Source organism: Rhopalosiphum padi, chromosome 4 (assembly GCF_020882245.1).
Source record: "Rhopalosiphum padi isolate XX-2018 chromosome 4, ASM2088224v1, whole genome shotgun sequence".
NCBI classification, from domain to species: Eukaryota; Metazoa; Arthropoda; class Insecta; order Hemiptera; family Aphididae; genus Rhopalosiphum; species Rhopalosiphum padi.
Genome location: NC_083600.1, coordinates 31,763,778 through 31,835,866, shown reverse-complemented (window position 1 = coordinate 31,835,866; position 72,089 = coordinate 31,763,778). Strand labels below are relative to the sequence as shown.

Sequence of the window (72,089 nt, the reverse complement as noted above, 5' to 3'; positions counted from 1 at the left end):
AACTATAATAGTTATATACTGAAAGTTCTAAATAAAAAAAAAAAAAAAAAAAAAAAAAAACCGGTAAAACAAAGCTTTATAATAATACGCTTCACAAAATACTCAGCAGATAGCAATATAATTTAAATGTATAATATAATATTCGTTATTACTTATTACGCACCAGACGTTAGTACGTGTGTACGTGCATGTTTTAAGTAGATTTTTATACCCAATTATTTTAGAGCATTAATTTAAAGTCTTTTATATAAACAACCAAATGACAACCGTTTATGATAGATTCATTTAACACACAACAGGCGTAATAAAAATATGAAAAATGTGATTATTTAAATATAATTTTGTTTTGTATTTATATCATCACTTGTTAGTTTTTGAGTTTCTGGAAAAGTTCCAAAAATTAAGAACGTGGACTAAACCCAAATATACTAGTTGTGTAATATATTATACTGCTTTTTTATCCAAATATTTTAAATTATGATTTCAAAACAAAAAATCCCACTTAGAAATCAATGCGTACAGTGGAATATTAATATTTAATTAATTATTAAAGTTGCAGTAAACGGTCATATTGTCATTATTGATATACAAGAATATTATGTTGCAACTTTCTATGAATCTTTATGAATAAATGTATTAAATATTTATTACTGCTTAGTATGTACGTATTGAACGTAATCGAATTTTATACGTAGGTACTATATACATCACTGTATTACTATATAATTATTAGTTTAACTGACAACTATGCGAATGGTAAATAGTAATTTTTCATTTAAAATAACAATTAAAATCCACCGTGGGCTTTACGAATAATTTATTTACTTTGGGCTCTGTTTCAATTATTCAGGATACAGCAATAATCTGTTATATTATATAATTATACATTTAAGTCATTGTCCAATATACAAATGGCATGTAGTATACAGATATTAATGCAGTATAACCTAACTAATATGTTATACTATCAACGTATACCTATTATACGAATCAAAAAATGGCACAACAATATTATATTATAGTCACGTGGGCGTAATTATTGTGTTCAATGACATACTCATAAACATATTCATTGCCAGCAAATGTTACTTCGTTTTTAATACGTTATATATTACATAAACCATTGATTTATTATAATTTTTTTAATCTTCAAATCCCTGAATCATTATAAAACGACTAAAATGGGCATATATTTCTATAACGGCGTAACATAATCTGTGATTAAAATTTACAAATAATAACCATTAACCATATATTTTGTCCATTTATGTAAACTATAATGTAGTAAATATACCATTCGTAATCATTTATCGATGCAATTTTAGTATTTACGCTTAAATTCATTGTTGTATACATAAAGTATAACAAGACTATTTAACAAATTTCCATTACAAATGTTACTATATTTATTAAATAGTCCTGTTACTCCCTGTGTATATTATATTATATATAATATATAAATATTATTTATTGATAGGTATAAATCGTCAGTTCAGTATAATTTTCAAATTATAACTTTTACTACTGTATAGTATATACCAATGCCAATAAGTATTTACTATTTTGTCTTTATAGGTACCTGTAAAATCATATTTTATAATTACATGTTTAGTATCTCAATAAACACGTTATATAAACATAATTATTATAATAGCGTTCCAATAATATTATGGCCATTTACAAAATATACAGTTATCTAATAATAATCTGATATCATTTCTACATTTCTACTATAGTAGTCTCAATAATTACGTGTTTCTAATGCAGCTACTGATTTTTGTCATTTAAATCATAAATAATATTATTCATAATAAAAAAGAAATAAAAGATAGGTATTTTCAGGCGATACAGAAACATTAATTATTTAATAAGTTACTTTGTGTTTAATAATATTTAACAGTTCATCATTATTGACTAATTTGTGATTTTTAATAATTTTATAATTTATAGTAAACTATAAAAATATCGATTGATGTATAATATTTAGATCACCGTACAGTACAATAATTACAGTTTTGACAACTGTAGAAGTGTAGATATTCATTTTTATCTATATTTATCTTTTATTCTATATCTTAAACATATTAAAGTCCCCAAAAGGAAATGAAATAATAATTTTAACTTATATGTTTACAATAAATCGAATGTCATTAACATATTATGCCCAAAGTGACATGCGTACATAATATTATGTACTGCGAGGGAGTGGGAGAAAGAAAGAGAACTATTATATTATTTTCTTTCCGTACATAATCGCCCCCGTGCTTAACCCGTGTGTGAGGTAATTTACAGCAGTTAGTGTGCACGTCGCATATTGGATGAGGCTGGCCAGTTACCAAACAATGAATGTTTAACAATGGTCGTTTTAGATAAAGCCATGTACTACCCATGCATTATCTCGTAAAACCCGGTTTTGACACTGTCTGCAAGTTATCTTGTTTGTACAAAAGAAATACGCTTATAATAATAATAACTAAACGAGAGATCAACTGGTTCTCTTTTACTATTTTTTATACATTTATTTTTATTATTATTAGTAATAGTGTTGTGCATGTGTTAATATAGACAGTAACCGAGTCACTATAGATGATGCGTGGGAGGCACACACATAATATTATGTATATTGGATAGTAAAATGAATAACACGATTAGTATTATAATAATATAATACAGTAAACGGTTTTTGAAGTTTATTTAAATACATAAAGAATCATCGTGTTGTATATTATTATTATTATTATTGATCGCCTATGATGATGTCGACATTGTCGACACAAGATTCGTTTGGTCCATACAAAACATCTACCCACCCCCTCCCCAGAAAACCAAATATCCCAAGGGACACTCACCCAGCAAACAAGGGATGTTAAATCAACCCCGAACTTCCTGATTGGAAGTGCCAGAGATGAATGATCATAACATTATATCTATACGGATATGAAATAAATAATTTCAATTTAAAACAGATTATAGTTTGTATATTATATGCTAGGTATAGGTACATTTTTTAAGAAAAATATTAATATCTATCATACAAGTATGTATATAGTTTAACTGTATGGGTATACATATATCTAAAGTATTTATAATAATTACATATTATGTGTAATAAATACACACAAACACGTATGACAACATTCCCCCATTGGATTTAAGTCGGAGTTAGTGTGTGTGCATCATTATAGAAATAATACACAATAATTGGGAATATTATAACGTTAGGTATAATATATTATACACTATAGACTTAAAATGATATGTAAACATAAAGACGGTTATAATGACAGGAGAAACGAAACAGACAAGGAATATGGTGTGAACGACGACGAGTGACAACAACGAAATCCGCAGCGGACATCAAATTATAATAATATAATATTAATACAATGTTATATACTAGTATGCATATATATATATATATATATTCACCGGCGCGGATTCATCGACTCGGAAGCGATCCGACAACGATGTGTTTGTATATTGAAAATATACGCGTCCAGGTGACGTTTTGTGAACGTGAGGTGTGTTTTCATCATATTTATTTATTAGATGTATCGTCGTTATGATATACATAGTCGATACTCGCGTAACCGGTATAATATACTATTCTACTTTACTACTTTAGGCATTATCATGTGTGTTTTTATAATATGTTCTGAAAGTGCGTGTGACTGTGCGAGTATGTGGTGCGTACCTAAACGAACGGGAAAACGCATCCCGAAATTTGTTTTTATATAATATTAAGTATATCAAGAAATATATCGATTTATACGTTATTATTCTTTTTGGGTGGTCCATTACAACAATATATGGTAGATCTGAAAATAATTCAAAGTAGCATCATCGCTGTCGTTTTAATCCTCGCGGTCCGCTCCGCTGACCCAGAATAATACAAATATAATATTATTTTATTATTTGCTCGAAGAAAAAATTTTTACTTCTGCCATGCCAAAGTGCGTCCACTTCAGAGTTTCCGGTGTATTTTGTCATTCTCCCTTTCCCTAACCATGATACCTTTGCGCTGCACATTTAGTAAATGCAGTTGACACCCTTGTACACACACAAATATATAAATATATATACAAGAGGTACAGCATGTATATTTATAGTGCTCAAAACCGCCGTATCATTGATCATTGATTTCAAGACCGCCTTATATTTTTATATTATTGTCCATGTAAGGTTATAGGACCATATAGGTGTGTATTATTACCATCCGCCAAAGAATTCTACACGATTGTCGGCAAAATTGACATTTCTATATATCCCTGTGACAATAACATTCATAATCTATACTGTTCCGCTTGGTGGTCGACCAAGATAAACACTCAAAATTGCCACCGGAAAAGAATACCACACTGACATTGAGTACGGATATTTTTATACAAAATATAATACTTTTCCCGTCAGATTAATACGACTTCTTGTTTGAATATAATATTTGTATAGATCAGTATATTGAATAAGATAACCTATATTTTTTTCGAAGTATTATACCTGAACCTGATTAGGTACCTATGTTAAATGTTGATTCAATATATTACATAATATTATTTATTAATAATACTATACAGCTAATCTACCTGAACCTAATAATAATAATTTTATGATTTAAGACTATTATATTGCTTAACATACCTACTTATTATAATCCTGAATAACATATAGAAACAAATTGTGTGATATACAATTTACTAATTCCCAATGATAATATTATAGGCAGCTATTATGTAAAATATATAAATATACTTTTTTTAAAGAATTTAGCCAAAAAATTATTAAAATATTAATTTTACAAAAATTAAATATATTATTGAATTCAAAATTATTCTTGGTTTAGTACTATAATCAGTGAGTATAATCTATCAATTATAATCATAGACAATTTTAATGTAATAACTAATAATGATATTTATAACAATAATTATCAATTGTTTTAAAAAAACTTTAAAAATTTAATCTTAATGTTTTATATAAAATGTTTATAACCTATTCATTAAGTGTAGTAATTTATAAATTTTTGTGTAGTTAATAAAATTTTCTTATAATATTTGAATCGATTACAAAAAAAAACAAGTTTAAACTCCCACGTTTAAAACTAATATAATAAATATTTAGCAATTCATTTACATATTTTACTCATTTCTCTTTAGTAAAAAACTTATAATTAAAATAATCCAATTCTACAACATTACAATGATTTATATCGAGTTTCAGAACCTCTAACCTTTTTGGTTAAAGCAATAGAAGAATGGAAAGTAACCAATAACCATTAACTTTCTAGATTATAATAACAACATATACGTAGTATATAATAGAACGTAGGGTTGGATTATTATAGGCAGATAAAATTTTATAAAAATTCTTAAAGTGGTCAAACGAATATAACTTTAATTAAAAATAAAAAATAATGTTCACAACCTTGTATATTTTTCCAACCTTTATAGTAATCCTAAAATAGTGAACTGATTCTGGATTAAACTATGCAAAATTGTAAACAAATATAACCAAAAAAAAAAAAGAATATACTGTACCTATAAAACAAGGGTATGCAATCAAAAAGTAAGTTTTTGATTTACAGATAATTTAACAGTCTAAATTCAAACTAATATAATCGCTGTTTTCATTCGAGGTAATTATTATAACATATTTTAAAATTTATTTTACTGGATTTTAATTGATTACAAAATAACAGTATTTTAAAAATTTATAATTTTTATTATTTTTATTTACAAAAGTTTAAAATTATAACAATAAAAATATTAAAAATATTGGTTAGTAATAACTTCAAATTATGTAAAAAACTATTTCATACATTTTATTTCTTGAGATAATGAGTTGGTATTTACGTTAACATGATCGCCTTATAATACACTGACACTAGAAAATAGATAGGTATACGTTAAATATTAATATAGTCTAGTCAAGTTTACAACGTTAAAGATTTATACATATATAGTAACATTAGTTACTATATGTTAGTTTTATATCGATATTTTTATTTAGAAAGTTAAATAATTCTTTAAAAATTCACAAATCACAAATTATGACTACTAAACTGCTATTTTTTAAATTTATAAGTGCATAATATACAAATTGCCATAATTTAACATCAAACATAATGTCTGTATCATTAATGTACAACATTTGTTTTTCACATATTTTCAAAACTTAAAACTGTTGTATTTAGTAGACAATATTTTGCAGATTTCTTATAGTTGGCACTGTTTATATAGATTTGGCTTGTTTATTGTTTATGTTTAAATAATATAATGTATTTAACTATTATAAATGTGGTTGCCGAATTGAGGAGAAAGATGCAAAAATGTTCGCAACAACAATTTAGCTAACCTGTTTATTTTTAAAAAGCCACGTTTTTTGTATCAAATAAGCGAATCTCCATAATCGTTTCAGAAAATTGGACATTAGCTCATTTATCTAGGTAATACTTTTAAAAAGGAAAAAACTGTTTAATGTACAATAACTATTATTATATTAAAATATTACGAATAAAAAATGTTAAATTGCTGTGATGAGATATAGACGGTATACAGTTAGAACAGAATTCGCAATACTCTTGAAAGTAATGTATCCAGTGGTAAGGAATGCGATTTTATAAATCATGAGTAGGAATACTATAGGAATTATCTATACCTTAAGTTTGTATTAAAAAAAATTTAAAAATAGGTAACATTTAATGAATGGTTTTACGTTCAGTTAAATACATTTATATATCATCCTTTCCACGCAATACTTTATGGAGAATATCAACAGTTGACCATTGTTTAAACATTATAATAACATATAAACTTTTTTTCTTGTTATAAATGTTCTAATTGATAGCATACCGAATTTGAACAAGGCCGAATATAATAATATAGTGTTACGACTTACAATTATTATTGAAACGATATATTTGAGTACTATGCTATTATGTATACTATACTATATTATGATAATTTTATAGGTAGGTATGTGTGTTTCAATGCTCCCGTATTAAATCGGTTAAACCTTAAATAATATGAGACGCGCAACATGTTATTTTAAGCTTGTCGATCACACGATTTCTTTTTTCCTTAAAAACATTTTAAACATTTACGATTATTTAAATAAATATTTTATATTTTTTTTTAATTTTTATAACAAAATTAGTTTTGTTTCCCATAAAGAATGACTGCAATTGAATATTAAAAATTAAGTGTAATATGTTTAAATTATAAATTCGAAATTGTACTATAATAGATACCATATAAGCCGTATAATAATTTAATAAATCATTCAAGTATAAAACGTACAACAAATGCGTACAATAAAATTAGAACACCGCGATCAACTTAGATTTACTTATTTTTGTGTTTACGTTCAAGTTCTTAATAAAGGTTTAGTAATTATTATCTAATTATATATAAATATAAATTATATAAATTGTACAATTAAAGCAATAAATAAAACTAAGTACTATAATGTACACTATAAACTATATAAATCAGTCATTGATCTTAATTTATATAATTTAGCAATTAAAAATTCTGATGATACACGCTTATACTTTTCACTAAAAAAATCATTAGAATAGGTTATTAATTCAAATTTAGGTCTATTGCCAGAATTCCCTAAACAAAAATGTGTTATTATGTTTCTCCTTTAATGCTTTATTATAATGTTATAAAGATACTAATTATGTCATATTTTCCGAGAGAAAAATAAATTCCAAAGAAACGTCGCAATACATTTTTTAGACAATACATTTTTGACTGTTATTATTTATTAGTATAAAGGGATTTTGTACTCCAATTAAATTCAATGTTAATTTAAAAATAATATCCGCAATGTCGAGTAATGTTGATAATTAAATAATTTAATTAAATAGAATTAATTTAAGTTTCCATTTTGTTTATTTTATTATATTCTATACTTAATAATGTATAAATATAATAGTTAGGTATGTATTTGTTTTCTTTTATTTTAATTTAAAAAAAACATTTTATCACACTATATCTAACTCAATTTTTATTCAAAAAGAGCTCTTCGTGAAACTATATTCTAATATTGTATTATGTAAATTATCTAGATTAAAAAAAATTGATTATTGGTTATCAGTAGGATTCGTGGAAGTTATAAGAGCTAAAATAAGCAAAGTACTTACGAAAAAGTTGTAAAATATGCATGAAAAATGTTAAATTGACAAAAAAATTATTCAAAATTTCAAAAAAAAATCTTATGCTGTTAATATAACCATAAAATTACTAAATTGTTGTAAATAAATTACTAGTTATAATATTTAATTAATATAACGAAAAACTGGTTAACATTTATAAACATCTTTTTAAATTTAATACATAAAAAATTCTGTAAAATTCCAATTATGTACAACAAATTTACACTAACGAATAAACAATAGATAGATTTACGATAAGTTAAGTAGATAACTTAACGAAAATAAGATAATATTCCTAAATATTATCGTAATACCACTAATACCTATAAAGTTTAATGCAGCGTTGACGTCAAATTATTATTTAACGGCAACGATAACAATAAATATCTATATACGGCGAAAAATAATATTGAGTTTTATATTCAGTATTATTTAAAATACTTAAATACATAACATAGGTTGAGAAAATAAAACCAATTTTTTTTATAAAATATTTTATACGCTTGTAAAAATTGATGAAATACGCACTTCCCCTAAAATTGACAAAAGATTTTCGATTTTTAAACTTATACTATAGTAATAGAAGCCGCCTTATCGTGGTGCTCTATGGATTATGCTAAATGGCTTTATTAAATTAATTTTGAGACAGTGTTTTCCAAAATGTTAAACGTGAAATCATGGGCGAAAAGATTGCAATTATTTTTAGGCGAAAAGAGGACATGGGCAATAAGAGGAAGGTCATTTTGGGCAAAAGGAGTTGTGCTCAAATAAACTTATTGGTTATCTTATTATTATTAATTTAAATTTTTTAGGTATACATTTATTAAAAATTATCGAATTATATTAAACGTATCTATAAATATTTTTACATTTTGGCTCATGGTATCATTGTATTTATCCATGTGCTCATCGAACCTATTCATGTGGGCCAGGGGTGATAGGGGTGATATAGAACAATATGCAACTCCTACAACTTCCGAGCCCTAGTTATCAAAAATGTATTTTATTTAAACAATAGCCAATACATAATTTTTGAAACTCGAGGTAATTTTGAATTTTTTAATACCATAAGTTCAGAAAGTTTATTTCATAAAACTCATGTCTGAAATATTATTATTTATATATTATATACAATATAACTGTGCATATAAGTATATAACATTGTATTAAACGATAAAATAATAGATTTTGATTTTCGTATAATAGATTATTATATTATAATTCGATTATTATTTTTATTATTGTTATGTCATGTATTAACGCCAGTACATGACATATTTAAGTTAAATTAAATTTCAACAACGGCGTAATTTGAGATTTTCTACTTTTCTTTTCTTTTTTTATAACATTTTCATTATACGTACATATTCATTACATATCGCGTGAATTTTAATATTATTATACTTATATGTTTATATCTCCGCACACATCAGTCCACCGCCACACCATCGACAATGACACAATCCCGTTCTCACAACAGATGTTAAGTCGCGATAATCGCCATGTCTGACGGCTTGTTAACTTCGAGATAATTGGTCTATCAAATATATAATATGGTCCTATTTAACCACCCCGAACTCGTTTTTACGTGGGTTTTATAATCTGTATATATATATATATATACATTAATACATTACTTGACCAAAAAAAAAAAAAAAAACATATACAAAAATCATATAATAATAATATATTATACGACAGACGACGGTAACATTATTGTTATTATTATAGCCAGTTAAAATACGATTTCATGTTGTTTTTCTTTTCATTTTTATATTCCCAATACATGCCGTCGTTTGTTCAGGCCCAGTTACACATATTTACGCTACACACATATATACACACACACATACGCATACGCGCGCACACACACTATAATATATATATATATATATAAATAGCTATATAAATGCGGTCCAACTCAATTACCTTGTTGGAATCATTCTCTCATATTAACACGATTGCCAGTCTCGCGCGCGCGCGTATGCACACATAAACACACGGGCAACTTTTCACTGTCACAAACTGGTATTTCTACATAATTATACGCTATCCGATACTTCTCGACACGTGAAAAAAAATATAATAATAATAATACCTCCTTATTTATAAATAATATACCCTCATCCACTCAACCCGCCGAAACAATCGTATAACACTGATATTAGTATATTACACAATATAGGTAAATAATCCGGCTTGTATGCATTAGGTATTAGTGTATTACAATATATGAGATCTATTTAGTAGTAAGTATATTTTCTGAGTATAAAACACAATTTAGTCTTTTAAATGGTGATTCTAATTCGCGTAAAAACTAAACACAGAATTTCCACATACATCATTATAATATACTGTTATAATAATATTATAAATTGATAGGCTGTTGTTTTATTATGATGTATAATACACATTACACAAATACCTATGCAGTATGCACTATAATCACATCGATTACGGTCATATAAAAGAAGAGTTACTAAGTACACCCAGAATACACCACTGAAATCAAAGATCAATATACGTGTACGGTCGCAATTTAGATGCACCTCGAACAAAAATTGAAATACCGTCGTCACGACAGATTTTTGTTTATCGAACCAGTGTGCGTATCTATATAGTCTGTTGAACCTATAACAGTTGTTTGAAACGACGAATCACTACACTGTGCAACGACTAGTGGAGGCAAAGAGTAATCTCACAATGAGAGAAGAGAGAAGTGAAGGAGACGACTGAGGCATTTTCCCCGTTTTCTCCACTTGGTCGTAATAACATTCCTTGTAATCATACAGTACGAGGGCATACAACTATAATACAATATAATGTATAGGATTGAACGCGAGTCATGGTCAACGATCAGCAGTGGCAAACATACAATCATTTGTTACACTGTATGATGTTATTACCATTATTATTATCATTATTATACGTTATTAAAGAGTTATTCGTCGTCGTTTATTAGACGACCGTTTATCGTATTTCTAACTTCTTAACCACCAGACAAAATTCTATATTATCCATAACTAGAATTACTGGTCAGTTAAATAGTATTTTTTGTATGTATTACACGAAAATTCTTAGTCTATATTTTAGATATAATATTGTGGTAAGCCTTTGTCTTTTTCTTTAAACAATAATATTCACAATAAATTGTAATTGTAATTGTATTTTATTCACACTTATTACCGAGTCATTAATTATAATTCATTACAAATAATTACAATATTGATTTTGTATAAAACATATTTTTCTTCTGATTAATGATTAATCTAAATAAATCTTAAAGATTTATATACACGTACTATATTGGAATGATATAAAATAAATTTAAGAAATTCATAAAATATTTATAGTAGATCGTGCTTGATAAAACGCTAATTACACCTTCTCGGAAATGTATTTGGATATACAAACTCGTGACCAAGTATACTATATACTGTATCCAATGATGAAGTAGAATGTATTTATTTTGTATATTTTATAGTTTCATTAGATTCCACACACAATTCGTTCAAAACTAACTACATAAGAAACTCGTTCTATCGTCACATACCTTGCACACAATGTACAGAAAATTGTACACCCAACGATTCGTTTTAAATTAATGAGAATTTCCTAGTTTAATTGGTACTGCCGTTAGGAGATCGCTGACGGTTGCATGTATCTGAGATAATATTTTAATTTGATTTTAGACGTTCATATTATTCATTTTTCTTGAATGTATAGATTAGCCATATAGAACACCAATAAGTCACAATAGTCAAAGGTATATCCGTTTATTGTATACCAAATCTACAAATAACTGTTCTGCTATCATTACAAGTTACAACCATCCTAAATGGTATACGTCATCTGTATTTTAAAATGAATTCTACTTTTACGATAATAACTTTAAATTTATAAATTATATTTTTAATTTTAACAGTTTTATTATTAAAACGGCCAGTAACAAATATTTATAAATTATCAAAGTATTATATTAATACTATTTAAGATTTTACTGAGTTAAAACAATAATTATGTAATTAGTTTAATGATTTTTATACAGATATGATATATTTATGAATCCAAAGTTTATTGTCATTGATAGCTGATAATTTATACTCTCCATCAACAATATATTGCATGTAATACGGCAGTAATTCACCACAGTATTACATCAATCCGAAATTGAGATACCTACTTTCTTATTCCTGTTTGGCGTGTCTCTGCTTTACTTGCAGTTAAGCGTTTAATTACTAGCTTTTATTGTGATCGTAACTTAAGATACATTCAAATTACAGTAGTAACACTACGCGAACCTTTAAATACGCGTTTTGTAAGTTGTGTACGTATTGCATGTGATGTGCTGTGTGTAATTAACACATATTATTTCATACCCTCGACACGGTCGATTACAATTGCGATTACGTCTGAATTATCGTGTTCTTTAGAAATTATTGTGCCACTTAAGGTTACTATTACTATAGGTACTAGCAAAAAACGAACGTTAGTTAAATAACGCAGGTAGACTTCGAAAGACTTTCACGCATACTTAAATTCAATGTTTGAAAAGAAATACAATGCTTAAAATTTACAAATTACAATTTATGGTTTTCACATAATGTAATTATTAAGTTACTTTATAGACTAATCATTTTATTAATACTGTTGATATGCTTAATCGAAAAATTAGATTAAAATATTCTTTTGGTGGAATGAATACTAAATAAACACACTTTTTCGATAAATATAATATATATTATTATATATAACAATTCATAATAATTAAATTAATTATCTTAGTAATGATTTTAAAAGAAAACATTTTTGAGAACAATGTAGTAAGATAAACATCGTCAAAATACTATAATGTTAAATAAATCGTGTATTTATAATAATCTTACCTGCGGATATAGTATGAAAATAATACTATAATAGTTTATACTCAATTAAGTCTCAAATATTCCTATACTATCCTATAGTAACAGCTGATGAACTTATTTAAATTGTTAAATTTTATACTATGGTTAGGTGTTAAAAGTGTTAGGTTTTTCAACAGTTGTCGGGTTCTAATAAAAACACATTCCCAATAACCATGTTATAACAATGAGATATACAATGTAACTTTTAATACTAATTTATACCTACGTCTTATAATATTTTTAAGCAATCTAATTATCAATTAAATAATTTTAATTTTAGTATTGTATAATAAAATTAAAATAATGTTTATACTCAAACAAAAGAAGTTACGAAGAAATAAGAAGATTGTTTAAAAACGTGTATGTTTTTTGTAACGAAACGCCTAATAATTATGTAAGCAAATAACAAAACGAAAATTAGTGTGTTACTAAACAATAGTCACACGGCACTCTCCTATTAATTTTACATTCAATATTCAAAAGGTGTAATTATCCACCATCACTAATACATCCTGTTTTCCGTATATAACTATTAAGTACATTTTATGTTATTTATTTTTTATATTATCGTCAATTTAAGTGTAAATCCCGCGTTCTGCATACAAATTCTACAATGCATACCTGCTACTATTTATAATGTTTTTAATTTTATTGTCTGATATTCTATCATGCAGTCGTTATCAGTCTTTTCAGGTTAATGATAAAAAAATACAATAATGAATAATAATATTTTAAATTATCCAAATGTATTAAAGCAAGTTATCAGAGTGAAAGTATACTATCTATTATAAACATTTTAATAATTTATTATAATTTATATAATGTATTTTGTCATACCTATTAAAGCATCAATGCTGCAGATTGTTATAGTTTTAACTGGATAAATGATTCTATTTTTTTTTTATACTAATACTCAATTACTAGATATATACTATTAGTCGCATTATAATATAATGTATTTAAATTGTTAAGTTGATATATGTACACTAGATCTCCAAGATATGATTTATAAATATTATTATAAACAAGTTTGGCAGCATATTATAACATTTTATTATTCAAGTTAAATCATAAGAAAATATTATCTGTATGGTAGAATATTTTCGTTTTAATGACAAAATAAAAGTTATTAAAATATCTCATATTAGATCTTATTTACTTAAAAAGTAATGCTTATAAGGCAAAGACAACACTTGCAGGTATAGTTTCCTTGCTATATTACAGCCGATATAGGGCGATAGGTATTTAATTTTACAATTAATACGCACCTATTTGATTTTATTTAAACAATATACATAATATTTTATACCCTTTTTTATTTACGGCATAAAATATTTATGGAACATTCATACTTATACATAACCTGTCAGTTATAAGTTATAACTTATAAAGTTACTGAAGTATAGATACAATAAAAAACTACAAAACTACATTCACAATGTTATAGTAATGACTATAACCTACGCGTTAATTATAAAAATAAAAAACGCATATTGTTATAAAGACATAAAGCATCAAATTATCAAATTAAATTATTTATCCTTAAATATTAATTATTACATACTAGTATAATACCTACCTTAAATTTATCCATTTATCATTATTTATATTTAATACTAGCTATATAATATTTCCAAATTTGCGTTTTATGCGTATTTTAAAAATTATTATTGCCGATGTATTTCTTGAAAAATAGATGGCGTAAACTATAAATATTAATAATTAATGTTCAATCACAACACTCATACAATATTAAGTTATAAATGATCATATTCGTGTAAGCATAATGGGAAATATTAAGAAGCATAATGTTATTGGTTAAATTTATATGCACAAAAGTCGTTTAATAGTCATTTAATAATACATGGATTCACACGTGATATAAATGTAGTATAGGTATGTTTTAATTTTATTGAACTGTGACACGCAAACACATTAAAATGTGATATGAAAGAATAAAAAAATATATATTTAAATTCGTCTTTGTCTATAATAGCATAATATTACTTTATAATCAAAATTATAAACTCCATATTTATAGTTTTTATTAGTATGCACCTATTTTAATGCTATATAGTATTTAGTACTATACTATCTAATAATTGCGCAATAATGAGGGTATATTATTATTAAATTGAATAAATAATGAGACTGGTATATAATTATAATGATTCGATACTTACTAAAATTCATAATAATTATAATATACTGTAAAATTGTATTGTGTACCTATGCCTACGATATATAAATAGCATATAAAATATTTTTGCTATAAACTCAAGTATATTATAATATAATTCCGATAAAGAAGGAAAAACGCGTCATTCTGGTATGTATAGTGGTGTCATGATGGTATTTTATACTATAGGAACGTCTTGGGCCACAGCCCGTACCAAATACATATAATATATTGACACTGTGCTTTCCCAGCATACTCAAGCTAAATATTCACTGCATCTGCTAGTCCCGTTTTAATATGTGCCGCGTGTCCGCTAAGAACATCATTAAAACGATGGCAAACTGCTAGCAATAGTAAATATTGCCAGCGATTAGCGCGACAGTGTTCTCAATGACGGACGTGAATGAATTGAATATGAATTGAAATATATTATACAATATATATATATAAATACATGGGCTCACAAGTGTACCTGTGTATGTGTATAAAAACACGCCTAATATGTACACAATGAATTATTCAAAGGATAAAATCGTTATCCCCGTACGGACACAAAACGCGTTTTATTCTGTAAAGTAAAATAAAAAAATTTAATTTACAACGTCCACGAGACCGTCTCACTTGAATATTAACGACTGCCGCCCAACAAATGGTGCAATTTCGTCGTGGGAGCTACCTTATGATAATATTACTGTCCTGCTACCGGATATCGGTATCTTATATTATATTATAATGTACGATGGCATCATAAAAACAAATGCACTTGCTTATCGCTCTGAAAATTGCTACTGCCAAATTGACCATAATTTCAATACAAGCCTTATCTATTGTATAGTATAGCGTTTACTAACTTATTGCAAACTTGCAGACACATACCTATCTACATTTACCTATATAGATATATTATTAAAAAGATTTTTTACAGAAAACCTACAATAAAATCTATTTAAACGTTATTTCTCATTATCGCGTAATGACATAATTATTTGATTTAAATATTATACAAGTTTAACAATTTCAAAAAGAATGTTAATGTTATTATAAATTATAGTATACAAGTTTAAGTAAGTCTAATACGGACTGCATATAGAAGTACGTAAATACCTTTAAGTATCAAATATAACTAAAATTAACAGCTATATACTCAACATTCAAAATAAACTTTAATAAATAATATAGGCTTATAAAAATCATACATTTGTTTGTTGTTATAGACTGATGGACAAATGTATTATTATCCATAACAACGCTGATGAAAAACTATACCAAATAGCCGTTCTTAGAATAAACTTATGAATGGGCACTTAACAAAATAGATTACATAACAATAACAAGCATAATATTACAATCATTCAAATACTCACAAAATGAAAATAAATAAAAAATAATAAAAATCTAACCAAGGATTATATAATATTGAAACTGTAAATGGTTAAACTAGGTAAGAATATAATTTTTTAAGTTTTCAAATACTTTTATCTCTCATAGTAATTTAAAATGAATCAATGCATTTTTATATTAGTATCAACCATGAATTAAGGATAGATAGTAATCCATAAATAAACATTATTATAATATATATATATATATTATATACCTATCCTATAAAATATATTAATATTCTCATTAATATAGGTATACATAGCTTATTAAATATCAATATTAAGAAATACGCTACTCAAATACCATAAAATATGAAAAATAATATACTACCTAATACGTATGAATGAATAGTATGAAAAATATTGAATAAAAAAATCTTTAAAAAAAAAAATCAATTAATTTGTAGTAATATATAATATGTATAATGACTAACATTTTATTATTATTAGAGGAAAACATATTGTATACCAATGCTATAACATCCGCTCGATGCTCTGTGTAATAATAACTTTTACATTTTAAGAAGAAAAAAAAACAATTTTGTTGCTATACGATTAGCATATAGGACATTCATCGGATACGGCAGGAAGAGTTGAGGTTGCCCGAAGCCTATGAGTTTTCCATGTGTGTTATATACTATTACACATACTAAATCATTATTGTTAATCGCTGCCACGTATACAAACACACAAAATATTGTAAATTACATTGTAATTTTAAACGTCCATTTTGTACACAAGCATATACCGCTGCTATCGAATATAAATGAGTATGTCCGAATTAGGACAGGGTTGTGTTATAATTATCGGTGCAAGGAGCACCCTAAAGCCACAGTTGACGTCCGCTGGGCGGGAACCTAGACAATTATTTCTATTGAAAGACACCATCATAACTAAGAGAGTATAATATATTAAAAACAGTTTCAGATAATTTTTTTTTTTAATTTTGCTCAATGAGAAATTCAACTTCATTAGTCTTGTGTGAAAAAGACGGTTTCGAGTTTAATGTGTGCGTTGTATATACAAAGAAGTAATATAAACATCAAGTGATGAGTATACACGTCAAGTCTTGTCTATAACACCGGCCATTAAGGACTGATGACAAACTACCTCTTGGCGCGCTTTGTACATCAGTTTTAGCTTATCGTTTTTTCTTATTCTCTATTAATGACTTTCTAGTTTTTCGTTCAATTTTTGTTGCTACTTAACGCCACATATCATGGATAATATTTGTTTCATAGAATTTAACGTGTGATATTCTTGTTATTATTATTATTTCAAAAAAATACATCGGGTATAGTTTTTTAAATTGGTAACTATTAGTTCAAGGATTATATTATACAATTTAATACATAATACATTAAAGTTGTTTTATTATAACCATATCCGTATACCTATATAGTAAGTATAAATATTTATAATTTTTATAATTTATTAGTTTATTTAACAATTATTATAGATGAAAAAATAACACCAATATAAATATTAAATACATAAAGGTACCATTACCATTAAAATTTAAAAAAAAATAGTTCTGAGCCTATATGACTGTTATGAATTTAATGATTTTTACTCATTTTATTATCTGTCAAATATCTTAAGCTTAAGGTGAAAATTGAAAAATGAAGTACGTACATATGTTATATTAATTATATTTAACTAATGTTATTGGTTTTATTTAAATAGCTGTGGCACGTAGGTATATTTAATATAATCGTCTTATAATATAATAGTATATAATATAACAAAAATAAATTATACTATATGTGATAGCTATATGATAATAACCATAAAGGCTTACAATTGAAAATAAGTAAATTGTTTACTATATATTAAACTATATATTTAGTACTTATATATTATATTTTGTGTATAAATGTATAATTGTATATTTGTATCTAGCATAACTTATCATCTATACAGTAACTTTTTCATAAATTAAATTCCAATATATAAACAATATTAAAAAAATATTTTCTTGATCCATATGTATATATTTATATTATAGTATTTAGCATTTATGCAATAAATTATGCTAATGATTGACTTAAATAATAAATTAGTAAAATTATATTTAATTTAAATTATATAATTATAATTAATTTTATAATCGTTCATATTTTAATTAATTAGTATTTTTTTTTAAATGAAAAATTCTGAATTTTTTGTTTAATCATGGAACATTTTTTATGGAAACCCAATACCGCAGATGTAAAAATCTTAATATATTTATAGAAATCATACAAATTAACAAATAACAACTAAAAATATTTTTTTTAATACTATGATTTATCATCAAAAACATAAAATGTTATATTTTATTGTTACAATAAATTACAAAATATCAAAAGCCGTAGTTGGGTAATTGTTATCAAATTATATCAAAATATATTTGCATACAATAAAATAACAACAGTCATTGAATCCACTATAGTATAGAATCATTTTATACAGTAGATTTTTAAAAGCGATAATATTATTGAAACTATTACAAGTTGAGAATGAATAACGATGAATAGTATAAGAATTAACGAGGATATAGATAGATAAATAGAACGGCTTTTGGGAGCAGAATCTGACAACGTGAAAAATTATATGAAAACAATTGCACAATTGATCAATACGAGATGGGCAATCATTGAAAGTCTATAATAATGTTGGAATTATGCTGAGGTATCGTGTCGTCTCCGGACAACACGACTGCACAATTTGTTTTCAAGACAGGTTTAGTTTCTGCAATCGCTGTTTGATGCCTATTATGAATTTCCAAGTATGCACATATTATTTACAAACGATATAAAACAGAAATAATACAGTCTCAATCCAATAATATATTACCTAAATTGTTATTATAGTATTCCTGATGTTTTATTTTTTAAAGACAAATTAAATTACAAATAATTTTAAATGTTTCTGGAATCTGGATGAATATAAAAACAATTATTATTTACACCTGTACCTACTCCAATAAATCAAAAAATATATTATGTTTTATTGTTTCAAGAGTATATTATGTATAGTATGTACCCAGAGTAAATGCCAAGAGTAATACCCAGAGTAAAACAGCCGTACTACAGGTATAGTATAATTATTTAAAAAACGATTTTAATAACCTTAGATAATAATATGTATTTGCAACTTCGATGAATTTATATTGACTATATTGTCATTATATTTAAAAAAAATGTATTGAGAAGTGGTTTTTCTTTTTTTTTTATTAAAAATCAATTAAGTACTATTAACTATTAACTATTTTTAATTTATTTATTCATTTTGAAGAACTTGTAAAGAACGTTTTATTAATTTTTCAAATCTTAGAAATAAAAATAACAATTTTTATTAAATTACTCGTAACTACAAAATAATTTATAAATTTTTGAAATTCTAACATATTTTGCCAACATTTTTTCTTATATCGCTTATAAAAAAATATTGAAACTTTAGATTTTTGATATTTTCTAATTTAGAAACTAACAATTTATGAGAGGCTTTATATTAAATTTGCAAACATTTCTATCCACCAAATAATTTTTAATCGACATTTATAGAAAAAAAAAACTAAAAATCTAGAACATTTTGCATGCCTATATATAACTCAAAGAGATAAAATATTTTGAAAATTTGATGTTAAATATGAAATGGTAATAATTTAAATATTTGGTAAAATTTTTAAGTACCTATAGTTGTTTACTCTCGAGTTACACCAAAAAAACAATAGATTATGTCAAAAATTGGATTTGCATAAAAATTTCTGTTTTTTCTTAGTTTTTTTTTTCCGATCATAAAAAAATGGAAACTTTTAATTTTGATCTCTCTAAAATAAAAAGTGCAAACTCGACCATTTATCGTTACACATGTACAAAAATAAACACATCATATTGTAAAATTAATATATTCATTGCTCCGTTCACAATTTTTTTTTAACTTTTATTTAAAAATATAAAATCTAAAATGCTATTTTATGGCATTTTTACAATAATATGCAATATATATATTTTTTTTACATGAATAATTTGATTAAAAGAAACAATCTCACAGTAATACTTTTACAGTGAATGAGCTTATATTGTTGATTATTATTATTTATTGTATAATCATTTTTTATATATAGAACTAAGAGATGTAATAATAATCTTAAAAAATATGAATAATAATAAAATAAGATAAAGTGAATTATTATTAAAATATATGTTCCACTTTAGACCTTATTAAAGTTTCAAACATATTTAAAAAATACATTTTTCACTACTATTTTATTGGTATTAATCTTGCAAGTAAAATTAAACAATCAAACATATAATATTATATACTAAAACCAACCATCACAAATGAGTCAATAGTCATTAGATAAATTTTCTTTAATTGAAACATATATGCACATGGTTCTACGTTTAAATTATAAGACATTTTAAATATTATAGACTAGTTTTGCTGGTATATACTGGCGGAGTCGCGGTAAAAACTTTTTAGTCATTAACAAAATATAACTTGAGTACTAAAGAATTTAGAATAACTATTTCCGTATACAATCAATTAATAGATTAGTACAATTTTTAGAAAAAAATTTAAAGTTCATCTAAAAACTAGTTTTGATTCAGACTTGATTTAAGTACAGAAACTACATTACGCATGTGTTGTATCATCATTGTAAATATGATGATCTTGATAATATGGTAAAAAGTTTATGACAGTTTTTCTAGATTTAGCTAAACCTTTCGAAACATAGATTTTGTTGAATTTGTTAACATCTTACCGGATTTATAAAAAATCTTGTTTAAATTATTTATATTTGAAATTTAAAACGTTGTAATACGAAATATATATAGAAATATAATATCCCAAAAGTACCGATATGATATTGTTGACATTATATTTTGTAACCATAAAAAGATAAACATCATCATTTGCATATACCTATTATGTAAAAATGTTATGAATTAGTTCTCACATATTGATAGTCAACTTTAATTAGTAATTTATAAATCATTATTATATTATATTATTACGGTGAAGTACTAGCTCAAACAGAATAAGTGACCAGGGTAATAGAATATCACCCACAAAGACTTGTTTTCATATTTCAATAATAAATCTTAAAAATAAAAATGTAATATTACTGTGTCAGTGATTATTTATGGTTCTTCATTTAAACTATAGGTATCTAGTTAACAGTTAGACATTTAAAAATACAAATAAAATGTTTTTAGTATATTTAAGTTTTTAAAACTTAAATAATGAGTCAGCAAAATTTTCTAAATAATATTTTATTAAAATTTAATCTATTTTGTTTGTTTGATAAAAAGAAGTTCTAAAGTAGGTACCTAATTTTAGTCCTATATCTGATAAAGAGCAATGCTTAGAAAGATTTCTTTTTGTCGTCGTCCTTTAAAAAATGATAAAATAAATATAGGTATACACTATATATGTATATATTTAAAAAAAATGTTGGACCCCCCCACAATTTATTTTTAGTTATAGGTACGGCCTTGCTATGTCTTACAATAAATATATCGCTTTATATATGTAGTTTTTGTAGGTATGTTTATTTTTTATTCCACATAATCTTATTTTTGATCGATGATTTATCCAATATTTATTATTTACTCATTGAATTTATTTAATTACATTTTTACATTTTATTCAGTACAGTTTTATTATGATTATCTATAAATATTACAATTATTAATTATTAACATTTTAAAATAAACCAATATTCTATATAGACTATAAAATTAAATATAAAGTTTAAAAGTTGAATCGACGAGAACTATATATTTTATTAATATATATAGGTACTATTATATTCATATACCATTTATTAATTATTTATATATATATCCATATAAGTATATATACATCTAAATACTACTGATAACTTAAATTCTGTTTATTGTGTAGTTTGATTTTAGGAAAAAAAAATTTAATAACGTAAAATATAATGTATAAAATATGTTGTACCTATGATAAATACTCATATGATAAATTTCATAAAAATGTTATTTTTTTACAGCATAAAAATACAGTTTTTTACAAATATTTAAATGGCACTATAATTGTATTATATATAATACTTAGAAATGTCAGCTCTCGATAATCAGTGGTAGTAATCATAATTCCTAACATAAAACAAATAAAATAAATGTTTGCAATTTTATAAATAATTATAATAAATACGAGTATATTCGGTGAAGTATAATACTAAACTATATATAGTTCCGTGGCATGATTAGTTCAAACAAACAAAAATATGCAAGTATAAATAAAATTAACAAAATACGTAAGTATAAAGTATGAAAGATTGGAATTTTTTAAGCATTTTTACGTATATTATCATAATATAAAGTAAGTATAGACATAAGAATATAGGTATACCGTATACACATGAAACATTAAATTACTTATAAAATATAAATAACTATAACTGAAAATTTATATTACCTATATAAATATATAGTTTCTATTATTTATCAATCAATTTATTTATTTATTCAACTCTATATGATAGTTAAATACTGCATAATAATATAGGTTCCTATTTTTTTTTAATTTTTATATTATATAAGTATATAATGATTTTGTACATAAAATGCTAGGGATTATATTTTCTTGTTTTACTCTAACGCAACTGTATATTAATTGTATTATTATTAAAATATTAATATTATTATTATGTAAACCTGTATTTAAATATGATAACATAACATATATCTCACATAATAAATTATAACTACCTATCATTCTATTATAAGAATGCTAATATAATGTAAAAACACAAGGCGTTGACAGCTAAATGGTCATAATATCAAAATTATACATAATATATATATTATATATTATATAAATGGTGTTTTGTTATGACATGTTTAATAAACATAATATTACATAAAATTTAAACTTTAAAATACGTTAACCGCAATCAAGAAAAATATTTTAATTTGACCCTGCTGGAAAAATATTTTATTTTATTTTTTTGCTTCAGTAAATGTAATTAATCCTTAATTTTAAATATTTGTACACCAAAATAATTTTGTAAATGCAGTTCAAGTTCATCAAAAGTAAAGTAGTATAGAATATGTTTAGAAAATCTGCAAGTATAAAATTGTATAGTAAAATGTCTCAATGATTTGTTTAAGCTTCTCTAATGTCAAAATATATATAATGAGACATGAATATAAAATTTATAATTTACACACGTGTTAAAATAAGCGACATGTTTCTCCTCATAATCGATGGGCGTATTAGGTATATTGCGTACACGGAGTAGTGTTCAGTTCTTGGGGCTATCGATGATTTTCACCTGTCCGTCATCGGTTTATTAATTACTAATTAACACGGTAGTTTTTTTTTAGTGCAAATCACTTCAATAGTACCCAGAGGGTTTGAAAATTCCCAAGACATCATATAATATCTATTGTATTATATATATATATAAGTACACAATTATTTAAGACCCTATCATGAAATATATTTTGTACCATTTCACTCCATTTACGGTAAATAGACTGCAATAAAAATTGTCCTGTTGAATTAATACTATTATATTATTATATACTATATAACTTTTTAGAAAAAAAATATATAATTATTTATTAGCTATATAAATATAATATACACATCAAAATATCAATATGAATAATGAATATGCATAATATAAATCAAATATATTTTTGTCAGCCAATATGATTTTCTTAAAAGTTATAACTTTCCATAAGGGATGATATCATATCTTACAAACATTACAAACGATAACCGCAGCTCGTGCTAACAAGCTTATTCTTATCAGTTATTAGCATACGAGTATAGGTTTTTTGGGGTTATAGAGATTTTCTTTATGGATCTCAACTGTTGATGAACCAAAGGTTCTATATGGGATTAGCGGATTATTAGGTTATTTTTATAAATTGTTTAAAAAATCTTAGTAAGTACATATTAGTAAGTTAAACTTTGTATACTAAAATTTTTTTTATATGTTTGTATAAATATATGCGCAATCAAAATGTTTTTGAGATGACTTTGATTTGATTAAATTATAGATGTATTGTTTTAAAACTAAATTTATATAATATATACCAGTTTTTTGCTATTTTTTACGAGCAAAGCGATTGACTTTGCAGTGTGGCTTGGAATTTGTACAATTTTAGCCCAATTTTAATGTATGAGCTTTTATACATTTTACCGTCGGCACTTATATCATTTACCTATACGGCTATACCCATTATAGATTAAACGCAATAATAAAAATAAAACTGTAAACACTCATATAATAGTTGTGTAGTATATTTTAGGTATACTCGAGTACATAATATTATACATAGAAGTGACAGTAATGACTCATAATTAATGAATAACATATGAAAAAATCAAAAATGTAACGTTCACCAGTAAGTTTATAGTACATAGAGACGAAGAGTACAAAATACCGTATATTTAAGAAGTTTAAAGTAGCCGGCAATTGCCCTAGCTTCAGAGCGTATATAATTGTCGTCGTCAATGACAATAACTTTATACTATAATGGTATAATATGTCGACAGTAATATACCTAGTTTATTAGTAGGTATATTGTATGATGTATATATTATTGTAGTTGTCCGTAATATAATGGGTACTTACTCGTGTATACAATAATATAACTTACAAGTTACACATTTATTATTATTATTATTATTATTACGCGGGTACCAGGCAAACACGTCATTACCGTTTACCGCGACTGCGACTAACCCGCCGGGGTGTCTCGCATTATATTATCTCAATCAACGTACATTTACGACATTATATTACTATACTATATATTATTACTACGTTTGTCACGGCGGGAAAACAAGCGACGGGTACATGGCCCGACGCGCCTCATCCGCATATAATATTATAATATGATGATATACCATATACGCGGCGCACCTACACAATACTATTATTATGTATTATTGTTTCCCACACGTCATTTATTTAAACGCCCCGACGAAAACAATAATCCTATAAAATATATGCGATTTGTAATAATAATATAGATATGCCATATAACCTTACCTGGGAATTCTCTGCCACCGCTATTTCTGTTCAGTGTTCACAATGACATAATATTATCATGTATATACCCCCAGGACTAATCACTATACCATTAAACAAAAACGGCACTACAGAAGTTACAACACTACACACGCGAAACAGTAAAAGACGAGACGAAAACATTAGTCGATTATAAACGAAGGGATAGGGAGTGACTAAATACTGTGTATCTAAAAAAATGCATAAGTTATGGTTGATTGCAAAAACGAAATTCAGACAAAATAAATTGACGGTTCCATGATGGTGATCTGATGATTTGTTATTATACGTTACGCCGGAAAAACCCAATACCACAACTGTGGTACAGACGAGACGCTAACCAGACGGATAAAAACGTTCGTGTTTAATACCACTTGGTTACTCCTCCAGGTCCTCCTTGATTTTCAGCCATGACCATTATTGTAATCGACAACGTCGAATTTTGTATAATTTTGACACCGACGTTCCCTGTAGCGCATGTATATATTTTTATTAACTATATAGCAGTACCTACTAAACTTCTAGCTCTAAATATAATGACAATATGTTCGGCGAAATGATGATAAAATATATCTTAGATAGGTATAAACAATATTATTAACTAAACTTTAAAGATCATACATCAACGTTATTCCAATGAGTATTATTCTTAAAATTGCAATATTTCGTTCAATTTTAAATAGATATAGATAAGAACTCAAAATATAAAAATATACGCTACGCATTCGTTATATGTTTTTTCGTCTACATATTTATATGATGTTGAAATAATCGTTGAAATACAGTAGGTATACCTATGTACAATTTTTGCTTTAATCGTACAAATTCTAAACTGAACCTATAATGAATTTTAAATGTATAGTTTCAGGTATAATTTGTAACTTAAAATTTGAGTTTTACAATTTTGTAACTTGAAAATATATTTTAAATTAATTTCTAATTTTAAGGTTATTTGTATTTTCTTTCACTGCAATAAAATATTACATAATATCAAAATGATCAGCTTATTAATTTTTATAAAAATTAAAATCAATATTGCTTTAAAATGCAAATACATTATTCCAACCATAAGTAAATTTAATTTTTCACCAAAAACCTTTCTCAAAACTCAAAATTCAAATATGTTGATGTTTGAATCTTTTTAGTTGATTTTAAAGATTATATCACATACGTACATTATCGCTTCGCCAAGAATCTAGTATAAAAGACATATTAATATGTGAAAAATTACACTTCACTCTTATAAACCGTAAGTAATTATATGACGTTATTTATTATATTGCTAAAACTTTCATTCGTTAACTAATTATTTATACATTTATAATAATACTTTAATACACGAGAGTTATTTTTCTCCATTAACAGTCTGCTTATGAGTGCTGTGACCGTTTAGTGTTATATATTATATATAATATACTGCAATAACAAACTGTGAAAACAATAAATGTAAACACATTACTGGCTTAAAAAAATATAATGTAAACTAATAATGGATACAATGGATATATTTAATCAAATTTGGGGTTATTTATAAATCGATTCTTCGTTTATGTTGTTTTTAATATTTTTTTTACCCCGTGGTATATTTTTATTATTACTTATTTATCATGGAATTATCTATTGATTTCTACCGCCGATTAAAAATTATATTCGTTTAAATGAAAATTGAATTACAATCATAATATATATTTTCAATTATCCATTTTAATCGTTTAATAATAGAATTTAAATAATTTTAAAAAACGATCATAAATAAAATAATAATACCTAACTGGTAATAGATTACCTATATGTTATTAATGTTTAACATTTTATTTAGAATTTATTATATATAAATAATAATATAATAATACGATTATCGTAAATTCCGATGAGATAAGAGGCGTATTATTCGTTAAGAATGTACCTATCTCATATAATAGTTGATAATTATTTTTAAAATTCAATTATATTCTAATATTTGAAACTGACATTGTTTCCTTATAAGTCGTTTCTGTTTTCTGTAGGTACTAGGTACTTATACTCGTATCCCTTTTATGCTACGTAATTTTCAATGTGCACAAACATAAACATTTCTAAGCATCTAAGCTTTTAACAAATGATAAAAAATTAACAACTAATGCTAATCATAATATTATATTATAATATGCAGTATTTCACGAGTATAATATAATAATGGCTAATGACAGTATAATAGATAAAATACTGTGTGTGTATATATAAAAGTACTTATTTTTTCTATTTAAAGAAATAACCCTCTCGGAATTGTGGCCATTAGGAGAGTTGTTACGTTTGTTATATTATTTTTATATATTTAGTATAGATAGTAAAGGTATAATAGGTTGGTTATACGTTGTTCGATTATTCCATATTCAATATATTATATTTAATATTATAATGCGGGTACCGTATAATATGTGTACAGAATTCTTTTTTTCGTCTCTTCAATTTTATTATTTTTTATTGATTGCCCATTAGATGTCGGCAGCGACGGCGGTATATTAGCTAAACGAGGTAAATTGGTAGGCGTGTTTGGGTCCGTCTATTTAATGTCCACGGCGGGGGTGCGGCGTTGTCGGTGATGACGATGAAGGAGGGTGTAATTACATGAGACTCGTTTTATTCTTTCTTGCACCCCACTCAGCTTGATCAAGGCTTCGTTCAACAGTCAGGTGAGTACTTAGTGTCTTAGTGTGTTGGTGCATCATATACACGTGAGTATTATTTTTTTTTGGAAAACGACGTGTCAGAAGCGGTTTTCTAAAAACGTCAGGTTAACACACCCTAATTCGACGCGATAATTATTATATATCGTATAGGTTGAAGATAAACGACTAGTCGTATATACCAAGGGGGTCAATTTACGGTTAAATACTCGGAAATCGATTCAAAAACTGTCCATCCAATAATAATTATTTCGTCGGTGTACAATTTTTATGAGGGTGTAGAATTAGATTAAAAAGAAATAAATAAATCGAGGTAAACCTGATAAAAATCCTGCAGTTCTTTTTGTCATATTGAATTCTCAATACCCAAAAAGATTGTTTATTCTAAGTAAATAATAAATATAGATGTTTATAATCGTATATAATATCTCAATATAAATTTAAACATAACAGTATTTTTTTCTTAAACGGCTGGGGCATCCTAAACGTGTGAAACCGATCGACTGAAGCGACAACCGTTAAGGCTGGACCACGCGATGTAAATATTTAATATTATTATAATGATAATATTAATATTTAATTTATGTTTATTTCTACTAGAGAAAGAAATCACGTAGAGGGGAACAATCCCACCCGGTCACCTGAGATGCCCGATTATAAATAATATAATGTTTAATACACATCGGTATACATGACTTAAATATATATAAATATATAGGTACTCTACAACTCGAACCGGTTCCCATCGTGTTGCCCAGTGCATTATCGACGAAATTAGTACCGATTAGAATACCAATTTAATTGACAACAACAAGGCACAAAACCGGTCTCATTTATATTAATCGCGCGATTATTAAGGAAGTGGCGCATACGCACGTATATTATTATTATCATTATAACATGCGCCCTTTTTTTCCTCTCCTGACTTTTTATTATTATATTATTACATGCCTATAATACACGTCTCGCGCAGCAACGTGTATCCGCCACGATTCGACACGCACACGATGTATACGTGTAAACTATTATACACATAGTCAAAACTTGAAACTATATATTATATTATGCGGCAAAGTAGGTACATAATATTATTATTAGTAGGTACATACCATGGTCTATTTGCATCTATATATGTTGTTACGAAAAAGTTACAACCAATTAAATGTTTGAATTTAAATTAACAGCAAAGTATGTTAATAACTAGTTTTCTAAATTTGCTCTAGTCAAAACTAACCAAAGTAATTAATTAGGGGTACATAGGATTTAACAGGGATTTCTTTATGCTATGTGTTATACACTTATTTGTTATTAATTTATTACAAAATACTCCATAAATTATATACATAGTTATAAACGTATAACTGCATTATCTTCTTTATAGTGTTTGTGTAGGTATTGACAAATATGGAGCAGGTCTAAATTCAAAAAACGTATTTGCCAATCTAGAAAATACATTTTTTTTTAAAGATTTTCTGTTGATGTAAGTGTAAGAGATCAGCGTCGACACGTTGGCAAAATAAAATTGCTCCTGAGATGTTTATTATTTTTCACAGTTTTACGTGATATGTGTGAGGTGCCTCCATCATATGAAACTTTAATAATATACATTTAAATTTTTTTTATAATAGTGTAGAATATAAGTAGGTACTATGTCTAATGTTTGTAGTGTAGTATAGTTTATACATATACTGTAACTACACAAACAATTTTCAAATGTATAATACATGGCGATTTTATCAAGAATATTATTATTTTTTAAACTGCAGGTAATTTTTAAATTATATAGATATCTACTCCAAGTAGATTCTGTGCTGGATATATAACAACTTGCACGTTTCTTGTTTTGCACATAATACTCATTCATCATCGACAAGAAAATTTAATTAAAACCATTAGTAAACGTGCCAATAATAATAATTTATGTACATATAAAAGTCACTTAAAGACAACGTCGAACCACGATGACTTGATATGTTATTATATATATTAGGTACATTCGCGAAATTGAAATACCTTTTCTACCAATTATGGGATAAATACTTCAATGAGTTTGATACCTAAATTAATAGACTTCATAATATTTTCTTAACTTCATAGAGATATTAGTTTAATAATAGTAGGTAATACACTAATACTAATACTTTATGGGTTATGAGTATATAAAAAAACTAACCCACATTCCACAACATAATTCTATACAAACAATTGTAGACCGTTTATATTATAGCATTAGGTATACACATACCTAAGTTTATTACTTATGCAGTTACACATACTATATAGGTATACGTATTATGTATAGGTATACTATGTTGTATAATATATTATGTTATGTATATATTTTAAATAAATAATATCTGACCATTTTGATGTATCAAAGATATAATTAAGGCACTATGCGAATGTTATTGAAAAGTTGTTGTCTTTACTGCGGAAAATCAAATTAAATTTACGATATACGCAACAGTTTAGTCAAATATAATAAATTATAATAATTATAAGGTAATACAAACATATAATTTGATTTTTTAAAACAATCTTAAGTACTTTACCCTATTAGGTAGTCTTTAATAGTCGTTAACTTTTAATATAATTTAGAATTAAATGACCGATATATATATCAAAAATTCCAAATATGTCAAATCATGCGTGTATAAAAATATGATAAATCGATCAGTGTGAAAGTGCAGTGCTAAATCCTTATTATTGCGTCCTATCCTTTTCCTTTATAAAATATTATATTTTATACTTAATCACGCGCATAAAATTTTTGCAAAACGTATTCAGACAATCACACTACACTATATACGAATGACAGTTAAATCGGAGCTGTTGTTGTCCTTGCTCGATTGCTCCAACTATTATATGGAAGAACAACCACGGTATACGAATCAATCTGTCATTTCGTTTTCCCCTCTGCGCTAGGGATTTCCACTTCCTATAACTACAATCAATGGTTAGGCCGTTGTCATCGAGTAATCGCTTTCCTGGTCACGCGTATGTATGTATATATGCTTAATGCTTATATTATACAAGTTTTACTGTTGTCCGATAACTCTATTTATTTTCATTAATGTTATCGTATTTTACAACTTCACACCTGCCGCAGTATAAGGTAGATGTAAGTTGTCGATCAATACACATTCATGGTTTTTTTTTTTTTTACCTTATATGGTTTAATTCAGCTCAAGACTACAAATGAACACTGTAATATATTATGTCTATATAATATATCGATATTATTTATCGTAAAAATCTATTTAATGGATTTTAAATTTATTTATATATAAATACAAGATAAAATATGAGTGTGTTTTGTATGCAATTGACGTTTACGCCACAATTCATAATTAATCCCATTGTATTATAATATAAATAAATAAATATAATTTATTAACTAAAACTAAAATTCATGTTTGCTGTTTTGTGTAACACGCAAAATTGAAAATAAGTTTTTTAGTTTTTGATATCAATATTTTAAGAAATTAATAATAATAATAATAAGCTATATATATTATACTGGTGTAATAATGAAATATAAATGCTTAAATGAAAAAAAAACTAGGTTTATTTAGAATTTTTATTAATGTATAGTAAAGTTTTGTGTTTTTCTAACTTGGTTTTTAACAATTTAATAAACAATAATGCTATAATACAATATTTGAGATATAAAATTCAACATAAAACAGTTTGTACCTATATTTGATAAAATAATATGCTTTATATTATAAGTTTGACAACAAATAAGAAACCTCACAATAGTAATCTGTACGACTATACACCATATATATATTGATAAAAGGCGTAAACCACGATACTGTGAGCTTAAGTAATATTTTAAAAAATAATTTAAGTTTATTATAAATAGTTTTTTTTAATAATTAACATGTTTAAATTCTGAAAACAAATTTTTAGCATAATCTGAATGTAATTTCAACGTTTTCATTACTTTTCTAAAATTCTATACCTATTATTTAACTTTACGTAGTAGGTATACACTAACACCCTTTTAGCAAAATATATCAACAGTGTATATGGTGTATTATCATATAATATAAAGAATTTCATTTGAAGTATGATGGAATATGGTGTCGGTAGTGGCGAAACTAGGAGGGGGGCGCAAAAAAGTCTTTAGCACCCCCAAGTTCAAATTTAACCCCCTTGTATTTTATACCTCACTGTTATAATTTTAGTGAAGTACCATCAATTAGTAAACTGTCAACAGTTTTAGCACCTCACGTTTTAAAGGTCTAATAGGGGCGTAGGTATATTTTTTAATTTATGTAATTAATTATGATATTTAAAGATTTGGTATTGATATAAATTTATCAGAGGATTATTAATTATTTATCAGTAACATTTTCCTTACATAGTATACATTCACACATTCAATAAAATCTTTGTCAGAATTGTACATGAATATTTTTCACGAGCTGGAAAAAATAGCGGCTATATTCAGTTAGAAAAGATCAATAACGGTCGGTCAGTTTAATGGATAATGGATATCAATTTAATAAATGGTATAAATAATATTGTACAATTGGTGCGCAATTATGTATTATGTAAATAATTAATCTTTATGGTCAGTAACATTTTTTAAGCGTAACGATTGTTTTTAAACATAATAATCCGATTAAAGCTAATGCTATACTTTTTAAACGTCGATAAAATTATGTGTATCGATAAAGTTTGTTATCATCACGAAAACCGGTCGTTTTGCAAATCACTCGACTCGCATAGATACGACCGATTAGCCCCATATATCATAATTATTTATTCATAATAATCCGAGGTAATATTATGTGTATTATGTCTGGCTTAAACAAGAAGACACTCTACTTGAATATTATTGTAGGTATATTCATAATAATAATGACTGCAAGTGAAATACGCTCAAACTGCAATTTAGTTCTAACAATATTCATGGGGTGGCAGATTATACACATATATGCTGCACTATCGTATACACGAGTACATGTACACGTATAATTATTATACGTGCGCACACATAATCGTAAATCTCCAGAGAAATTGCCCAGAATAATACAAATTAAAACGATAAAAATAACAATATTAATATAGCTTAATATATAATATCATAAACGGTGCGTCTCTGTAAGTTCACGCGAAACTGGCTGGCACGTTGTCTCGCGATCGCTTGTGCAGTGTATGTAATTGTATGGAGATCGTCGTGTAGGTATATAATATAATAATATACATATACATATATATATATACAAGAGGTATATACGATCCTCAGTTATAGGTTTATTATTATAACTACCTGTCAACCGTTATAATTTACTCAGGCACGACTCGTTTCGGATTTGATAAATGACCTACGCTCGTATTCGTATTATTAGCAGATGGATATCGTGTCTTCGCCGTTGAATATACACTCTATACACATTCACATATTATATATAGGAACCCATGTAGTAAGTGTACACACAAATACTTAATATATACAAACATTGGTAGTGCGAGAAAAAAATAAGTATGTTATAATAAAATATCATATCGAAAATCCCATCGAACGTGTATACGAGATTCGCACACACGACTGACGGCGATGATGTATAATGTATTAATATTAAACACCGCGACCACATAATATAATGTCGCTTATTACAGCAGACAGTATTTTTTTTCATTGTAATCGAAGTGCGAAAAACGAAAAAAAACTCGTGGGAGGAAACGGTGGTAATGATTTTCGTATACTATAAAATAATATTATATTAACATTTATATTGGTTTGCACAAAAAGCATTTTTAACGAGACTGTTCCACAAAAACAATATATATATATATAATATTAAGACCCCGCAGACTTTATCTACAAAAGATTATATGCCTATAGTCTACCATATATATTATTTATAACGTGTTTCACTGTTTTCCAGGCACTTACTATATTGTCGGTGGTAAATCACCGGTCAATTATCTCTTTCGCTTCGGGCGGACACCCTTTTATTGCCTTGTGTGCTATGCACGCGCGTCAGTGCAGACTAACAGAGTGAAAGAAAGGATAAAAAAAACTAATAAAATACTATAGTCTCATATACATGTGTACTGTGTATAGGTATGTGTAGAATATGTATACATGTAAATGTGTCGTCTCGTTATTTGTTTTAAAAACTTCCTCTCGAGATATAAACACAATCGATTTTACTGTAACTTTATATATAATGGTAGTTATATTGATATATAGTATTAAATTGTACATACATTTTGTTTGTTGAATTAAAACACAAGACACAAATTTCATTCGACTCTATAACCGACGAGCACAATTAACGCACGTTTTATATAATTTATACTTTTTATTATTTCCGGCCAGAAAACGCACAATATTTGACACTTGTATATCTTGCACAGAGTATTTATATTCTATTCTATATTTGTATACTATACGTATTATATACTTTAACTATTTACAATAGCTATACATTTTGAAAAAAAATACGTGTACTTCTACGTACAGGAATTTATACATCAGTTAATAACAACACACTAATTACGGTGCACACGCACATTATATGTTATGCATATATTTTTGTTGAGACAGTGCAGCGTTTGTTTTGCAGATATACACATACAATACATTGATAGAGATGTGATAAGTGCGTGTATATATATATATATACCTGTGAGTGTACAAGTAGAACGACCCTGCGTCTAAACTCGTGTTCTCTAATTAATTTACAATTGAAATCATTATACATATATAATAATACGCCGGTTAACTATATATTGACGTGGTAACATAAATTACTGGTATTATTTTTTTTTTGTTAACAATAGATAATATGGCAGATGTTTGGCGTACCAAATGGAATTATGCCCGAGGAGGGTGTCCAACCACGGTATACGCGTTTATAATACATGTATAATGTTTATCAGGTATTTATTATTATACGGGACGTGCGATATAGTGTTGTAGGTACACTGCACGATGTGTGGATACTTCTATATATTATATATACGTATGTGAGGGTACCTATACGTTATAAGGGTGTACTGATTTCATCGATCAACTATCAAGTGTGAATTTAGCTTTAGGCTTACACTTACTGCAACCCGCGCTCCAGTGCAGTCACCTGGTGTCTTACCAGTCCCATCAACACATACATATTATATGGAGTATACTATATATATACAATATACATTCTATAGGTACCGCTAAATATATATAATACAGGTAATATAAGTATACCCATTTCACCTTCTCTCGCATTGTTTAATGAGTAGATATCAATTTAGGCTTATTATTAAAAAATGTTATTAAAAGCGACCGAAAACTATATACAGTAAATTCCCGTTACAGCGAATACCAATACAACGAAAAATCGCGTTATAACGAGTCATAGAAGTCCCCTGCCGAAAATCAGGGCTTAAATAAAGAGCTTATTCGAATTTTCGTTATAACGAGAAAAAAGGTCCCCTGGAGTTTGTTGTAACGGGATTTTACTGTATAATACTTTTTACAAACACCTCTACGGAATGTATCTAAACGAAAAAAGAAATAATAAATAATAGTAATAATATTCTGTGCACACTTTATGATTTTATGATATTCGTTTAAAAATAGAAACCTTTGATTTTGACACATCTCCCGATTTCGGAGTATACTTACCGATTGAAATAGCGGACCTATCTTGGGCAATATTATTTCGAATAGTATGCTACATCTTCTAAGAAATTTAATCAAAATGCGTTGTTTTTATCTTTTCCATTAATGCTATTAATATATCATATAATTTCCCTTATTCACAGAATTTGTAATAAAATACTGTGATAATATATAATAGTGGCCCCAATAGACGTTGAAAAAAATAAGGTGGTCACTTACGGGAGTAAGTATCCTATACATATAGAGGTGAGAAATATTTTTTAAAAATGTATTTCAATACATAATTATTAATTGTTATCCTAATGTATAATTAAATAAAACAGAATACATTTTCAAATAAATCCATTAATATAATCAATTAGATAGGTATATATGTATATACTTTATTTTTCAATTATTGATAATTATTAACACTTCAATACAATTAAATAATTATTAAAAAAGTAGTATAATGTTTGAGATAAATAAGTAAAATTATAACTAGAAAAAATAATTAAAAGATTGTAATAAAATATATAATAAATAATTTTAAAAAAAGTGGGCAAGTGGGTATCGCTGTGCTGTATAGTAGAAATGGAGAGTATAGGTTTCTGGTCACTATAATGGATGTGTTAAATTTGAATGCAATAACGGGTATCATTGTATACGAAAAACGATTCTGAATGGAGATGATTTGTCAGTCAATGATAATTAGTTGGATATATTATATTATTACCTATATTTAAATTGTAATATATCGTTATTTTACGTGATTTCGTAAAAAATTAAATTTCATACGCTCATAAAATGTTTTCTATATTGGCAATGGAATTTTTTTTTACAGTTACTTGAAGGAAAACTTATGGATAACCTAGTATTGGATTTTTGAATCTTAAGTATAAATCACAAAAATTTTATGAATTTTCAACTTCAAAATTCTTTGCAAATTTTCGTGATTTTGATATATTTTGTAAACATTTGAACTTTAAATGCTTATAAACAAAAATTGTGAGTAACGATTTTTGATTTTTTTTTTTACTACAATAAGTTCAACTTATAATAAACCTATATAAAAAAATAGTTTTTAAAATATCTGGGAAACAAAAAAATAAATTTAAAAAAACGAGAATTTTTACGTGCGTACTTTATTTGCTTTTAATTCCAAATACATAACAATAATGTTTCTTATATATATTTCTTATACCGACAATGGTTTGTAAGTTCGTTATCCTATGGAATTATAATAGCCATTTTTGAGTGTATTATTAATTACGACGGCGGAAAGCTATCGTCGTCGACCGTTGTCGTTATGGGCCAAACAGGATACAGACGTCAAAAAGTATTTAAAAAATATGTATATTTTACGTACTGCGGACAACCGATTAGAAGCGACCATTGCTCGGGGGCGTCGTTTTAAAGAAGTAAGGAAAAAAATTATACGTCGTCATCAGTATAATTAAATAATTCGTATATAAATATGTATATATATATGTGTGTGTGTGTATATACAAATAGCGGTTGTTTGTTGTTTTCTATATTATATTCCCACCAATGACACAAATATACAATATATTATAAAGTATATACTGCACTGTGCACATTTAATATGTGTATATAATAATATATGTACAATGTATATACGTACTGTGAATAAATAAAAATACTAACCATTTCAAATGTGTATTTACGTTGTTATAATTACACGGTTATATGACGTTATAATATTATAAGAGGGCGATTTATGTATTGGCGCGGCTTGTTTTTTTTCTTCGCGCACGGTTCATAAATTAACCATACAACCTACCTAAATCTTGTACGAAAGGTATATAGTATATACACAATATACACAATCGATTAGTAATTATCGTTGATATACATGCTCTATAGTGTATATGTATTTTATGTACACACACACACACACACACACACACACACACACACATATTATATATATAGTATACATACCAATAATAGTAAATAGTAATAATGACAATGCAGATCGGTGCGTTGTAATTAATTCGTCGTATAACAATGATGATGTCAATAATAATTTGATACAATTTTACTTCGAATTGCTTACCTAAATGTATTATTTTTCTAAAATTAATTGTTATTCTCAAGAAACCCAGCATTTACTTTGAGTTACCAAGAATTCGACTGTAATAAAGGGCACAGGTAGACAGGTCGTGCACATATTATTACTAACATCAAACATATATAAACAAGTTTATTATAAAATGTTGATACTTATTACTCCTTATATACAGTGGCGCAAACTAAAAAATAAATAAGGGTAGCACGTTAAATGGAAAATATACCACCCACCCACATAATCGCTTTCAAAAACTAAAAATAAACGGAAATTAGTATAGTAATGCTATGGTGGGAGTTAGAGAGTCTTACTCTACTCTATGAATAAAATGATATATATGAGTAAAACAACCTACCTAATCATAATTAATGTATATAAATTGTGGAATAGGTAACCTAATTTCTCTTTTTGACGTAATCAAATTAAATATTTTTAAATAGAGGAAATAAAAAATGAAAGAATATATAGTTAAACTAATTTAAGTACTATATTAAGGGCTTACGGCCAGCATTATGAAATACAAAATATACTTATATTGATCATAATAATTTATAATATTATAAGTACTATAAAATATATTAAATAGTATAAATGACTAGAAAAATATAATATATTATTATGTTATATGTTTAATGTTTATACAGTATAAAAGTATATAATAAAGTAGTAGTTGTATACGTTTTAAACACTTTTGGCGTGTTTGATTAGTATAGTGTGTAAACTTAATTCATCGAGCAAAATGTCGTGCATTATACAGGATGACCATAATATATAAAAACTCAAACTTATGCTAGATCAGCAATTGTTATTATTTCTATTCATTGTATTAAATTAGAAATATTATTATAGATTTTTCACTAGTTGAAAAACTTTTAGGTATTATTGACGTAGGAACAATAAAGTCAGTTGTTCCTTTTATTATACAGGTTATATAGGTAGGTATTATTCATAATACACGGATTTTCATTATACCAAGTTACTACCAAAGAATAAATATTTTTTATACATTATTTATTTATGTTACACTGGTGACTGGTTTCGGTTCAAAATGGGTAAGAGGGGGAGATACTGTGATAAGATTGCTTATGTTCCATCATACTCCTCGGTGTTGAAGACATTTTTAGGGGGGGGGATAAGGGTCAAACTTGAAGTTCGAATCGAAATGGTAGAACAAACACTCTTATACTATGTGAATGTTGTGAATTATTCGCCCTGTATAGTATGTTTTCTTTTTTGTCGTATCATGGTCAATGATATCCACTCTATAAACTACACATAGGAATACCTTACTTATATACAGGCTTTAATACATAAAAGTAAACTATATAATACGTATATATATGTATCATGTATGTGTAGTGTATACTACATATAGACGAACCGTTGTAGAATAAAAAAATAATATAGAAAAACTCTGTAAATTTATGCTGCGTGTATATTTTGAGGGATGGAAAAATGAAAAATAAAAAAAAGAAATAATAGGTTTAGCAACGATCATTACGCGCGCGATTTCAACATATATATATATCTACAGCATATAGAGATTATAGGTATAAAATATTTATTCCTACAGGTACCAATAAAAATGATAAATTATACGGTTGCTGCTATACAGTGCTGTCGTTACACTCGCACACATTCGTTATTACATATTAACGTACAATGGACGAGTTATTTTTTATTGAGGAATTTAGACTTTTAAATAAGTTTTTTTCCTATCCGTCAAATAGTAATTACCACCCGCGATTATTGCAATTTCTTATGTATATATGTAACGTAGTAATAACATTAAATATATAATATACCAGAAAAATAATATTATATCGGAAAAGAATCCGCCTCTGCGTCACGTTGTTATATTCAAAACGCCCTCTATGCTCAATAATAATGCGTGTAAATACAGAGTATTATATTATATTATATATATATATATATATATTGTAACTATACTTACCTACCGCTTGTCAGTTACTACTCTCTTGTTAACACGATCTATAAGCTATAATAGCTCTCGTAAAAAAAAGATTTTTTTTATTTTACTTTTGCGTTTAAAAACGCATGAAGAATTTTGTGAATTTTAAATTATTCAACTGTCGGTTTTTAAATATAATTTATTTGTAATCTGAGAAATTATATAATGCAACAATAATACTAACGGCCAAAGCATATAATAGTTAAATATCTTGTACAGTTATAAAGTTTTAAAGTTTAGAATTTAAGCTATAATAAGTCTGATTTTTATCGTACTATTCGTACTTCTTCTTTGTACGAAATAATCTGTGTTCCAATATTTATGTAAATATAAAGCTATGAAACTTTTGGATAATTTCACCGTTTAAACAAGTATTTTTCAAAAAAAGCACACAGCAATTATATAAGAATTTAAAATTTGATACATGATTTGTTATTGTATTTTAAGCGCCGCAATAGTAGAATTTATCTATACCACATTGTCAGGGACAACTAAATTGATTTATATTATTATAATTACAATCCATTTAACCATTATAGTTTTCATGAACCATTTCTCTTGTCTTCTTAGAATCTTTAATTTATTGTGTGATTATAACAGTTCATACTCGTAGATAAAAAAAATACCTATAATAATATACGTATTTAAAATATAATTTTAGGATTTAAAATAATTATATAACAATAAGAAAATAGGAATGTGATTGATTGTTAAGTGGTGAAAAGGGATTTGGTTGGGATTATAGTTAAAATAATATACTGCGATATGTTATGACGTTCTGCACTACCAAAACTTATAAAAAAAACGGCTGGAAAAAGTAATCGCCGCGGTCTGGCTGGTATATATTAATATATTATTATCGGATACCTTTATAATACCCATCTATATATAAATGGTAGGTATATGTATGTATAAAAACGTGCACTGCGTTTTTTCCTCGGTGGCAGTTAACTGGAAATAATAATATATACGATACAACGCTTTGTAAGCATTAGATATTTATATATATAAGGCATATAACGAGTTTCACACTCCGAATGGTGATTTTTTCTTTAATTTTTTTCCCTCCGGTAAATAATAATAATTGTCATTTGTGTCCCTAAGTAGCGGGCAACCTTCGTCGCGGGCATATACGACCAGTCAGCATGACGTGTCCGGAATACGCCATTTTACAAAATTATTTATGATGTGCGTATAGTGTATAATGTATACGTATATAATATATGTAATAATTATCTATATATACTTGAAATATATAAACACATACACACACACGTGACTCGTCAACGCTAGCTGTTTATTAAAAATATCTTATTATATAAGTGTGTAATTTTATTGTAACATACTTTTACATATAATTATATAAATATATAATATAAAAGTATGTTTAACTATATTATAAAGCCGCTAAGACAAAAATATTCGTTTTTCTCACCCAATATATTAGATTTTTCGATTGTTGATATTATACGTTTTATTATATTAAAAAGCATAATTATTATGCATATTATATAGGTGGGTAGAAGTCTCGTGTTTTTTAAAAATAATATTGTATACATTAATCGTAGATACTTTAAAATAACGTGACACTTGCACGTACATTATATACTGCATACAAAATAATAATTATATATAAATACTATAAAGTAATATAATATTGTATTGTTTTCTCGCTGTGATTGGTGCACAAATATATTTTTGACAGTTTTTTTTTTACTTCAAAACATTAGCCATTTATACTATACATATATATAATTATAGAAAAAGTACTCCGTCATCGAGCAGTTATATTATTATATAAACAATAACAGTTCTTATATGTATTTTAATATAAATAGGGGTGTATAGAATTGAGAGGAGGTAATGTGGTTGTCAGATCAGCTCTATGAATATTTTTAAAAGATATTATATTAGAATATTATGATATTGTTATTAATATTCATGAAACAAATTTATGTAGTTTGAAAATGCTAAATAGTTCATTATTATAATACACACAATACGTATATGCAGCAAAGAAATTTGTGATTATATTCAGACGTTTCTAATAGAGAAATTAAACACATTTTAATATAAAATACGTTTAAAAAAAAATTTTGAATATTTTCCATTAAAATATATGACTTTTCACGCTACACGTGGCCCGTGACGCTTTTGTGCTATTTTATTTCATTTATCATATTATTTCAGATACCTATAATACCTTGACAGGAATAACCTATTGCTTGTATAGCTGGTAATGGCTTCATACACTACAGCTGTACGCCGGCGACTTAAGTATTTGATATTTATCTTAGTGTTGAAGATCCAAATTATATTTAAACATCTTTTGTCGTAGGTGTTCTATTATACTACTATAAAAGATAATCATGTTTGACTTGTTAAAAATCCCGCGTAATGGTATAAAAATGAAAAACTAAAAATCATTATATAAACGCGTTTTTTGATCATCATCGAACATTTAGATATAAATAACATAATAATACAACTAAACCTAAATATGGTTTTGATAAATAAAATGTATTAAATAGGTATAAACGCGATTTGGGGTCATATCACTCGCATATAATTATCAGGTATATGATACGTACTTACCTAATGAATTTATTTTTCAAACATTTAAGAATCTATATTATAAGTATTTATTTTTTACAGCAAGCGAATTTGAGATTCTTACATGACTTAAATAAGGCTTGAATTAAAGAAACTACCCAATGATTATATTTTTAAAACATGGGTAATATTTTTAATATTTGTATTTTTTTTTTTATGTCTAATGAGGTCTAAGACTAAGTATTCTGGTTGAATTCCGAGGTATTGAAATTATTTTGAGAAATTAGATGATTGTATTGGAATAGAAAAAGTGAATAACTGCAAGATAGATTACTTTAATGATGTGAGATTACGACTGAAATTCAATGTAAATATAATAGGATTGTTTGTGTGTAAATAAATCAAAAACGAACATTTTTGTTTTTTGAATTTTTAAGCATACAACATATCGGCTACTTTAGTGATATTCGAAAGTACAGAAGCAGAACACTGCGATTGTTATAATAATGTTAAAAGCTTTATTCAATTTGATATAGACACCACGCCTTGGTTGCGGTGAACACATGGGACAATTGAATATAGTGTTGCAACCAGCAGTTATAGTTATTTTATACATCTATATATATATATATATATATATATATATATATAGGTAAGATTATATACAGTAATAATTAATACTTTAGTATTTCTGTTTTGTTTCTTTTTAAAATAATATATTTACGCAAAATGCTCTTTATATGATTCATATACTAATTAAAAATGTAGATTAATTATTTTTTTAATTAAGTTTTATTAATATTTTTGCTCTATCATATTATTTCTATCTTAATGATATTGTAATCACTTGACTTACCCATATATTTTTATAATGGCAAGAACTGAGGAGGTGTTGTTCGAATGGCTGTAGTCCGGTTGTGGTGTGTATAGTGTTAAGTGAGATGTAAGGATTAACGCTATATCACTAAAACTGATTTTTTAACTTAAATTTATATTTCAACTTGTAAAATGTCTGATTTTATAACATTATTGTGATAAATGCAAGATAGAACGTAGGTATATAAAAATGTGTGTGATTCTTTACGATAAAAAAATAACATTAACTGTTGGTTTTTTACGGGCACTGAATGAGTTGATATTTTCAGGATAGCACCAAACGAGAGATAGACAATTTTACTGGTCCGTATATTATGTCTAGCCAAGTTCTGACTCGGTGCGTTGTCCTTCCATTCCCGCGATCAAGTAATAAAGTTATGGGAGAGTCGCAGTGTTTGTGTCCCGTATAGTGGTTGGAAAAAGCGACCATTATTAGTGTTTGTATTAGATATATACCAATATAACATGGTATAATACATATTGATAGTAACTTGTGACTGCTATATATGAACCGTGTCAATGCAACTAATTATCTTTGAGACACCGCCAATTTTTTCAACGGTATGTTTAAAACCATGGATGAAAATAAGGTCATAGCAAAAATTGCATATTATTCAATATTCTATTTCAAAATTCACACAATCCAATTGCTGCAATATCATAACGAAGAACCTGTAAATAAACGTTACAGGCACATAATATAGGTAAAATCGTGTTACGAATAATATAAGACACACCACCTCCATTGCACATAAAATATACATATAATTTATAATATAATCGGGCAACGAGTAAGATATAAATACCAATGAGTATATTATACTTTAATATTTTTTTGTAAAACATTTTATCGGCTTTATCGATCAGACTTGTTCATCCTAAACTAACTGTAGTATTTTTGAGGAAAACAATTAGCAAAATTTTGATTGAAAACTGCATGTAACCCGGAATATTATAACCAATCAAAAGTCTAGAACAGTGGTTCTCAATCTTTTTAGTACCGCGACCCAAAATTCCCCCGAAAAATCTTTCGCGACTCACGTGGTTTCACTTTTCAAAAAGTAGGTAGTTATAACTTTATCGTATTTTGTCGCGAAATTCTTCCGATAACGACGTATTAATACCCGTCGTAATAAATAAATGTGCGACGAATTATTATTTATTATATGCACGTAATTTTTGGTACTATATAACTATAATAAAGTATATTTAATAATATAATAATATATTTAATATTAATTTAACATACAATTTTTTGAATCTATATAATTCAAAAAATTGTTCGTGACCCACCAAAAATTGACTGACGACCCACACTTTGAGAAACGCTGGTCTAGAATGATACTATTCATTCATTAATATCACAAAATTATCCATGTAAACTATGTGCTGAAGATTTTGCTAGATTAGTATTAGTATTACTTTAAATATTTTATTATGTTAATCATTTTTGTTTCAGTTTTTTTTTAGGTCTAGTTCAGATACATATTTGGCAGAATTCATTGTTAGGCACCCGTAGATTTTTGCCATGCCCGATTGGAGGGGGGGACGGCCTTTCGCCCGCTAAACAGTTGCCTGCCCAGAGAGAGATGCCGACATGCCACACGTGGCTGGAATTCAAACCGACGCCGTAAACAACTCGGCCATTCCATCTCCAAATGTAAAATAAAAACACAATACTGTAAATTAGAGAAATTATTATTATTGATATTTTTTAATTTTTATTATTATTATTCGAACAAAACATTAAACAATTATGCGCTTTCTTCAATTATAACACATACGTATTAAAATTAACAATAATTTATGAACGCATTTTTCGTCTTAGATGCATAGCAGAAAGAGGAGGCGAACGTACAACGGCCAATTTATTTTTTTGTACATAAAACTTTTCCATTAAATTTTATATGTTTTATCGATACGATAATAATGGTTATAATAATAATAATAATAATAATAATAATAATAATACGTGTTACATAATAATATATAATATTTATTCTAATTAGCCTACAAATGAAAATATAATTTTATTAGTCTTTTGTACATTATACAATAATAATAATTAAAAAAAACTTGCGAGTTATTTGTATTTATATATATAATATAGTTACTACAAATATATTTTATTTACATACAAATATTATACATATTATATAAACCTTCAATTATCTACAACGTTTCATTTAATATATATTATATTATTTATTTGTATGGTACATACAGAGGAGGATTTAAAAACAACGACGCACACAAAATGACTAGAAAAATGGACAGTTTCCATTTTTGTGCGTACAAGATGGAAAATAATAATTGAACAAAATTATAATACACTTGTGTATGTACATTACATATATACAAGAAGATCAATGGGCAGACGATAATCGAAATGATCACGTGACGCTCCGCCGGCTGAGGTATCGCGTGGTACAACGATGACACCACGCTGTTTGTACCTATGTCATCTGCACGGACTCACGCATCGTTCAGACGTCGCTGTCCGCTTCGGAACTGTACCCGTCGTAGTGCATCGTACCATCGTCTCTGTGCTGCGCCGAATGCGGCGAACCCTCGCCATAATGGTGCATTTCGCTGTCTGATCCGCTGTTCTGGGTCTCCTGTTTCCACTTGTTGACGTGATGCGAGTTTTTCGGGCCACCGCCGCCGCCACCCGACTGTTGTTGCTGCACCTTGGCTTCTTCTTCCTGTTGCATCCTCTTGTGCTTTGTGCGTCTGTTTTGGAACCATACTTTGACCTACGAACAGAGAAGACATGGTTATTATTATATAATATATAGGTAATTATACTGCACATTAATACGGCATTATGCTCATGCGGGCGATAAGGATTTTTTTTAGTTGGGAGAGGGGGTGTTTATTTTATATTTAAATATAATATATGTGGGTAACTGCATACTCGTCACTCTCCGTTGTATATTGTCACCAATCTTCATATTAATACCCAATATCCAATACAAAAAGAATTGTATATACGACAATATATTTTGTAGAAATCTGAACCATATAATATATAGTAAAAAATATAATAATATATTTTTTGCATAAATACAATCGGAGGGCGATACTTCACCCACTACATTGATTATACCTATAACAGTAAATCTTAACATTTTTTTCACAATGACATCCTAATTTTAATTCAAATAAATGGTGACACGCTTAAGTCGTTAAGACTAAATAATAATGTACTATGAAATTATACGAATAACATTAAAATCAAAAAATATTTTTAGTGACACACATTACGATCTTATGTGACCCGTAGATCGATAACCTTAATGTTGCAGGAAGGTTTCTTTTTACATATATACTAAACAATAAACATATTATAACAGTTATGGTGAGTTATTTAGTCTATATTATATACTCGGACAATTTAAACATATTATTATTATAGATAATACAATTTATTGCTATTACTATCATTTCTTTGACGCCTGCAGTAAGTTAGGTATATTCAATATACACGCGATGATAAATTATTGTTTTCTGTATATATAAATGGTATATATATATATATTATGTATACATCCTTTAACGACGAGTCACGCGTTGTATTAATATTACATAATATTATAATATGTTTAATGCTCAATTGCAATAATACTAAACGTTTCTCGTGTTGAGATTAAAACACATACACATGAACATAATATAATAAATATTTAAAACCATAAAACTGTAAACTCGCATTTTTAACTCTTTTAATAATATGTACGTAAATATCGTTCAAGTATATAAGTCGAGTTCAAACAGGCTTATAGGAAATTAATGGATATAATCATCGATCGTCGCCTTCGAGTGCTAACGTATATTTTTTTGCATAATGCACATTATATATTTATAATATATATTATTATGAATGCCGATGAATATTTATATAAAAATATAATTTAACATAGACAGGTACTGCAGTTATATTATTCTATTAAATATACACATTCGTGCACTTAATATCATAATATCGTCATTTTATTATTATTATTATTATTACTATTATTGATATGATAGTATGATACGTATACACATAATAAATACATTACACAGAAACAGAATACAATAAATATCAGTATAAATAGATTCGTTTCAATATTAAAAACAATTTTTTAAAAGTTTTCCTAGCGCCATTTTAATAACACATCCCCTGAATAATATTTATAATACTTCATCAAGAAACCATTGACAATGGTCTTGTGATGATAATGCTTTCAGGACTTCCATAAGTGTGAAACTCGATTCGTGTTTCATAATTATTATATACCCAATACTATATTATTCTATGTATATTATAAAATAGTTGTGGCCGCTGAAGCCGAAAAGGATACGCGTGGAATATAGGTAACAATAGTTATTATATTATAAAAGCAAGTTTAAAAAAATTAATTGAATAAAACGGAAAAAGCATCAGCGGAGGTGACAAGTCTTGCTACTGTTTATTTTTGAGACAAAAAATCGGTCTATATATAGGTACACACATAAAATACCTCGATATGCATTTAATACATAGTGTATAAATAATATATTTATATGAAATACAAACAATATACGATTATATATATATATATATATATATTTAATATCGTACTTGGGGAATATATTATTATATTCGTGTACTCACTCGTGATGATATAATATGTGAGTTCGTCAAACTGACGTGGGTGGATCGGTTGGAAAAGGGGATGAAATAAATATAAGGGGCCGGGGGCTGTTTACTCGGCGGATGATTGCCGGTTAATCTGCAATACGCGCGCAAACAGTACGTGACGGAAAATGGATCTCGGGCGATTTCATTTCCGAGTAAAATATCGTCGAGGAAAATAAAAAATATATAATATAGCACATACATATACTGCAGAGTATTTCACATCATATGATTTACGGAAGGGCAAAAAAAACATGCATACACACACACACATACGACACACTAGTCCGCTCTCGTCCAAAAGCACCCGTCGAAAGATGGCCGATTTATAAAACGATTGAAAAATAATATTTGCGCTGCCATAATACACATTTATGTTATATATATAGTCGGTAGGAGGTAGCTCTGTACAACCCATGTCGATAGTGACTGAACGAGTGAGTAAGAGAAACACATCACTAAAGGGGGTCAGCCTTTTCAGTTTGCTGCTATATATGTATATTATATGTGAATGTACGTAAAAGTTAGGGTGAGTCTGCCACTATAATATTATGTACTATGTATATAGATGATAATAATATTATACATATAATATTTACATTACTCGGACCGGACGTCAAAATTATATTATATAAAACAGATGATTATGTATTTTACTATGACGGCTATGTATAAAAAATTAAAAGCTCTTCGGACCAATACATTTACCACCGCATTTACAAATATACTAGGTACTAGTCTTACAGAAAATATAAAACTGTAATATGTACATTGTACTTACTTTATTAAAAAAAAATATTAACGGTATTAAAAATTTAATTATATAAAAATATAGGAATAGTTTATTTTTTGATTATTTACCGCAGTTAGCTCTATAGTAATTAGTATCATTTTTCTGTGGGTTGGATGATGTGGCCCTACAGATTATATAATTATAGATAAAAACTCCTGAGTTCTATAGAACCGTCATTAAAATACACAGTATTATATTGTTATTGTCAATCTATTAAGTTATTATTTATCCGATCCATAATTCGTTTGCCTGTGACAGCTTTTCTGATTGCATTGTAGTACATACACCGATATTGTGCTAATAATAACTGCAAGGAATAAAATATTCTTTCTAAACGGTTGCCGCGATTAAACTTTGGTCGGGTTAGTGCCATATTAATATGCAAATAATCACATGGAAATCAATTGCGCGCAGGCGATAAAACAAAAAAAAAAAACAGAAATAAAATAATGACTCAAGGTTAAACATTATTTAAGTGTAATTATATATTATTTTCTACAGCAAAATTAAAAAAAAAAATTTTAAAAAATGCAGTAAATTACCATCATTTGTTTTTCGGTTTAATTGTAATAATTATATCATACAGACGTTTTTCTCTAATAAATTAATAGTGTTCGACTTGAGAAAACTATCTAACGTCGTATACATACACAATATAATTACCGAGATTTAAATTTATTATCCCTTGCATAATTAACTCTACGCCAATTGCTTGTGAAGCGAATTCTATGTTAGTAATAATTACTTTATTTAACGTGCGATTATTGCGCTTATATACATTTCGTGAATATTGTTTTCTACGATCCCAGTATGCATTAAATGATATTATATTATTATGTATAATACCATACATATGCACACACTGTAATATGTTGAAACGTTTCATTAAATTATTTTACAATGTTCATAAAAATATTTATTATTCTCAATTATAAAACGATCTTCCGGTTTTAACTACACAAAAGTAAATCGTAATGTATAATGATTTATGCCTAATGGTCTTATTGGGGGTGTGTGTATATATAATAAAGCCAACAAAAGTTCGCAATAACAATACAGCTTTGTTTATACTACTGTGTGTATGAAGATTGAAGACAATGAGTGCAGAAGATGTGAAATATTTAAATCACTAACTGCGACTTAAAAACGAATCAGAATACAATAAATGCATATTATATATTAAATGAAAATGTGGTCGCAATGAAAAGCATGTAAAACTACGTTTAAGCTCCTTGAAGACCGATTGAGCTTTTCGTTTTCGTTATATTTTCTGCGGATAGAAATACGAATTGTTTGACATTTATCAAAAAAAATAACTATACAAACATGCGGTAGGAGGAATTTATTTTTATTTTATTTTGAACGGTTGATTACCCCTTTTGCGTCTTCCATGACCCTATCCGTGGTATAAGTTATCCCGAAAATTATTCGTCGTGACGGCAACAACGACAATAATAAATATGAGTCGTTTTAGGTCGCGACAAAAATAGCTAGACGATATGTATTATATTATACACGGCGATGACTATACGAGTATATACATTATATATACGAAGGATGGCAATTTCCTTTTTCCAAGGAGTACCCGAAACCACCGCTGCTGCAGCCGTCGTCATCATACTGCGACGCGACAATATCAGTACGTTTTAGAGTCAACCCTCCTCCGACCTTTTCCTCCATATGTCGCGACACAGGGGTGGTAATCAAATATCTGTTTTCTCGGGTATTATTTATTTTTTATTTTACTTCCTCCGGATTTATAGCTATTTCCCGGTAGCGCATCAAAATATGGTACGTGACACAATATATAATATTATATATTATACATCATACATAGTCAACGAGGCTCCGGGACAAAATTTTCACATAATATGATATACAATATAGTCGTAAAACCAACCGTCGTGGGAAGTGCCGAATTATGCTTGTATATATATTATATATTATAATATGTGTATGTGTGTTTGTATGACACAGCTACAGAGTGATTCGCAAAGGATGGTAACATTGATAACCCTCACTTTCCATTAAGTAAAAATTTATTTGAATACTGATTTTCAGAATTTAAATTATACATACTTAAAGACCAATAAGACCATATTTAAATATCTATATACTTTCAAATAGTTAGAACTTTTATCCTATTTAGAATAAGGTGTCCTGTATTAATATAAACTTATTTTTCCATATAAGAACCATGTTTTCTATCATAACGTTATGTTAAGATGATTATTTTTAAAATGTTAATACACCAAAATTAATATTCGAACAAGTAGTTTCTAGGTTGTTAAACTGTATAAACTATAAGAAACATTTAAACAGTAAACAGTCTATTTTATGTATCTATTGTTTATGGCTTAGAAAATTTTATGATAGCTATGATTATTTTAGAATATTTAAACATTTTATACGAAGAATAAATACAAAATGAGATAGTAGTTATCTATTTTATATTTTATTTAAAACTATTATTAGCACTCATATCCTTAGTTTAATAACTCCGAAACTACTCATTCAAATTTGAAATTCATCCAAATTTAAAAAAAAAAACCCATCTGGAAAGTTTGTATCGTTACAATTATACCCATATCCTATTAAACGGTATAAAAAATCTAAGTTTTTAAAAATATGATTTTTTTTTTTAAAAATCCAAAGATCAAAATTCAAATAAATCATTATTGAAAAATAGAAGAGGGGTAATTCTTGGAAATTATAATTTTTTCGACAGCGTTAATATTTATTAAGGATCTAAATAAAGTTATACCCATTTAAACTTTACCATATGATTCATTTATATTATTATTCTAATAAATAATAATATATCGTTACGTTCATATACGAGATATAGGTAAACAACGTTATTTGATCCACAGAAGCGGATGAGCACTGCAAGAATTACGTATTTATATACAGTGTTTACACAGTACACGCATCACATAGGGATATAATATGAAAATCAATTTTCGGGGAAAAACAGTCCACGACACGTTTTCCCATTAAGCTTTTCTGACTGGTGTTTACCAGAGATTTTCCGCAGTATCTATATGTGATTTAATATTATAATAAAATATGTGATATACGCATCAAAACATATTACACATGCGCATATATACGGGCTTTTTCTAGAGAAAGAATTTTTATTTTTATTATTGTTTATATAGATTTATTGCATAAATCAATGTTTTCTACTATATAGAAGTTTGTTTGGTATATTTGTTAAATAAATATAAAAAGTCATGATTTATCGTGAAAAGAGATTAGCCACCCTACTTATTGTGTATCGTATAAATACTATAATTTTTGTATAAATAAAATCTATTAATTTTATTTTTAAAATGTGTACTAATTATAGTATACCTAATATTGATAATAAAATTACGATAAGTCGAAATGCATTCCATATGTTATTTTAAATTTTAAATTATAAATTGATTTTTACTATAGTGTCACGCTACTCATTCATTTAAAAACAAGAATATCATGATAGTATAAAATATTATAAAAGTCACAGGAAACTCGACTGTATCAGTAATTTAAGTTTTTGTGGATACGAAATTATCGATACGATGACAGCGATAATGATAATAATAATAAGACGGATGAACAACACATTATGATGTATCATTAAGTATTTTATATCAAATGATCCGTGTTGATTTTGCAATATTCCCCCTATACGCCGAGTGAGTGACTCCAACATAATATGTATAATATATATAGTCTGATACATGCGCATATTATTATATATATTGTACTGTTATTATTATACATGTAGCAATAGCTTCGATTGCTATTTCAAAAGACATATAAAACAAGCTCAGTTTTCCACTACATTAAACGCCGATGACGCGCGCCGCGCCCTTCGATCGCACCCCCACCAACCCTAAAAACCCCTAGCACCGTTTATACCACAGCATCATGCCGCCGATCTCGGGGGAACGCTTTTCGTGTACAACGTTAGACATACGCGCTATATTACCGTCGTTATATTATTATTACGGCGCTCGAATTATGTTCTAAGTTATTGTCGGGAACAGGAATACATACATACAAATGTACAACATACAACGACTGAACGGCGTGTCCCCTAGCTCGTACCGTATATGTACCAATGCACATATCAGTGTAATGTTTATTATAATGACATCAAGTAAAACGATAAAAACAGTTCATATGTGCAGTGGTGGATGAACCGTTTCAGAATTCAAAATGGCCGTTGAAAACTGCGGTATTATAATATTATGTACGCGTATGGACATATGCCGTATGGTGTATATACATATATATTATGTATAGATATATGCAATTTCTCAATGCATTAATACTCAAACAGTCAAACTCTAATTATTGAAATTCTATTTTAAATTAATTTAATGTATTTTATGTCTTAGCGTATTATTGCAATAATTATATTTATTTGTAACACAAATAACTATGTATATAAATTAAACATAATTCTTGCTACTACCTCTACCTTAGTATAGTACCGCAGAGAGTACAAAACTCAGAATTTACTAGTTCATATTTCGATTTCGATACAGACAAATTATTTGTTTAATAATTATATAGAAGAAAAACTTTATATTATTATATGATTCTAATAAAAAAAAAAATAATTAATAGACTGTTAAAATATTATATCTCACAGATGTCTATATTTAGATTATATATATTTATATAATGATACGGAAGTTTGAATTTTTTCCATGACTACGTGTTTAGTTGCACCGCGAAGAAACAAGATTTATATATTATAAATATTTTATATAGTCTATAGACTATAATATACTGTGTCCTTTATACATAAACGTCATGAATTCAAGCATGATCACGATAAAAAATAAGTAATTATTTTTCAATTTTATCCCTATATATTATATAATATATAATATACAATTACGTATATTGCAATTAAGGAAAACATGCCTATAGTTTTATTCTGTTTTTATAATGTTAGTATATCGGTATACTCAACATACGCTCAGCCCTTGATCTATATAGGCAATAATTATTATATACTCGTACTTCATGAATGTTCCTAAAATACCCATTATTCGAACAAACTTGGGTTATGTTACCGAATTCAATAATACCTATAATATATTATTAGTTAGCAGGTTTAATAAGTTTAATTATTGAAAAATTATGACTTGTGATTTTCTTAATTTTAGGCGTGTATATATCATAATGCATAATATTGTATATAACAATCATGTGGCTGCATGTTACTTGCGTCCCCTAAGATTGTTGATAAAAATGTTCAATGTTCAACAGGTAAGTTGTGTCCTAAATACTCGGACGCAACTTACCTATCATATTTATTGACGGGTTATTTGCGTCCCAAACGATAATTTCGAATACAATATATGATTGAGAACGTTGTATTTAATTATAAAAATTAAGCGTAATAGTCAAAAAGGTATCGACGATAATGACCATTCTCAATCGTATACTTCTATCATCATTTCTTATTGATATAATTTGACATCTATATATTTTAATAAATTAAGATAAATATCTTAAACTACCTCCCTTAAATGGAGGTGATATTTTAGAGATATACAAGTACATATAGTTTTGAAATTTGCGATTTTGTGAAATATTTTAAAAAGTTTTTAATAACTATTTGATATAATAATTTATATACCTATACCTATATCTTTTTTTCTTATATGGATATGCCTAACTGTAAAATTATAACGTTACGAAATTATCATTCAAGACGCTATTAACACATCAATAAATACGACAGGTAAGTTGCGTCCTAACTACTTGAATGCAACTTACCTTAACTTCAAGTAATTATTAACAAATAAATTGTGTCCAAACTGTTCAGACGAAAGGTACCTGCTATTATCAATTTGGGACAATAGTATGCACCGAATCATGTATTTCCCTTTTCCCAATTAACATTGTACAAAATACCAAAAAGTGACAAAATGTTTGTTATAGCTTAAAACGGTATAAGGTACCTAACTATATACATATAATATTATTTTAATATAACTACTAAAATCGTTGGCACGGCGATAATAAAAATAAAACGCATTCGAAAAAAACACCGATTCGCATTGTCGATGTGCATGCGAATCATAAATTCTATTCATAAAATAATTATTATTACAATATCATATTATATATGCACAGTAGACGTATAGTGCAATAATATGTGAGCATATATATAAGTATATACATAAATTAAATGTACAATATATACACAGATATACGGACCAACGAAAATTAGTGCCAAAATAATGCGCGTTGTGCTGTCGCTAGTGGAGTATTCGATTCCGGTCGGGTTTTGTTAAACAATATTATATATTATAATAGTAATAAAACATTATAATATATATATATGAGCGAGGGACTCTGCATCAGTGTAGCATGGCGATTGTTTTAAATTACATCCATTGTACAAGAATTAATATTGTATTTCGCGTGATTATATTACCGTCTACACTCTACACAATAATTATGATTAAATATTTTATTTTATATTTTATTGTTTCTGTCAGCTATTATAATATAGTGTGCGTTACCTAGATAAATCCTTTCGTTAATATTAATATTGTTGGAATTTATATAGTACTATACGCATTTTGTAATGCATTATTATATAATATTTACCTATATTATATGTTTATAATACGAATATGTATAAGAACATTACGTGTAAAATGCAACACAAATTGACACACAATATAATATTATATAATATTTTATACGGTCGTGGCCGCGTTGCGTCCTTTGGGAGCGAGCGAGATAAATCGTTTCGTGTTAATAAAACGCCGTTTGGGGCTGTCGGGTGCGTGAAAAAAATTTAACGACGCCTCTTATTATTATAATTTGCCCTCGCGAGTTGACTACCGTTTTAGGGTGCATATATATGGTACCCGCCTCCGTCATTGGTCGAAACGGTCCCAGAAGGGCACTCGAAATATATCCCCCTCGTTACGCACGCACGTATATATATATACGCATAAGTAAGTACGCATCCCCTTCGTGGTCCGAAAAGAATAACAACTAATTTACACGAGTGTTATTTTATACGCGATCGTATTGTGTATAACTGTATAAGACAATCCAATTGGATTACGCAAAAGGGGTGATGGTTATAGCCTTATATAGGTTAGGAAGTTGTATAATTTTTTTTTTTTGGTTCGATCACCTTTTTTGTTTGTAATGGATGCGCATACGGGGTGTTTATTATATAATATAAATATATATTCAAAAAATATATAATATATGTACAAAATATATATTATATAATATATACAATAACAATTGAAATATACCTATAAATATAAGTGTTATACTTATAATATTATAAATATAAAATTGCACGAGTAAATATAGCCCACATTGAGTAATATTATTTTAAAAAACGTTGTATAAAAAAATCGATTGACGTGCATGTACTATATAATATTGCCTCTAAACGTCGTAAATATGTATGTAATCATCATCAACGAGCCAAAGGTCTGACCTCAATTTCGGGTAATCAAATTTATAATTAATAATTTCGTCGTGTTTCTTTTTATATTATTTTCAGAACGCGTTTCTGGCATCCGATAATTACTGCATGTTTTGTCAATAACTATAATACATCGACACTGTAACACGTATATGCACAGGAAGATTGCGATAAACACGTGAGATTAGTAAGGTACTAAGAGCAAGATTATCATATATATATATACACAAGTAAACATTTAATTAGGCAACATCCATTTTAAATTTTATAGTCCACTTTTTTATGATGACATATTATATATTATAATGAAAAAATTCTCGAACATTTTGTAACCAATTAGTACAGTTGTATACAGTGATAAAAAAAAATAATATACGATTTAATTACAGTTGATTGGCCATAATAACACGGTGTAATTATATATAATATATATTTATTATTATTATATGTATTATGGGTCCGTATAGACGTAACAAGGTTTACTATATTATAGCCGGCAAAAATGATTAAAAACGCATTTTCGTTTCGAGAACAATTTTATCTAAACCGTTATTTAACTACGCTGTTTAACACCCTCTTGTCAAACAACAAGTGATGAGAGTGGAAGCGGTCCGGCGGCCATTATGATTTCTTTTCATCCCTCCGCGCGATTAGCGAGTACCCGTTTAATCTGACTCCCATAATAATATATATAATATCCGTCGCATATATTTATAATCCTTTCAAAAGGTTAACAGGAAAACGACGTTGTTGGTATAATGCTATTATATTATTATAAATATAATATGTGTGCGTGTGATGTGTGTGATATGTACGTACACACGTATATGTTTTAATGCCTAAACTTCTAGACGATGTGTTTTTTTCAATATGTATTTATTATTTTTTTTATTGTGCATTCTGCTTTATAACATGAAAAATATTATATTCGCATCGTTGCCGTGTTGACAACAGACAATAATGATCACCGACGTCAAGGTATCAAAACATTACTCCCGCATTGTACATGCTTAACGTCGAAAAATAATAATATAACGACCCATAAAGTAATTGCAGACGGGCGCAATCCGATTAGATTGTACTGCAGCAGTGTGTACACAATACCTACACAAAGCATATATAATGCACGTAGTGGTAGATAAGCCGTCATAATAATAATAATAATATAGTACCTATATTGTATTTATACGATATAATATGAAATAAATAAATTAAAAGATATTACCTAATACATTATACCTATTGGCTATTGATTATTGTAAATGTAATTAAATGAGATTAACGAAAAGTGAAAACTATTTAGTCGATAACGGTAAAAAAAATTGATATTGTTATGATGCAATAAACGTTTGTATAGTATTATAATTACAAATTTATAAATATTAAATTGACGATGAGAAATCTAAGTAAATTATCTTTTTTGTAACTTTGTAATCTGCGTATTTAAATATACCTAACCAAACAACGTCAAAACACAACACGACGGGTTCCCGAAAACAAAATTAAAACGTCTGCGGTTGTCAGACAAATAATAATTTAATATAATTATAACAACATATAGGTACAGGCGCTTATATTATAATGTAAACAGCGCATCCGTAAATATACAAGATGGCTTGACCTCGAATTAAAAAATGTGTGGTATTTAATATATCTATAATTATAATAGGTGCCTATTAATTAGGTAGTAAAAATATGCATATTACATTGAATAGTATAATTTATTATATGGCACTCACCTGTGTTTCGGTTAGACTCAGCGATTGGGCCAACTGTTTTCTTTCGGCACCAACGACGTAATGATTTTTCTCAAAAGCGTGTTCCAATTTAAGCAGTTGACTGGGGCTAAAAGCGGTCCTTATTCTTTTTGGTTTTCTGAAGGGTTGTAATAAAAATCCTGGTATGTCTGGACCTGTTACAAGAAAAAAAAGGTTTAATTTAGTATTCATAGAAAAAACAAACGGAATTAGTTAGCAGCTGAACGCGTTCATCATAATAATAATAATATTATATTATGTGGCTGTGTTGTTTGTTTGTTAGATATTATTACGCTTTGCTTTTGTAACACCATTTTCCGACGACCAACAGAACGCAGTTGCATAAAATTGTTATTAATGGTTGTTAAGATAATCGGATGTCAGGAGCGTATAAGGATTGTGTCACGAAGATGACCCGGCATGGGGTCTATACCGAAAATCCTTGCGCCTGATAACATTGTACCCACTCTAATTTGAAAGCCAACAGTGATAAAATATTCAACGGCGGTGTCAAATAAATTTATTTTCGAAACTCGTTTAGAATATATTATTATAACGAGACAGGGGCCTACGAGTCCAATATGATATCTCCCCTCCACCCACCACACACACACACACAAGCGCGCGCGAGCATGTGTGTATACATATATATGTAAGCATTAATACGTATGTGCGCGCTCGTGTGTGTGCGTGTGTGTTAACAGCTTCATTAGAATATACAATTGGACAATGCAGAGTTTGTTATATAAATTAAACATAATATATTAGTCGGTGTAGGCGAGACTTCAATAATATTGTCTCGCCATACACTAGCAGGGTATATTATAATATATTATATACTCTATTCCAATCGTCGCTCCGCCGTTTTTCTATTAAATTGTTTTTCATTCTATCTTGCGCGCGACTACTCCCAGACGAAAATTAGGTAGGTACCAACTACCTATCTTGGCTGTCTTAAACGTACCTACATGATATAAACTATGCAGTGTGCAGCAGCGAGCCGGTAAGGTGGTAATTGTATGACCTGTACCCAAGCATTTCAAATGATGCTGAGACCTGAATATAATATAGGTATGTTATTATTTGAGAAGAACTTAGTTAGACATTATTATAATCATTCATCAATTACTGAACAGAGATATTATATTATTCATATCATTCAAATCGATCGCTTATATAATATTAATTTATACTAAATATCATTTATCACGTACATATATATATATATATGTATTGGTCAAGCTGATAAAGGTCATCGCAATAAAATTTAGGCTGACCGTAATATTCGGCAACCAAGAATATTATAATAGCATCTAAATAATATAACATATTACATTATCTTATGCGATTTACTCGTTGGTCACATGCAGTGTCGCTGTTATTACTAACATTTTATTACATCGTGTTCGTTTAATTTCCATAGGAATTATCGAGAAAACCGACGCCAGTCGGGTTATCGCGCACAGACTGTATTCAGCGTATACTCACAACACATTGACCATAACACTATAACAATTCGTATAAATAATACAAAATCGTATTCATAAACACTAAAAATAAATGTATAAATGATGTGTAATTATTATTGTTATAATGCTATATAGAAACGACAAATTTCCGAGTACGTATATACGTGTAATATTTTATAAAAATCATATAATTGATAACTGTTTGACTACGCGTTTCGTACGAGCTTTGAACATACTAAAATTGTTTAAACCCCTAAGTCTTGGTCGAACGTATCCTTCAGTAAGTTATATAGCATGGAGTGTTATAGCAGCAGAAAAGAAATGTTTGTAAAAAACGTGTTCACCGTTTAAATAAAAAAAATAAACATCCATGGATGGTGCACCGATAACCAACTGACCGTTTAGACGGCTATAATAATAACGACCATGTTAACGGATAAAATAATATATAAAACTGTAAAACACATAAACGGCAAACGTACTATAATGTAATATAATATTGCATTACTGCTGCATGAAACGCGCGATATGTAAAACCCGGTTATATCCATATGCGTGGTGAAAAGGCCGGAATTGCGATTATTAAAAGCAGTTTAATATGAAAATGATTTATTTAACGGTATTAATATTATCCATGACGTCCGATTAACGGCGATCGCGTCATTTAAAATTAAAGTCGCTTATTGTTTATTCATATTATTGTGTATTAACATTTAATACACACTATTATTTTATCGTTCACACAGCAAACCGAATAGGTAAGCAGGTACCAACCACGCTGCGTGCACAACAATATAAAATAACTCAAAACCATAGTAATAATATGTATTATATTGTGTAGTTACATAGTTATATAGTAATGTATAGGTATACTTAAAGGCAACAGTTGGTAATCTAAAAATATTGTGTGCCCGTGGGCAATAAGTAATACTGATTGACCGTTTAACTCGTATTACAATATTCATCATTATGCAGGTAGTGCATATTATAACTATATACATAACACTTTATGTTTAGAATATTTTGACACACACACATATTATATGTTTAAAATTTATGTTGTTATATAATATGTGCGTGCGATGCACAGAAAATAATTTAAATATATTACAATTGTTTAATGTTAAATATTATAATGTTATTATAACATAGTAGACGGTGGTAATTTTTCAACGTGTGTTGATTTTGAATTTTTATTTTACAACGATTTTCACACATGATTTTATCATTTTATCGTTGGTGTGTGTATAAGTCGCACGCAATAAATATCATAATTACAGGAAACAATTTGTTTTTAACCGAAAAATTACACGACGTTTTACAAACCATGTGCATGCCTCCTACCCCTCCGCCACAATCTCTAAATCCCGTTTCAAAACTATTATATACTCCACCTCGGAAAATTATACGACCGAAACACACACGCGTGCGCGCGACTGGTCTCATTCGGATGATTATTATCATAATTATTATATTATTCTCATTTTAAACAAACGCGTCCGGTAATTTAAACGTTAATTGCCGGTTTTTACTGTTTTATAACGAGAAACATATTAGATCGCGTATTGTTATATAAGTGTGCAGTATAATAATAATATGCAGTATAAAAATTATTATTATTATTTTTGTAATGTAATCTGGCTCGGGACTAATAAAAAGCTGTCCGTATATTATGTAAAAAGGATAAAAAAAAAAACAAAAACGCTTTTGGGAAGTTTATCATTATGATTATTTTTTGTATCCACCTCTATTGTTTAAAATTAATTGGCACCGCCTCTTCGGACGACGGCGGGACCACCTATCTTCCTACGCGAACGCGCGCGCAATGCACAGACACACTAAATATACTAGGTATAATATACCTATAATGATACGTAAACAATAATCGAAACATACCGAGAAAACACGATTGACCACCCTATTTTTACAATATATTTATTCAGAAAACAGGGACTAGATTATGTTGAGTTTATCATATACGTATTAGGTATATATAGTAAGTAATCGATGAATGATGAAACTTCTATAAACATATTTGAATTCAACGTGCGGGAGGTTCACTAGTAAACGAATTTTAATTTTTTTTTAAATTGCACTATAACCCAGTTCATTTTTAATTTTCGATTATTAAAATTTTCAATATGTTAATAACATTAGACCAAAAAAAAAAATATAATAAAAAGTTTACAAGTCAACTTCGTGATGAATTAATTTATGTTTTCAGAAGTTTTATTCGAAAAATAACTACATACTGGATAGTTGATACGATTGGCGCATATGATAGGAGATATATTTTGGATATCCTTAAGGGGTTAGTACACATACATATACCCTCATCATCATTACTATAATAAATTATAAAACAATAACGCAATGACACGCGCATTTGGATTTTGGACGCGGTCTGCTGTGGTGCCGTATATACATATATTATTTATAGGTATACCAATAAATATCTACATAATATATGATATAAAAAATGTATAATACATATAATATATATATATATATAGGTACAACGTCCGAGCGGTAATTAATAATTAGAGGCGCCTGATAACGATATTTCGTCGGGTTGATAAGACAGCTGGACATGTCATCGCGTGTGTACGGCGAGCGGATAAGATCGCGGAGATAATTATACGGTTAAACATACACATAATAATATGGGCAGCAATTTCACATACCTACCTATATACATATCATATCGACAACGAACGCCATCTGTTGACCGTTGTATGCGTAAATCTACCTAGGCCTCGGGTATGGATTACATATATATATACACATAATATAGTATTCGTTCACATATATGTATTATATAATATATGTATATAGATATATCGTATTATAAATGTATATATGTATATATTATATACACGAATACACTTAATACGTATTTACGTTTTATTATATTGTTTTGACAATGGCAATTTACATTTTGTTTTTCACTTTTGTTCCACTACTAATTTATCGCTGTTAATTAACCGTCACGCCCGCACGGCCGACCCGAAACAACCACGAGACGGCGCAATTAATAACCGCGGGCGGCGCGACGTTAATTTTTTATTTATTCTTTTTTTTTTTACTTCTCCTCTCCGATAATATAATATACACACTTCACCTCCGCCACCCCGAACACTGTCCCCTCGGGCCCGATAACGTGTACACATCAGGTATTATAGGTATTAAACATATATAATAATAGGTATATAGCTATATTCAATATTATATATACCTATATATAATATATATATATATATATATATATATATGTATATAAGTAGTGCTACGCGAGATTCCGAAAGCTGACCTATTGTATATTTTGTAAAATAAAACTTGTTAAACACCACCCCTAGGGCGCATTCGTATATCGTATGTGTACCTATATAATTCAGTAGCTCAACCGGTCGGAAACGCGTCAAATTCGGTGGGCAAGACAAATTCTATAATACGCTGGAAACCCACGCGAGAAATTCACAAAACCATGTTATTTTATATTTTTATGTTATAATACATTATAATATCGTATATAATAGGTTAAACATATATACATAATAAATACGGTGTATTTCCTAATATAATAATAATACTTCACAGATTTTCGTTGCAGCTGCCGGAAAACGATTATTTTCGTCAACATGGTTTCAAACGCGCTCCTACTATCTATGTGTAGTGTGTACATTATACAGCCGTGCGCTAATAGCCCGACTGGCTACTGCAAATATATAACATTATAATAGCTGTTAATTTATTCAATAAAAAAATAAATTTAAAAAACAAACTATACCTATACAACAATAGGTGTGTTAAAAATCAAGTCGGGTTATAATAATATATCTTATAAATATATAATATACATAATCATACCTAACATAAAACGAACATGGTAGACAGAGGTATACTGAAGGTGTATAATATACACGGCACATAATAATATATTGTTAACGCACAATAAATATCTATATAAAACATATAGATGTAAAATATAAAATACAATCGATACAATGTATAATATTATCGTCAGTGATTTCGCGAATTTATAAACGTTTTTTTCGGCGTTTTTAGTGTGTAAATATTACAAGAAAATTAAAAAATAATACACCAAAAAGTAAAAAGTGTAGATAAACCTAAACAGATACAGAGATGGCGAAGTATTTACGTATATCTATAAATAATATTATATTACAATAGTGTGGTTCTAACGATAGAAAGTAATATATTGTAGTTTTTTTTTGTTGATATAATAGGTATTACAAATATTGCACTTATTATTATTGGATTTGCACGATTATTACATTATTGTAATAACGTAGACTATTATAATAAATATGTGCCATGAAATATAAAATGTGTTTAATATGTACTAAAAATGACGGCTTAATACATACATTCATATTATTCATATTATTCGTATTATCTGAATGTATAATTCAAATTAATTATTTTCAAAGAGAATTTTCTATAGGTATAAGTAAGTACACGTGTAGTGTTTAAAAACCGCTACATAATATTATATACAAATCAACTTATCATCGGTAAATGAGTTAGTATACGATGCAGGCTATGAAAAATTATGATTTTTTTAACCGATCCGCGGGCGACGGTGGCTCGTTTAACTATACTTATATACATATATATGCTATGTGTACACGTTTTATAATAATCATAACAACGTCCGCGCAGTAATTAGTAATTTGAACCTTAATGCGCGTATCTATATGTATACTATATAATGTATATACCTATATATAATGTACATATATTTAATACACGCAACATACAGTGGCTTGTTAGTTGTTATCGGTTACTTTATAGATTTTTATTTTTTTTTTATTTAATCGAAGTCATTGTAGCCCAAGGAAAACTGTAAGCAAGTATAATAATAATAATAATAATATAATATTATAGGCACAAGTATTTTACTAATTATACTGCAGATAGTAGATAGGTACATATTCTCTTCATAGATATATAGACCATTAGAAACGGTCATTGCGCGTGAAAATAAGCGCAGTGACGAGGAAAATACACAAAGCTAGAAAAATGTTGGATAAATATTATTAGGTATAGGTATAATCAATGTATATTTGGAATGGACGTTTATTATAAGTATACATTGTGCTAAGTGTATGGTTATTATAACGTGTCTCCCGTAGATTATAAAGTCTAGCTAGCTAGTTCTTGTTTTCTATACTGTTATATACACGGTAAGTGGACAATTTCTGACCGGGCAATTATTATGGGTGAATAAGATTAAATTATTAATTTTTTTTTTTATAATATATTATTTTGTCCTAAAGTACCTACAATAAAATAAAACACAATGCATTTCCTAACATTTCTATTAATATAATTATTCATATTATACATTTTACTATCGAATGATCACTATTTCTTTGATACAATAGAGTTGGTACATATGCGATAATAATAACAAACAATAATTATTTTTAAAAACGCAAAAGAAGTGAAAATATAACTCTTAAGACTGATAATATAATTACTAAAATATTTTGCAAGTAAAATATAGATAAATAATAATTAATAAAAATAAAATCCTTTATAGAATAAAGATAAGAATATAGATATTCCCTATACATATAAAAATACCACTTTTTGCAAAAAGTCTGGATTAATATAATTATACTATTCTTTTGTTATCCTTAAATATACATTTTTAAATTAAAATATTCGTTTTAAACATTATACAGGAAGGTACTCATTATCTTATTATTATTATTATTATATTACTTGCGAGGGGCGGGAGAAATTATCTTGTATAGGTACATTAGTATACACACCACAATCGTGCGAGCGTTCCCTCGAACAGTCAAATATATTATACAGCGTTCGGTCTTTCGTTCAAACAACCGATTTCCAAGAACGGGTTGAAGAAGAACAAATTACATTATAACAATGTTCTCTCGGTATATTGTAATATACATAAATAGATATGTGTGTGTGTGTGTGTGTGTGTAGATAAAACACTATAGCGTATTAAACCAACGAACGACAACTTTACGACTTTACGAGCAGTGCTCACTGCATCATTATGTTAACTTAACAACGCGTTATTATATATATATTATTATACAGTTATTATTATTGGACATTAATTATATATACGCTCGATTATTACAATATTATTGTCGCTGCTGTAATTTATTTTTGAGTATCTAAAATACATATTATTTATGTGTTTGTGTGTGTGTATAACATATATGATTATTATACATATTTAAGTGACTATACAATAACCAGCCACAGACAGGGTGTGTCGTAACTATATATACACACTGTAGTGAATTACCTATATATATATATATATATGTATGTGTGTGTGTGTGTGTGTGTGTGTACAATAAGTATATACCTACATGTCACATTGTATATACACGCACACAAAACAGAAACACGATTTGTTTACTACGCACTACACACAATTGTTTATAAACAACCATGTTTTTTTGTAGATGTTTGGTTTGTACCTATAATATGCAACTATATAATAATCTACAAGAGGCTGTGTGGATATACTATAATATATAAACGAGAAAAATAATCCTACTAGCGTGACAGACAACAAATCCTCTTAAAATCTGTACCGTAGAATTCGATAATAATAATATTTTATAGCCATATATAGAGGTATAGGATATGATTTGGAAATTTGTTGAAAAATAATCGGTTTGGTGAGCGTAATATATTTTATCTATTCATCGCGTAGGTTTAAACATATTATATACAAACAAATATTATGTGGTGCAACAAATCGCGTTCTCGATTAGATCATTGGACATACCTGCGATACCTTTACGTCTATACTATATATGTCCCTATTTATACATTACAATATTACATGTGCATTATTATTATGTTACGACCATCGTGTAGTATATAATATATAAATGCGAATAGTGTTAGCCTCTGTAATGATGATATTTGCGTTAAGACGTATATATTATAATATATATACCTAATATAACCTGTGCCAATGTGGTTAATGACGACCCAACACGCTATATTATATATATATAGCTGTTATATACATATTTCAGACATTATTAGGCACCTATACATATATCTACATTGTTTGTACGCCTATATTATAAATTATATATAGTTATATAGTGAGATACTCGGATACTTTATAAGTGAGATACTTTATAATAGGTATTAAAGGTAGGTACACTCGATGGTCCTGTGCGGATAAACGTCAAACAGGAGTCGAAATGATATACAGCGTGTACACATCACTAGCTATTATATATTATATTATATTGTACATCCGGTGTTCCTATAATCCTTCATATATATATTATATATAGGTGGCAAAGGTGTACTGAAGATTTTTCAAATATTTGTTATTATTTTTTAGGTAGGTATACGGCGCATATATTCAATATTATTTTTAACCGTTATAGCACGTACTGCTATATATTATATACATATACATTATTATTAAGTGTTGAATCACACACGTCATGAGGAAGACCTATAACGGGACCCTCACAATATATTGCGCAAATGCGATGTCTAAAAAAAATGTTATACAATAAGTAATATACAAAAGGTATAGGTACTGCAGGAAGAGTCGAAAATTGAACGTATATATATGTATTTAACGTGCGCTGTGATGGGTACACAGGACACACACTGTGATATACGAATGCTAGGACAAAAGTTTTATGGTGACCAAATTTTTTTTCTTCTTTTTTTTCCACTCAGACGGGATCCGAAGAGCATATAATATATAATAATAATGATCCGCGTGTGCGCGTTGCATCATAATATTCAATGATAATATAATGTATACACCCCGGAACACCTTTTTTTCAATATGCACACATATTACACTGCACACCAAGAATCGTTTATTTATACCTACTACAAGCGTATTATATTATTGTTGTGGGTATAGGTACAACTACATAACATGTATTTATAACTTATTGTAGGACAAATTTTTATTGGGTCACGGTTTCTTTATATCCCGTCGGCTGCCGAAACGTATATATACATATATACATACATGCACACACTATTAGCATTATTATATTATCATTATAACATATTGTACGCAATGTACGCCCATAACCAGCGCCTCCCGTTGCCTTAAATATAGTATGCTATACATAATCAATAAAAATATACTTAGGTAGTAGTACCGATATTTGTTATAATAGAATCCATACTATTTATCGAACATAACCGTACAGGCCATGCAGAATTTCGACCGGTCGTACTGTATAGGTATATACGCACACTGGGGGTTCCGCAATACTATTCACATTAAATACAAAATATGTTTAGACGAATAGCGTTTTTATATCTTGTCAGTGAAATTTACCAGAAATTCAATTCGAAAAATAATAATGTCCAACATAGAACGATATATTATTATATTTATTTATAGAAATGGCACATGTTTTATTGTTCTGTGCATATAATAGGTACCTACTATTATATTATATTGCGTAACTTGGTCATTTTTTTTCACCATAACATTTAGTACACTGGAATTTGGGAGAAAAAAAAGATGAGTAAAAATAACAGTACCTGGACCTTTTTTTTTATTCTAACAAATGTTATTTGAATACATGTATAAGTATAAATGCTCAGTATTGGTAAAGCTGTGCAATAAGGGTGATTTATAATATATAATATAACAATAAAACAACTAATACGAGTACATTTATCGATGTGTAGTCACGTAAAATAGGCAAATATTATGTTTTGTGTACTTGAAGAAAACTCATTATTTGATCTAATATAATAAGTACATCATATATAAAGGCGGCGAACGATACGGCGCACGAATATCTGTGACGTACTTATACATTAACATATTATTAAGGCGGGAAAAAATTATGACTATTCCTACGTGTGGGGCTACGTTGCACTCGCACGTGTTGTTATAGTATAGAGAGTATACCTATATTATAGATAACAATAAAATCGTTTCTAGGTGCATGTACATAATGTATGATGTATATATTTATAATATAATTAATATGTGTGTTTCATTAAAATATAGAAAAACTTTAAAACCATACAATTAATATTGTCTGGATTTTATTTTAAGATATATGTAATATCAAGCAAGTATACAGGGGGGGTTGGGGTTAACCCTCCCTCTCTACCGAGATAATTTCGAGTAACGAGGAAGAAATTGTTTTATTATGTTGCGATACAATATGTATTGCTATATTTTGTAAACCCCTCTGAAATTTTATTTTATATACGTGCCTGTATAATATACCTATAGTGTTTGTACTCTGCGAAAATACTTAAATGTGTAATAATATATACTTGCTATATTATGTACTATATACAATGGGATTTCATAAATGAAATATATATACTGTTTTTGTATGTATAGCTTCGAAATATCCGTAGTTTTAACGATAAACTGCAGTAAAAATAAATGCATATGTATAGGTGTTATATATTATTTACAAACTGGTGTGTTATAAAAAAATAGATATATTATTATATGCTATAGCAGTGTAGTATTTTATGTATTATTAATACCTAATAGGCATATATTAAGTTAATTATTTAATAATTATTATATAACGTAATAATGCCTATATATTAAACAAATATACCTACCTAACACTGCCAACAGTCTTTTTCGAATGTCGTGTGGTAAAAATATATGGCTTAGATTTGTTTAGGCTATGATTATTACTTCGCGCGTATATATTGCACACATGTTGAATAAATAACATACAATATATATATATATATAAAATATAAAAACAACACTTACCGCCGGGAAACCTGTGTGGGAATATCCTTCCGTGCCGGGACAACAGCCATGGGTACAGAGGGTACGTGTCGCGGGTGGGCTGGTGTTGCGGGTGGTGTGGATTCGGCTGAAAGTGGTGAGCTGCTGCGGCAGCGGCTGCGGCTGCGGCGAACGCGAACGGATGATGAGGATGTGGGTGAGCTGGCGGCGGCGTCAAAGGTTCGTGCACATACTGTAACCCTTTGGCCAAGTGTCCGGCGGCTGCGGCGGCGGCTGCTGCTGCGGCCACGGACGACGAACCGTAACCGGCGGCCGCTGGCAGCGCGGACGGCTTGAACACGGTTGTGCCGCCGGTACCGCTTGCCGCAGAAGTCTGCTGCTGTTCGTGTTGCTGCTGCTGGTGTTGGTGCACGTGGTGGGACTGCTGGTGCTGGTGTTGCTGATGCTGTTGTTGGTGATGGTGATGGTGATGATGCGGCGGCGGCGATACGCTTCCCGGGTTCAGCGGCGAACCGGCGGCCGAACTGCACGCCTCGCTCTCGTCGTGCGCTACCGACGAACCTTCGCTCCTGGCCGGCGACCGGGAACCCGCGCCCACGATGGACTCTATGGAGAATCCGATTTTCGGTTTGACGATCATCGGCGTCGCGGCCACTTGTATCATTTTAATCGACGCGGAAACAGTCGTTCGTATAATACGTTATAGACAGGTTTATATATACGAACTGTGACGTATAATAGGAAGTGTGCTCAACACGAAATTGACATTTAAATGGAAAAAATCGTAAGACGCGGAAATGGAGGAAACACGATCACTCGCGCGCCAACGACGTACCAAAAACGGCGGTTGTCCGCTGCATTCGAGCGGGTCGTTTCGTTTACGCGCACTGCACTTCGAACACGCTCGCACGCGCACAGCTGCAGTACTAAGCGGAAAATAAAATAACAACAGTACAGACGGTATAAAAACGGCGATCAGAAACGACGACTCTACGACGGCACGCGTGTATGTAACGTGCGGACGACGACGGTAGACTGCTGCCGGCGTAGGTCCGGACCAGTGCGCGGTCGGCGCGGCGTCGGCGGCGTTCGTTGCGGCGGCGATGGTGGTGGTGGTGGCGGTGGGTTAGGTGAACGCGCGAGCGGGACCGTCGGAGAGGGAAAAGCGGCGCGAGCGGTGGGCGTGACCGACGGCGCCCGCGGTTGGGCGGCGATACCGGCCCGGGAAACGAGGCGGCCCATTGGCCGGCCGTTCGCGGCCCGCCGGCGCGCGCCGTGTTTACTTTTAGACCGACGCCGTCGTTAACGCCATAACAAACATGTGTATTTAAGGTGTTAACTGTATACCATACACCGCTCTATGGTTTAATATGTAAAACTGGTTTCGGTTATTGCGTTAACGTACCCGTATATACACATTTGCCTATATCTTTGTATATATATATATGTGTAATATGCGTTTACGCGCCACCGTACCTGCACACCGTCGCCACACTTCACTCCTAAGCACAACGCGCTAGCCCCCTCGGAATATATGATATTATTATAGCTGTATTATTATGCGCCTTCCCCTCGCGCGCGCGTCCGCAAATGACGCAAACGGATCGAAATCGTCGCGGGTCGTAATTTTATAACACACGCTGCCATGCTGGGTAGGTATATAATAGTTTAGTATAATATGTATGATACCATTGATACCCGGTACAATATATTTATATATAATGTCACACGAGTGATACCTATATTATACATTTATACAGAATATATATACATATATAGGTAAAAATAGGTAGGTATAATATCTATAATGCATGGACTCTGCAGCTATAATTGTTCGAACGCGGATCTACTAAAGCGCATTATCGCGACTTATCAATTTCCCCCCTCCCTCTTCGAAGTTCGCCATCGTACCGAAGCCGTGAGTGCTAATTTTATATAAGCTGTGCCGCCATCGGCCAGCCTTTATATTAGATATTACACTTTTTTCCTGGCGTTCGGGCCTGACGCATCGTTGCGTCTGTTCGCCGCCTTGTGCCGGGTTGTGCGGCCAAACCGCGTGTGTGGTAAATGCGTTTGTATACATATTTTAAGCCGTTGTGGCATTTTGCGAACTTATACGCGTTCTTTTCCAGCGGTCGACCGCAACGGTCGATATACCTTTTTTGCCGGTCGTGGCATCGCGTATCGTCACCGCAGTTGTGCCTTTTTCGCGTCTTGTTCGGCCACGTGGTCGACGAGGTTTTTATTTTTTGTGCGTTGTTGCCATAAAATCACGCATAGTTGCGTTGCTGTGCTGGTATTCATACACCAAAATTAATTATTATATTACATTCGTGTGCGTCGTGTAACGTGCTGTCCGAGAAAACAACGTGTTTAGACGAGCTCTTCTGTGTGTTGTCGCCACAGAATCTAACACGGTGTTTTTCGTCACCTGGTGTGACGCGTGCATCTCAATATCATCATCATTGTTCCAGCGTTCCGGACCACTAGGCAGAGCTCGAGCGGTGTCGGTATCGTTAACCTATTTTTTTGTATTTTCATTAATTGTACTGTTTGATTTATTGTAATCGTCATATACACAAATTATTTATTTTATTATTATTTCATGGGCGCCCACCTTTATTAGACTGTTAAGCCGTTTGCATTGATTATTATTATTATATTCTATTTATTTAATATACATTTTTGGTGGTGTTATATGCACTCGTATATTGAAGTGCTATTATAATATATATA

General features: G+C 28.4%; 1 protein-coding gene across 1 annotated transcript; it reads right to left on the bottom strand.

Annotated features, from left to right (window-relative positions):
* Positions 1-45,123: 45,123 nt before the first annotated feature.
* Positions 45,124-70,410, bottom strand: LOC132929527 (homeobox protein EMX2-like). The gene is made up of 3 exons (XM_060994919.1): positions 69,375-70,410; positions 58,113-58,285; positions 45,124-46,199 (listed from the first exon to the last, which is right to left on the bottom strand). The coding sequence occupies exons 1-3, from the start codon at positions 70,015-70,017 to the stop codon at positions 45,930-45,932; spliced, it is 1,086 nt and encodes a 361-aa protein (XP_060850902.1). The 5' UTR covers positions 70,018-70,410; the 3' UTR covers positions 45,124-45,929.
* Between the last annotated feature and the right edge of the window lie 1,679 nt (positions 70,411-72,089).

Bases quoted from the DNA above. Each gene is read 5' to 3' on its own strand.
- LOC132929527 (XM_060994919.1), bottom strand. From the start codon at position 70,017: ATGATACAAGTGGCCGCGACGCCGATGATCGTCAAACCGAAAATCGGA. The intron at 58,286-69,374 runs GTAAGTGTTGTT...TTCTTGTAACAG, and splicing joins CCCACACAGGTTTCCCGGCG to GTCCAGACATACCAGGATTT. The intron at 46,200-58,112 runs GTGAGTGCCATA...CTCTGTTCGTAG, and splicing joins TGAGTCTAACCGAAACACAG to GTCAAAGTATGGTTCCAAAA.